The sequence below is a fragment of the Rana temporaria genome, chromosome 11, assembly GCF_905171775.1.
Source record: "Rana temporaria chromosome 11, aRanTem1.1, whole genome shotgun sequence".
Classification (NCBI taxonomy): Eukaryota; Metazoa; Chordata; class Amphibia; order Anura; family Ranidae; genus Rana; species Rana temporaria.
The window spans coordinates 141,558,452-141,630,540 of NC_053499.1; the positions used below are offsets into that span (position 1 = coordinate 141,558,452).

Genomic DNA, 72,089 nt, shown 5'->3' on the forward strand with positions numbered 1-72,089 from the left:
ACTTCATGGTTAAAGGGGTTGTAAAGGTTCGTTTTTTATTTTCTAAATTGGTTCCTTAAAGCCAGTGCATTGTTGGTTCACTTACCTTTTCCTTCAATTTCCCTTTGAAATGTTTTTTTTTCTTTGCCTGAAATTCTCACTTCCTGTTCCTCCTCAGTAATCTGTTCAGTAAGCTGTTCTAAATGACTTTCCACCGCTCAGATGATGGTGGAAAGCTTACCGAGGAGGAACAGGAAGTGAGAAATTCAAAAGAAAAAAAAACATTTAGAAGGGAAAACGAAGGAAAAGGTAAGTGAACCAACAATGCACTAGCTTAAAGGAATCTATTTAGAAAAAAAAAAAAAAAGATGAACCTTTACAACCCCTTTAATCTTTACCAACCCCTATTCACTGGCCTTATTGGCCACTGAGACATTCTCAGTAGACAGTAGAATAGCAGTTGGCAGTGTTAACTAGGGTTGTCCCGATACCGATACAGAGCATTTGCGTAAGTACTTGTACTCGCACAAATGCTCCGGATGCCTGACCCGATACTTGGTCAGCGGGCGGAGGTTTTGAGCAGAGAGGGCAGGCAGAGTTTGCGGATAGGGCGGGTGGAGTTTGTGAGCTACGAGGGCGGGTGTATGATGCTGCTCCCCCCCCCCCCCCCCCCGAGTGATGCTGCTGTCCGTGCTCCGTGTCCCCCTCCGTGCTCCTGCTGTCCTCCTCCATGCTACGCGTCCCGTGTGCCCTTCCGTGATGCTGCTCTCCCCCCCTGAGTGATTCTGCTGTCGGCGCTCCGCGTCCCCCTCTGTTTTCCTGCTGTCCTCCATGTCCCCCTCCTGCTGTTGTCCCCCTCTGTGCTCGGTTTCCCCTCCATGTCCTCCTCCACTCCCTCTGTCCTCGTCAGGATGGAGAGCGGAGGTAGGAGCCACTAAACCCGGCTCCTACCTGTTCTGAATGAACAGAATCAGTTATCACTGACTCTGTCCATTCACATAACTGAGCATCGTAACCTGTGTTTACGATGCTTCAGTTTATGAATGGAGAGGAGCCTCTCCTGTCCATTCATTTTAGCTGAGGCTGCAGAGAAAGGGACTGGGGAATCTGTGTCCTTAGTCCCTTTCGTTGTCTCAAAGGTGAGATGTCAGGGGTCTGTTAAGACCCCTGACATCTCACCCAAACCCCCACAGTGCTTAAAAAAAAAAAAAGTGCAATAAATATAAATTAAAAAAAATGAATTGTAAAAAATAATAAAAATAATAAAAATAAAAAAAACACACCGACACCATCCACCCCCCCCCCCTAAAAAAAAAAGAAAGCAGAAAGCATCAGAAAAAAACATTAAAAAAAAATTGTAAAAAAAATAAAAAATACTGACACATGTGCCACCGTCACATGACATTAAAGTATCGGTATTCGGTATCGGCGAGTACTTGAAAAAAAAGTATCGGTACTTGTACTCGGTCCTAAAAAAGGGGTATCGGGACAACCCTAGTGTTAACCCATTTCATTTGGGAAACAAGTCTTCAAAAAAAGTGAGACTATATCAGAAAAAGGCACCGACAAGGTTTTTCTGGCCAAAAAACATAAAAATCTTGTGGTTTTTGCCCTTAGGCAGGACTTTTAATAGTTAAAGACTGGAGTACAGGTTCTCTTTAAAATAAAAGCCGTTGTCCTACTTCTTCTGACGGGAGAATAGGAAAACCACAAGTCTCCCGTCATGTCATACAGGAGCAGTCAGTCCCTAGTGTCAGGTTTGATGACACAAGTTCACCAACAAGTGGTTTCACTGGTGGCAAGAAGACGACAAAGACACAAGAAGACGACAAAGACACAAGAAGACGACAAAGACACAAGAAGACGACAAAGACACAAGAAGACGACAAAGACACAAGAAGACGACAAAGACACAAGAAGACGACAAAGACACAAGAAGACGACAATGACAAGGTCACCAACAAGTGGTTTCGCCGGTGACAAGAGCCAACAGAAGTAGCCCCACTGGGATGAGTAAACAGACAGCCCTTTGTTGAAAGTGCTTTTCTTTTAATCAATTTGTTAAAAATCAAACTAAACATTCAAATAAAAAGGGATATATAATAAATAACACCTACCAACATGACCTTGCTTGTAAAAGATTACAAAAGGGCAAAGAAAAAAATATAAATACACATATACTAAATAAATTAAATTCTACATCGCTTAGGTAAAAGGAATAAAACAGCAAAAGGAAATACGTGCAATAAAATGTGAATCGCATGATCTGCATGAATAAGATTCCTAAAGCTAAACTCTAGTCCGCTTACAAAAAAATTGAATTTAGGGTTGAGTTGCGTACAACCCCCCCGTGTATTCAGGGTTTCTCACCCGGGGTTCCTTCAGTGGTTGCTAGGGGTTTCTTGAGCAATTTCTGCCTCTCGGATAAGTTCCCACTGATTTTTTTTTGTAAGGGGGAATTCCCAATCCCAATGACCTCAAACAAAAGAGCATTTTTCCCGACTAACTATCACACCAATGTAGCACGAGTTGTAGATATAGTCACTTATAACGGGTTATTTGAGACCAGAAAGGTTCCTCTGTGTTGAAAAGGCAGAGTTTGGGAAGCCATAGACAGTTGGAATCTCGGCCAGTTCCTGCTCAACCAGCTGAGATTCAAATTGCGTGGGCAGGCTGAATGTACCAAGTTAAATTGATCAACTTGGGTGCAACCAGCCTGCCGCATTCACTTGCGATTATCGCTAGTGGCTGGTATAGACGCCAACAATAATCAGACGATGGCTCAGCAGGAGGGATTCCCTGTCAGCACCCGTGGTTGTCGGAAAGAAATTTGCAGACTATGTCCTGCCTAAGTCTGGTCTAGGGGTTTGAAAGATTACTTTGCTCATCCCACTTGTTCTGCCGGATTCCGTTTCTGTCTTAACCAGTCCCACAAAGCCGATGTTATCACATACAATTGCAGAATGATCGACCACCGCTGGTCCTGCATTGTATGTGATGAGATAGAGGGCCCTGTGCATAGCCCAGAATGGGAGCAAAGAAGAGCCCTGGCTACCGCAGGGCAGAGGAAAAGGCCAAATATTAGTCTCTCCCCTAAGGCCGGACATACACAAGTCATTTTCTTTTGTTCAACCTGCTGGTTGAATGATAGAAAAGGACTCCATTCCCCCATCCATTCACTTGGTGTGTATGGAGGAATTCCCTTCCGCCATGCCTTTGTATTCCAACAGCAGGGAGACTTCCCTGCCATCAGAATACCCTCATCAGTACCAGTGGCGCTGATAGAGAACATTTTCCAATAGGCTAGTTGTACACAAGTTGATCGAAAGATGGATTTGTGTACAACAAGCCGTATAGGGCTTGAAATTCGGCCAGTCCTTGCTGAACCAGACGAGTTAAAAAAATATTTCTGGTCGGCTTAAATACTCCCCCAGACCAGTGGGCTCCATACTGCGGCCCTTTGCTTGCCTGTATCCAACCCTTGGGATACCAATTCCTCCAACTGATACCAACGACGAGGCATCATTCTTCCCACGGACCTCATTATCGGGGCACTATGCCTTCCACTGACACCTTCGGTGGAGCTCCATTTCTCCCACTAACACAGTTGATGGGGGCACTATCCCTCCCATTGACACCAACCAAGGCACACTATTCCTCCCATTGACACCAACCATGGCACACTATTCCTCCCATTGACACCAACCATGGCACACTATTCCTCCCATTGACACCAACCAAGGCACACTATTCCTCCCATTGACACCAACCAAGGCACACTATTCCTCCCATTGACACCAACCATGGCACACTATTCCTCCCATTGACACCAACCATGGCACACTATTCCTCCCATTGACACCAACCATGGCACACTATTCCTCCCATTGACACCAACCATGGCACACTATTCCTCCCATTGACACCAACCATGGCACACTATTCCTCCCATTGACACCAACCATGGCACACTATTCCTCCCATTGACACCAACCATGGCACACTATTCCTCCCATTGACACCAACCAAGGCACACTATTCCCCCCATTGACACCAACCATGGCACACTATTCCTCCCATTGACACCAACCATGGCACACTATTCCTCCCATTGACACCAACCATGGCACACTATTTCTCCCATTGACACCAACCATGGCACACTATTCCTCCCATTGACACCAACCATGGCACACTATTCCTCCCATTGACACCAACCATGGCACACTATTCCTCCCATTGACACCAACCAAGGCACACTATTCCTCCCATTGACACCAACCAAGGCACACTATTCCTCCCATTGACACCAACCATGGCACACTATTCCTCCCATTGACACCAACCATGGCACACTATTCCTCCCATTGACACCAACCATGGCACACTATTCCTCCCATTGACACCAACCAAGGCACACTATTCCCCCCATTGACACCAACCATGGCACACTATTCCTCCCATTGACACCAACCATGGCACACTATTCCTCCCATTGACACCAACCATGGCACACTATTTCTCCCATTGACACCAACCATGGCACACTATTCCTCCCATTGACACCAACCATGGCACACTATTCCTCCCATTGACACCAACCATGGCACACTATTCCTCCCATTGACACCAACCATGGCACACTATTCCTCCCATTGACACCAACCATTCTTCCTTCTAAAACCAAAAATGGGGCCCAATTCCTTCTGTTAAAACCAATGATGGGGCAGGGTTTACTCCTAAACAAAAGTACACTGGCTCTTTATTTTAAAAGTTTGAAGACCCCCTGCCATAGACTAAATGAGATTTATATACTGAAAATTGGGGCAGGCACCTAAATTTTCTTTATGTACACGGAGCAGAGTTCAGCCTTAAAATAACTTAACAGTTTTTACCTTTGCATTTTTAACTGTCTGCACATATTACTGGTTTGTTAGTTCCTCTCGAGAGCACAGAAGCCCCCAAATTGGAGTGCACTAGGTATACAAATTAGGAGCTACAATCATGGCTCTGACACATCCTGGGTGCCTCATAATGCCCTGTGTAGCACCCACATACTTGTGTTGAATTGCAGCTTTGCAGGTCACTTCACATCGGGGTCCCCTGCCAGGCACTAGATAAGATCTGCATATACCAGCTATATGTTCATAGTGCCTGCAATATCTGCAGATTGCATGCCATGTCAGGCCAATATCTCATGAGCCTAGCGGATGATGGGCATGGGATGGTAAGAGGGCTTTAGGCAAGAACCTGTATATCAGGGACTGGTGTTGGCGTTATACACTTGTCAAAGCAGAAATGTCAGCTTAGGGAGGCATTAAAGTTGAATTAAACCAAAATAAAAAATAAAAAAACAAAAAATGTGGACAGGTGAGACTTTTAAGATAGAAAAAACCTATTGGTCTCTTCGATTCTAAACCCTTCTTCCTGGCCGCCAGCGTTGGAGTACACAGAGCCAGCATACATTTGTGGCATGGCTACGTGCCGCGATGATGCGACTCCCATGCAAACATGTGGGAATTATATTATAACAGCCGAGGTGTCGGCACCCGGAGAGAACCGCAGCACCCATGATTGATGGGATGGCTGACAGCGCAGTGCTGGAAGAGGGATCACTAGCCAGGTAAGTCTTCCATGATGTGCTATGCATACTCGCACATTACAGCCAAGACTCCATTCGCACTTGCATAACTTTGGAGTACAACTTTGACTCAATGCGACTTGGGCTTTGACCGATGATAATGGACAACTGCTGCGCAACGGTCATGTGGTTAACAATTCAGGTGCAACTTTTGAGGGTTTACATTGCAGTCTATGGTAATGTTGAAAATCGGGCTAAAGTATTGGAAGAAATGTTTTAAAGTCGTACATATTTGAACGGTTGTCAATTGAAAAATATGGGGTGCGATTTTAGTGTCCAAAGTCCAAGTGTGAAAGGAGGAAAACAAGTGCAACGCCAATTTGAAAACCACCTGGATGGCGGAATTTCGCCATCCAGGTGGTTTTCAAATTGGCGCTGCACTTGTTTTCCTAATATTTTCACAATTATCCTTTGTTGTGTTGGCTGCCTTATTTTGCTTTTTTTTGTTGTTTTCAGATTAGCGCAATATATTTCCATTATTTTTTTTCAAGTGTGAAAGGAGCCTAAAAAAAAAAAAGGAGAGAAGAGGTCCTGGGCCCAATGTTGGCATCTTTATTTTTTTTTTTTTTTAACCAGTTTTGAGGTTGAATTCCTCTTTAATGCCCCCACTGTGGCTTTGTCCTGCCTGATCTCAGGGGGTCAAAACTAAAAACACTTTTTTTTTGTGTTTTTGTTTACTTTACGCAAAAGGAAAGTAACAGCTTCCATTAGCAGAGTCTGTAGGGCCCATTCACACTGTGCACTGACTTTAAGACACCCCATTCAAATTAATGGGTTACCAATGCACCATGACGGATGAAATAAAAAATAAAGACATCCAGTGTTCTGTCCAACAAAATGCAACGCACAGAAGTGCGATATTGTGATGTGCTGCAATGCATGTGCATTGGGCGTCTGTTGGATTTGTGCGTTTGGAGTGCTATTGAAGATAAAGGATACAGCATGCCACAAATGCACTGGAGGGGTGGGAATGGGCCCAGAGCTTCAAGTTATCCATTGCTTTTGTTACACGACAGATTTTTGATTGTCTGGTATCATCATAGAGATTCAGATTCTATATACAAATTGGTCCACTGAAAGCAAGTCTGTCTCTAAATCAAAGTCTCAAATGGGTGGCCCTCCAGCTGTTGTGGAACTACAAGTCCCATCATGCCTTTTTGAGTCATGCTTGTAACCGTCAGCCTTGCAATGCATCATGAGACTTGTAGTTTCGCAACAGCTGGCGGGCCGCTAGTTTGAGACCCCTGATCTAAATGCTTGGCCCCTACATGCTGATCCAACGTTTTTTTGTATATACCAACCGTCTTGTGAAATTAAAACTTTACAGCCTATGAATGCCTTGTGATGGCACAGGCTGCATGCTCAGAAACATTGGTTTGGTGCACCAACACAGAGCAGCAAAATGTACTTTTGTTAGGATGTCACTTTTGCTCTTTGGAATGTTGTAGGAAATAATGTTCTTGTGTCAAGCAAAGAGGATTTTGCCGCGGTTCTCTTCATAGTGCCGAGTCATCTCTTCCATGTTCTTGTCCGCATCGATCACCTGTGAAAAGAGAAGAAGTGGATCTTTACTCTCCCCATGTACTCTGTCATCTCCCCCCTACATCCAAATCACATACAAGATAGTGCCGCAAAGTATTAGATAAGAGAAACCATTACAACTACCCAGCCCAAGCCAATTCCGGCACTCCTCTTGATAAAAGAAAGAGGTTTGGGACTTTGTGTGAGGCCAAGACATAGAACGCCACGTGCCTCCGTCCCTATTTTCTCTTCGCAAAGGGAGAAAATGTGGGACTTTATATGAAGTATGCGACCGAATTAGCAATTAGACCCTAGGGCAGTGATGGCGAACCTTGGCACTCCAGATGTTTTGGAACTACATTTCCCATGATGCTCCACTACACTGCAGAGTGCATGAGCATCATGGGAAATGTAGTTATAAAGCATCTGGAGTGCCAAGGTTCGCCATCACTGCCCTAGCGAATAAAATGGCAACTTTTTATGTCACGCGGTATTTGCACAGCAATTTTTCAAACGTGATTTTTTAGGAAAGAAATACTGTTTCACGAATAAAGAAAATAAATAATAATAATAAAAAAAAAAAACAACAACACAAAACAGTAAAAGTAAGCCCAATTTTTTGTATAATGTGAAATATGATGTTACGCCGAGTAAATAGATAACCAACATGTCATGCATTAAAATTGCGCACACTCGTGGAATTATTACAAGTCATCGGCGTATAACACGCAATTTTTCCCCCTGAAAATAGGGGGCAAATCACAGGTGCGTGTTATACGCCTATAGTGTACGTCGAAGGGGAAGGAGGGGGGACAAGCGCCGTCAGAATTCACCAAGCCGCCATCTCCTGTGGCGTCTACTCGGCTCTCACGTTACACACGCGGTCCTATTTCCGCCACCGGTGTTGGACCAGTGTTCTGTCTATCACATGAGCTGGTCCAATGCCGATGAAGGAGGCAGGACTGTGGGTGTGCGACTGCCGACTGAGAGCCGAGTAAACAGGAGATGATGGCTCCGATTTCTTGCACTGTTCAAGCTGCATTGATAAAAAATGGTGAGGCTGCAGACGGCCACTGTTCAGGCCGCATGGGGGGCTGCAGGCGGCCGCACGGAGGCTGCAGGCGGCCACTGTGGAGGCTGCAGGCGGCCACTGTGGAGGCTGCAGGCGGCCACTGTGGAGGCTGCAGGCGGCCACTGTGGAGGCTGCAGGCGGCCACTGTGGAGGCTGCAGGCGGCCACTGTTCAGGCCGCACGGAAGGCTGCAGGCGGCCACTGTTCAGGCCGCACGGAAGGCTGCAGGCGGCCACTGTGGAGGCTGCAGGCGGCCACTGTGGAGGCCGCAGGTGGCCACTGTTCAGGCCGCACGGAGGCTGCAGGCGCCCACTGTGGAGGCTGCAGGTGGCCGCACAAAGGCTGCAGGCGGCCACTGTGGAGGCCGCACAAAGGCTGCAGGCGGCCACTGTGGAGGCCGCACAAAGGCTGCAGGCGGCCACTGTTCAGGCCGCACAAAGGCTGCAGGCGGCCACTGTTCAGGCCGCACAAAGGCTGCAGGCGGCCACTGTTCAGGCCGCACAAAGGCTGCAGGCGGCCACTGTTCAGGCCGCACAAAGGCTGCAGGCGGCCACTGTTCAGGCCGCACAAAGGCTGCAGGCGGCCACTGGTCAGGCCGCACAAAGGCTGCAGATGGGCACTGACCCTTATTTTAATTCAAAGTAGTTTATTTAAAAAAAATACTTTTTTCCCCCTGAAACTTCCCTCTTAAAATGAAGGTGTGTGTTATACGCTGATAACTACGATAGGTCACACCATTTTACAATATTTCAGTATGCACCTTACAGAAGAAAAGCCCTTTCAAGCTTGGTCTTCTCTTAAGCTGAATAAATGGAGATATATCTCATGAAGCAGTAATTGGAACAATAAAGCACACGTCTACAATACTTACCAGGACCTGAGCTGGCACAGGAAACGAGGTCTGCTTAATGAGCCACTCTTCATAAAGACTGTGAATGGTGTACAGATATTCCTGCAAAATAAAACGGAGATGTTTTGTCCTTGGGGCACGGAGTCGGGAGTTACATTGTTCACATCCATATTTAATAACAAGTGTCACGACAAGGCCTCTCTTCTCTTAACGTCCTACTGTTCACCTCGGTGACCAAACAATGCCTGTGCTGACCCCGCGCCACGTTTCCTGCTGATCCTCATTAGCTCCTTGCTTGCCATTTCCTTATAAACTGGCAAATGTCAGGCTGGTGCTGTAATTGCACTTCTACAACTACCTGCTCCATTACTCTCCTCTATACAGTGGCTGACCCTATTCATTCAAGGCAGCGCTCTTTGAGATAAGTGAACCATTAACCACGGCGGTAATAAGCGATGACTCTCAGAGAACCTTCAATAACCACGGAATTTATTCACCTTTACAATGAAGGCTTTTCTCTGTACCTTAAAATATTGAGCATTTTATAAAAAGGTTTAAACTGTTGGACTGGAAATGCTATAGACAGAAAAACATACAAGCAAAATGGCAGCCAAAGCAGTGGCATAGGAACAAAATATTGTGCACACCCGACCGTCACACCCACACGAGATGGACACCCGACCGTCACACCCACACGAGATGGACACCCGACCGTCACACCCACACGAGATGGACACCCGACCGTCACACCCACACGAGATGGACACCCGACCGTCACACCCACACGAGATGGACACCCGACCGTCACACCCACACGAGATGGACACCCGACCGTCACACCCACACGAGATGGACACCCGACCGTCACACCCACACAAGATGGACACCCGACCGTCACACCCACACAAGATGGACACCCGACCGTCACACCCACACAAGATGGACACCCGACCGTCACACCCACACGAGATGGACACCCGACCGTCACACCCACACAAGATGGACACCCGACCGTCACACCCACACAAGATGGACACCCGACCGTCACACCCACACGAGATGGACACCCGACCGTCACACCCACACGAGATGGACACCCGACCGTCACACCCACACGAGATGGACACCCGACCGTCACACCCACACGAGATGGACACCCGACCGTCACACCCACATGAGATGGACACCTGACCGTCACACCCGCATGAGATGGACACCTGACCGTCACACCCACACGAGATGGACACCCGACCGTCACACCCACACGAGATGGACACCCGACCGTCACACCCACATGAGACGGACACCCGACCGTCACACCCACATGAGACGGACACCCGACCGTCACACCCACATGAGACGGACACCCGACCGTCACACCCACATGAGACGGACACCCGACCGTCACACCCACATGAGACGGACACCCGACCGTCACACCCGCATGAGATGGACACCTGACCGTCACACCCACACGAGATGGACACCCGACCGTCACACCCACACGAGATGGACACCCGACCATCACACCCACATGAGATGGACACCCGACCATCACACCCACATGAGATGGACACCCGACCATCACACCCACATGAGATGGACACCCGACCGTCACACCCACATGAGATGGACACCTGACCATCACACCCACATGAGATGGACACCCGACCGTCACACCCACATGAGATGGACACCCGACCATCACACCCACATGAGATGGACACCCGACCATCACACCCACATGAGATGGACACCCGACCGTCACACCCACATGAGATGGACACCTGACCATCACACCCACATGAGATGGACACCCGACCATCACACCCACATGAGATGGACACCCGACCATCACACCCACATGAGATGGACACCTGACTGTCACACCCACATGAGATGGACACCTGACCATCACACCTATATGAATTGTTGAAAACCTGACCATCACACCCTACTTGAACTGTTGGACACCTGACATTCACGCTTATATACATTGTTGGACATCAGTCCATCATACCTATACGAGTTGTTGAACACCTGACCTTTGTATCCAGGGCCATCCTTAATTTTGATTAGGCCCTGGGCAAACATTTTCTTGGGCGCCCCCCCAATTCTGAGACATACAAAAACATAGCAGATAGACTCAAAATCTTATAGACCCCACATCTCTCCATCAAAAGGACCCGTCACGCACTATTCCTACTACAAGGGGTGTTTACATTCCTTGCAATAGGAATAAAAGTGATAAAAAAAATGTTATTAAAAAGGGAAAAAGTGTAAAAAAAATTAAAATAAAACAAAAAAAAAATTAAAGCGCCCTCATCACCGTACACAGACGAGAGCGCACACGTGCGTCTCGCCCGCGTATGTAAACGACGTTCAAACCACACATGAGGTATCGCCTCGAACATTAGAGCGAGAGCAATAATTCTAGCCCAAGACCTCTTCGGTAAAAAAAAGTAAAGCAAAAACATATGGAGAAATTTAAGCACCAAAGTTTGGAGCCATTCCATGAAGGTGCGCAATTTTAAAGCATGACACCTTAGGTATTTTGACTATTGCTAGCGGCTATCAGGGACGTTGCGACAGGACAGGCAAACCAAGCAATTGCTTGGGGCCCCAGAGCTGGCATGCTGGGCCCCCCTCCCTCGCAACTCGCTCGCTGCACGGGAGGAGGAAGAACTAAGAAGCCATTTTCGGTAGCAGCCGAACCCCCCACCTCCGCTTCTGAACTTGAAAAGACTTAGATGTCATTTCCGACAGCAGCACATCCCCAAGCTTCTCAACCCCGCCCCCGTTGTCCATTTTGCTTGGGGGCCCCCAAATTCCTTCAATTGGCCCTGGCGGCTATAACCGCTGCTAGCAATAATTACATGTAAAATCCGGCAGGCTGTTTGTACCAAAGTTGATCGATACAGTCAGCCCGCCCATACACGGTTCGAATCTAAGCCGGTTCAACAAAAATTCGAACCGTCTACGTCCAATTTTAGGCTTTCTGCAGACCGATACATAACAAGAAGTCCCCTTTAGTTGAATAGCAGGCTATAGATTTTGATGTTGGGAGCAGACTCCCATTTTTCATTTGATTGGTCGCGACTTTCTGCTCCATCACCTAAAAGGTCAGCGTAGACAGATGCTTATAGATGGAAACCATTAACCAATCAGAAGGTCTTACCAGCGGTATCACCCGCTCCTCTTCTCTGCGCCTCATTTTTAACCTTTCATAGCAGGTTTCTGGAGACGTCCGCAGATACACTGTTGGGGGAAAACACATGCGCTTTATTATTTATAGCTGGGAGCGATGAGTGTGGATTTACTGCCAGAGATCCTCCCAATGGACAGCGGCACAGGAAACACAAAATCAATATTCTATACTGGCAGCAGCAGCCTGCTCAGTGCAGGACAGGTCTACAGCTAAAGAGAACCTGTCCTTCACTATCTAAATGTGTCAGCCCTCTACTTATAGTAAAAGTCCAGCCCAACACTAAAATCCCTCCCTACAGACATCCACAATCTAACACTAACCCATCTAGCCCTGTAAAGAAGAAATCACTATACTTACCTTTTTTGAAGGCGAGCCACTCTAAGCTGTCAGCCGTGACTTCCCTGTGGAGGGGGGTGCAGAGGACACAGCCGACAACGGAAGCCCCCATAGTAATGATGGGTGACATCACTTACCATTTATTTCCCAGCCGTTGTCAGCTGTGTCCTCTGCAGAGCTTCCACCACTGGAGACCGGACCGAATCAGCTTTGGAAAAGGTATGTATTAGGGTTGTCCCGATACTTTTTATCAAGTACTCGCCGATACCGATACTTTTTTTAAATCTCATGTGACAGTGGCACATGTGTCAGTGGCACATGTGTCAGTATTTTTTTTACAATTCTTTTTATTTATTTTTTACAAATTTGTTTAATTTTTTATTTTATTTAATTTTTTTACAATGCTTTCTTTTTTTTAAAGCGGTTGTAAACCCGCATCAAATTTTTTATTTTTTAAAGTCATAATGAGCTAATATGCACCGCATATTACCTCGGAACGAGGTGTGCAGCACTTATCTGGTCCACGCCGAGCGAGATTTCATCTTGCCTCGGCGCGTCTTCCGTGTATCGCCGCTCCAGCGCTGTGATTGGCTGGAGCGGCGATGATGCGCGCGGGAGATTTAAAACTCGGCAAGGTCCGGCGGCTGCCGGTCCTTTCGCCGTAGATCCCCCCTGCGCATCCCCCTGCGCACTGTCCATTCCTCCCCACCACTTTGAGGGGGTGGGGAGGAATGGACAGTGTCAGTGTGTTTTTTTTTTTTTTTTTACAATTCATTTTTTTATTATTTATTGCAATTCCTTTATTTTTTTATTTATTTTTTATCAACCCTGTTGGGGGGCTTTGGTGAGATATCAGGGGTCTTAACAGTCCTCTGACATCTCCCCTCTGAGACAGAGAAAGGGACTAGGGACACATGTTCCCCAGTCCCTTTCTCAGCAGCCTCAGCTGCACTGAAAATGAATGGAGAGAAGACAGCGGCTTCTTTTCATTCATAAACTGAAACATCGTAAACACAGTTTACGATGTTTCAGTTATGTGAATGTACAGAGTCATCACTGACTCTGTACATTCGGAAAAGGTAGGAGCCGGTTTTATCGGCTCCTACCGCCGCTCTCCATCCTGACTGATCGAGGGGGTGGAGGAGAAGGAGAACGGAGGGGGGACACGGCGGCAGGACACGGCAGCAGCACGGAGGGGGGACACGGCGGCAGCAAGGAGGGGGACACGGCGGCAGCAAGGAGGGGGGACACGGCGGCAGCAAGGAGGGGGGACATGGCGGCAGGACACGGCGGCAGCAAGGAGGGGGGACACGGCGGCAGCAAGGAGGGGGGACATGGCGGCGGGACACGGCGGCAGCAAGGAGGGGGGACACGGCGGCGGGACACGGGGGCAGCAAGGAGGGGGGACACGGGGGCAGCAAGGAGGGGGGACACGGGGGCAGCAAGGAGGGGGGACACGGCGGCAGCAAGGAGGGGGGACACGGCGGCAGCAAGGAGGGGGGACACGGCGGCAGCAAGGAGGGGGGACACGGCGGCAGCAATGAGGGGCAGCAAAGAAAAAGACGGCAGCATGGAGGGACACGGCGGGGGGCTGGTGGAGGACAGTCAGCGGTGATCAGTGCTTGTAACTCCCCCACAGCCTGCTAAGATCTAGCCTCACTTTGACATCTTTCCACCAAAAATTGAATGCCTTAAAGTGGATGTAAACCCCCCAAAAAAAAAAAATTATGTTACAATGTAGAGTATAAGATTTCCTATCAGTCTTGCCACAGAGTTAATCCAGCTCTGAGCAATCCTCTTTTATTGTTCAGTGAAGATTAACAGATAAAAACCTGTCTAAATACAAAGTCCTTTCCTCTCTCCTTGCTTTGAGTGACAGGTTATTTACATATCTAGCTTGTACATGTTTATCATATGTTATGTTTATCATAATATGAGTTGATCCACAGTTCATTGTATATTACCAGGAAGTGTTATGTGGGGGAGGGGTGGATTTCTCACATTTTATACTGTGGATCACCTCATATTATGATAAACATAACACAACATATGATAAACATGTCCAAGCTAGATATGTAAATAACCCGTCACTCAAAGCAAGGAGAGAGGAAAGGACTTTTTATTTAGACAGGTTTTTATCTGGAAGTCTGTTATTTTTCACTGAACAATAAAAGAGGATTGCTCAGAGCTGGATTAACTCTGTGTGGCAAGACTGGGCACAGATGATAGGAAATCTTATACTCTACATTGTGAAAAAAAAAGTGGTTTACATCCACTTTAATTACAGAGAGATGAGGGGAAGCAGGGAAGAACCCATTTATACAGCATTCACGACCCTCTCCCTATGCTTGTAAAAGTAATCCAGCGGCTAATCAGCTACTCTGATCACTTTCACAGGTTAGGGAATCGCTGGCTGAAATTTTTAATACGGAGATTATGGCTGACAGCTGCAGGATTGCCCCCGCCGGTATAACCACTTGAACATAATGACGCGATTGCACGTCAAGTGGTTGAAAATGCAGCGCACAGTATATGCATTGTGGCGCGTTGGGCTCTTCTGTACAATGCGTTGCGGTGACATTCACAAAGACCGACACATAGATCAGGTGTGTTTCCATGTACTGTGGTGAGGCGCGTAATGTGCGTTTTATCGTGCGTTGTCACAGCACACAAGTGTGAATGGGCCCTAAATATCGGTCACACGAGGATTCTTCTCCTTCGCTCTGTAAATCCAGCCTCAGCCATGATTGATTTTCTTTGTCGCTCTCTCGGTTGTTCCTCTGGTGATGTATGCATGGCGGAGATTGACAGGCGGTGTGACATCTGCCAACGCTCCAAAGGGTCTCCATACCTCCTTCTGTATTAGGGTGCCCCACTCTGGATGAAGGAGCACAGGGGGCACCTTTGGACAGTAGCATGGTTAGTCTGGGGGGGGGGGGGGGGGGGGAGTGTTGGATGTACTAGTAGATTTAGAAACCAAACTCCATCTAATACTTATAGCATAACTAGAGGCAAAACTTGTTTTTAGGTTTTGGATAGAGTGGTGAGGGATTGGATTTTTTTGCGGTCTGTGTCCCCATTAGGGAGATTATCTTTCAAAGTGAAAATGAACAGAAAAAAAACAAAAAAAAAAACACACTGATAATTAATCTGCATGCTTACCCCCCCCCCCCCCCAAGCATAAATCCCCCTCCCCCAGTATAAATCCAACCCCCCCTGCTAAAATCCAACCCCCCCTGCTAAAATCCAACCCCCCCTGCTAAAATCCAACCCCCCCTGCTAAAATCCAACCCCCCCTGCTAAAATCCAACCCCCCCTGCTAAAATCCAACCCCCCCTGCTAAAATCCAACCCCCCTCTCTGCATAAAAATTCCCCCAATCCAAAGAGGAAAAATAAATAAAAAGTCATCCCCCTAGCACAAATCCTCTACCCATAAAATGTTCCCTCCTAGTACACCCCCCCCCCAAATCTACTACTTCCAAATGGTTAAACAGAGGGTGGCACAGTGGCTGCGCTCGAGGGGGTGGGCACAGTGGCTGCGCTCGAGGGGGGGGGCACAGTGGCTGCGCTCGAGGGGGGGGGGGGCACAGTGGCTGCGCTCAAGGGGGTGGCACAGTGGCTGCGCTCAAGGGGGTGGCACAGTGGCTGCGCTCAAGGGGGTGGCACAGTGGCTGCGCTCAAGGGGGTGGCACAGTGGCTGCGCTCAAGGGGGTGGCACAGTGGCTGCGCTCAAGGGGGTGGCACAGTGGCTGCGCTCAAGGGGGTGGCACAGTGGCTGCGCTTGATGTTTTTTTTTTCAGTTTGTCTGCGCCACCTCAAAAATTTAGAGCACCAGCCGCCACTTACTCACTTGCCCTTACTCAAGATGGAATTGGCTGGCAATTTTAGGGGTGTTTTTCTCAGCAAAACAAAGCCTAGAGACATGAATGGGGGAGTCGCTCTGAATAAATGTCATTTTCAGTTATTGGGGCTCAGATACCGTTTAGTCCTTCTTTAAGGGCAAGAATGGGCCTTCCGATAACCAAATAAAGTCCCTGCGCCAAGGGCTGACCAATAGAACCTCACACCCCCCAATCACAGTCCTAGAATTACAGAAAGTGGAGAATTTCAGGACTTACCTATGAGGTCTACAGAGAGGTCGATGTTCTTTATGATCCAGCTAAACCACTCCGATAAAACCACATAATCCACTTCAGGCATCTTCCCGCTGCAGGAGACACAAAGGGCAGAGGAGTTAATGGAGATGTCAGTGTGAGAAGTCTCCGCCCCCCCCGGGGATTACATGTCACCAAAAAGAGCGCCGGAGACTGACAGCCAATGCATCACAGCCGCGGCGCTATACGCTCTCTGGGGCCCTCGGAAAAAGCAGAGCAATGAGATTTGGGATTATTGGAGGAGAGAGGCTTAGAAAAGACACAAATACAAGATGTTCCTTATTTAAAGCGCGCAAGAATAGGATTGGCTACACAATTAATCATTAAAAAATCGTGATCTCGATTCAACCGATCCGTCGCCATCCGTCCATGGTGGATCGGATCGGGTGAGATCTGATGAAAACTTACATGCTGTCCGTTTTCGTCCGATCTCTCCATAGGAGACAGCGGTTCTGCACAAGCCCCTCCCCACTCTGCGGAGAGATCTCCCGCTGAGCTGGCGGATGCCTCCCTGTGTGAAAGGGGTCCAAATCTTTTTCTGACACTTGTTTCTCAAGTTAAACTCAATGGGCCGGATTCACAGACAGCGGCGCATATTTATGCCGGCGTAGCGCATCTCACATGCGCTACGCCGACGTAACACAGAGAGGCAAGCACAGTGGCCCAGATTCAGTAAGAATTGCGCATAAATTACGGAGGCACAGGGCAACGATTTTGCCCTGCGCCCCCGCAAATTTGCGCCGCTGCCCTGGATTCACGGAGCAGTAGCTCCGTAAATTGCGAGGGCGCGCCCCGGCAAAATTGCCCGGCATAAGCGCGCGCAATTTCAATGATCCCGCAGGGGGCTGGAATCATTTAAATTAGGCGCGCTCCCGCGCCGATCGTAAATCACATGCACCGTCGGGAAACTTTCCCGACGTGCATTGCGGCAAATGACGTCGCAAGGACGTCATTTGCTTCAAAGTGAACGTGAATGGCATCCAGCGCCATTCACGAATCACTTACGCAAACAACGTGAAATTCAAATTTCACGACGCGGGAACGGCGGGTATACTTTAGCATTGGCTGCCCCTACTATTAGAAGGGGCAGCCTTACGCTAAAGACGCCGTACGGAAACTCCGTAACTTGCGTACGCAGGGGTCGCGCAACATTGTGAATCGGTGTTAGTATGCAATTTGCATACTATACACTGAGCACAATGGGAGCGCCCCCTAGCGGTCATCGCAAGAATGCAGCCTAAAATCTGCGTGGCATAAGAGCCTTATGCCACGCAGATTTTAGGCTGCAGTCGGCGTTACAATGTTCCTGAATCAGGAGCATTCGTAACGCCGGCGCAGGCAAGCAATTGCGCTGCGTAACTATGGTTACGCAGGCGCAATTGCTCTCCGAATCCGGGCCAGTATTCACAAAGCACTTGCTCCCAACGTTGCGCCCGCGTAACGTAAAATCGTAGGCGTAAGCCGGCCTAATTCAAAGTAGGTGGAAGTGGGCGTGATCCATTTAAATGAACCGTGACCCCATGCAAATAATGGGCCGAACGAACGGCGCATGCGCCATCCCGTGGACGCATCCCAGTGCGCATGCTCAGAATCACGTCGAAAATACTCCCTAAGATATACGTCGAATCACTGCCTACGACGTGAATGTAACCTACGCCCATCCATATTCACGTACTACTACGTAAACGTTGTAAAATACGACGGCTGTTCCCTGGTCCATACCTTTGCACGAGTTGCGCCTCATAGATGGGGAATAACTATACGCCGGACGTACGCCTTACGCAAACCGCGTATATTAATGCACCGGGCGCAAGTACGTTTGTGAATCGACGTATCTCACTCATTTGCATATTCGATTCGTAAATCAATGGGAGCCCCCCCCCTTGCGGCCAGCGTAAATATGCTACGACGGCGTAGGAAACTTACATCGGTCGTAGGAAGCCTATTTTCAGGCGTATCTCGTTCTATGGGCACGGCGCACAGATACGACGGCGCACATTTACACTTACGCAGCGTATCTCGAGATACGTCGGCGTAAGTGCTTTGTGAATCTGGGCCAATATTTTTTGCTAGAAAATTACTTGGAACCCCCAAACATTATATATATTTTAGCAGAGACCCTAGAGAATAAAATGGCAATAGCCACAATATTTTATGTCACACTGTATTTGCCCAGCAGTCTTTCAAATGCAATTTTTCGGGGGGGAAAAAAATACACTTCCATGAATAAAAAAAATAAAAAAAAGTGTAAACACAACATCTCCCCGTTCTTCCTAGTGACATGTCACGGCAAGCCACGCCCCCTAACTGTTAGAATCACTCCCTAGGACATGGGTCTTCAAACTATGGCCCTCCAGCTGTTCAGGAACTACAATTCCCATCATGCCTAGTCATGTCTGTGAATGTCAGAGTTTTACAATGCCTCATGGGATGTGTAGTTCCACAACAGCTGGAGGGCCGTAGTTTGAGGATCCCTGCCCTAGGACATACGCAACCCCTTCAGCGCCCCTACAGGTTAACCCCTTCACTGCCAGTGCCATTTTTACAGTGATCAGTGCATTTTAATAGTACTGATCACTGTAAAAATGACAATGGTCCCAAAATGGTGTCAGAAGGGTCCGATGTGTCCACCAGATTTGTCGCAGTTACAATAAAAAAAAAAAATTAAAAAAAAAAAAATATATAATCGCTGATCGCCGCCATTACTAGTAAAAAAAAAAATTATTACTAAATGTCATAAAACCATCCCCTATTTTGTAGGCGCTATAACTTTTGTGCAAACGAATCAAACGCTTATTGCGATGTTTTTTTTAACCAAAAATATGTAGAAGAATACGTATTGGCCTAAAATTTTTTATTAGATATTTTTTGGGCATATTTATTATAGCAAAAAGTAAAAAATATTGCATTTTTTTCAAAATTGTCTCAAAAAATAAAAACATCAGAGGTGATCAAATACCACCAAAAGAAAGCTGTATTTGTGGGGAAAAAAGGGACGTCAATTTTGTTTGGGAGCCACGTCGCACGACCGCGCAATTGTCAGTTAAAGCAACGCAGTGCCGAATCGCAAAAAGTGGCCTGGTCTTTGGCCAGCCAAATGGTCCGGGGCTGAAGTGGTAAAACACACACAGGTCCCTTTTATTCTATACGCAGCCTATCCCGGCATTTCTTTCCATGAGATCTCCTGCTGCAGAGAGCACATGGAAGGAGAAATCTTGTTACAATGTATAATTTCTGTTCACTAATCACTTTTTGGATGCAAATCCACCTAAAATAGATTATGAGATGGTGGATTTAGGCCGACGGGGGGGGGGGGTTTTGCCGATCCCGGGAACCTGTGTGCTGCCAGATGGCGGTCTATCTAGAAGAGACAGAAACTATGACAAGAACGGCCGGAATTCCCCATCTAAAGGTTACGGCGCACATACTGAAACCTTTCTTATTAATGACTGCAAATAAGAAAGTAACCCTTTCATCTCCAATTAAAGAGACACGCCGGTCAAAACAATCTCCCCCCATTTACAACTGCGCCGGCCGCCACTATCTGGTCGTTTTTTTGCTCAGCGGTCTTCGGTTCTGTTAGGGGTCTCCATGCTGGATGGATTTTGAACCCATAGGGCTCATTCACACAAACACAAGACACTGAAATCTACGCAGGACGCTTTGGGCCAAAATATCCTGCAATGATCTTTAATGCCGGTGCCTCATGGCCCTTTAACCACTTAACCCCTTGCCGACTGCCCCCCTCCTTGCTGGCAGTAGGAGGCCAGCATCACCCCCCAGTAGGAAAACCAGCGTGCCCCTCCTCCCCGTGGGAGTAGAAGGCCAACGTCGCCCCTCCCTTGCAGCAGTAGACAAGCATCGCCCCCCCCGGTGGTAGTAGGAAAACCAGCTTCGCGCCCCCCCCCCCCCCCCCCTGCTGGCAGTAGGAAAACCAGCTTCGACCCCCGCCCCCTGCTGGCAGTAGGAGGCCAGCGTCGCCCATCCCCCCTTGCTGGCAGGAGGAGCCCAGCACCCCCCCTCCCTTGCTGGCAGGAGGAGCCCAGCGTATCCCTTACTTGCAGGAGGAGCCCAGCGTCCCCCCCCCATCCCTTGCTGGCAGGAGGAGCCCAGCGTCCGTCCCCCCATCCCTTGCTGGCAGGAGGAGCCCAGCGTCCCCCCCCATCCCTTGCTGGCAGGAGGAGCCCAGCGTGCCCCCCCATCCCTTGCTGGCAGGAGGAGCCCAGCGTGCCCCCCCATCCCTTGCTGGCAGGAGGAGCCCAGCGTCCCCCCCCCCATCCCTTGCTGGCAGGAGGAGCCCAGCGTCCCCCCCCATCCCTTGCTGGCAGGAGGAGCCCAGCGTCCCCCCCCCATCCCTTGCTGGCAGGAGGAGCCCAGCGTCCACCCCCATCCCTTGCTGGCAGGAGGAGCCCAGCGTCCCCCCATCCCTTGCTGGCAGGAGGAGCCCAGCGTCCCCCCCTCTCCCTTGCTGGCAGGAGGAGCCCAGCGTCCCCCCCCCTCCCTTGCTGGCAGGAGGAGCCCAGCGTCCCCCCCCTCCCACCTTGCTGGCAGGAGGAGCCCAACGTCCCACCTCCCACCTTGCTGGCAGGAGGAGCCCAACGTTGCCCCCCCCTCCCACCTTGCTGGCAGGAGGAGCCCAACGTTGCCCCCCCTCCCCTGTGCATCCAGTAGAGTCCAGGGATGCCCACCAACCCCCCCCCCCGCTGCCAGTAGGAGCCCATCATCGTCCCTCCTGGCAAGCAAGATTCAACAGCGATTCTATTGGTGGGGGTGCGACCTGTGGAAACCGATAAGAATTCTCACAGCACTTTTTAGTGGTAAGCTATCTCCGGTGACATGATGAAAGGTTATCCCCATATAATCCCCCCAATGATGGAAACACAGATTTTGCACTTTTATTTATTTTTTTTAAAGTGGACACTTCCATAAGGGCCGCTCCACTTTAAAATGTTCCCAATTAGCAATTTATGTCTGTAGGAGTGTGGAAGGCGTATTGGATTTCAATCTGGGCCGGGAACGTGCCGCCGGTGCCTACAGGTGCCTTGTACAGACCTGCTCAGCATGGCCCTGCTACTTGAACCTTGGAATAAATATTAAAGAGGTGCAATATGTAGATGTACAGAAAGGGGGGGGGGGGGCGTTTAAAAAATAGAAATGTCTCCGTTTGAAAATGTCAGGAAGTGTTCAATACAATAAAAAATATGAAAGTTTTAACTAGAAAATACTCTTTATTAGATAAAGTCCTCTCTCATTCATATCTACAGAGCTCCCCCTGCTGGTGACTTCAACAATTACTCTGCATTGCTTTAAAATCACACTAAACTCCAATTTTTACATCAATTGTTCCAAAATAAAAAAGTACAGCATGGCTCCGTTTTGTTTAAAAAAAAAAATTCTCACTGTTCAGGCTTTTGTCCTGTGCACGCTCTTAGCTTTCAGTGATGTTGCATTTTGAATGACAATTGCGCGGTCGTGCAACACTGTACCCAAACTAATTTTTTATCATTTTGTACCCACAAATAGAGCTTTCATTTGGTGGTATTTGATCACCTCTGCGATTTTTATTTTCTGCAAAAAAAATTAAAAAATTACGGAAAAAATAAAAGTTTTTTTTTGTTTCTGTTATAAAACATTGTAAATAAGTACGTTTTCTCCTTCACTGATGGGCACTGATGGTACTAATATGCGGCACTGATAGGCGGCACGGATAGGCCCATTGCGGGCACTGATTGGCATCCATTATTTCTGTCATTGTCATCCCTGGTGGTCTAGGGTGGCATACCTGTGTTTGCATCCCTGGTGGTCCAGTGTGGGCATCCTCGGGGGGGGGGGGGGGGGGGGCGGGCGGCCGGGGCTGTGCTGATAATCGATCAGCACAAACCCCCCCCCCTGTCAGAGGAGCAGCCGATCAGAAGAGTCTCCGTCGGACTGACACCCTGCAACAACGATCGCCGCGATGCGCGCCCCCGGGGGCTCAATATCCTGAAGACGTCATACGACGTCCACTCAGGATATTGAAACCACTTTGCCGACGTCTTTTTCCATAAGGCGGGCGGCAAGTAGTTAACACTCGCAGCAGATCGCACCCCCAGTGCGTTTCGAACGCAGGAAACACGTATGGAACAAGCCTTTCCAGCAATGCGTTCTGCTGTGAACCGGCCCTAAAAGCATTCAATGGTTTATACAGAACCCCCCCCCCCCCCCCAAGTAGATTTGGCGGAGAAGCGCCTTGAGGCGATTTAGTTCGCATTTGTAGCGCTATACAAGTTATTCACTCGCTCAGATCACATGACCAAATGCCTCGCCAGGGAGAAATCTGTAGGGATTTCCGGAGAAAAGGGACATTTGGGATCCCCTTGTATCCTTTGTTTTTCCTTTAGAGAAGTGATATTGCTAAAAGAAGATTACATTCATAGTACAGGTTTAAGAGGATAAAGGTTTAATAAAGAAAGATACTTCACCTTTTGTACAGGTTTTCTACAAAGATGTACTTTGCGCTGTGAATGGATCTCTCCAACATTTTAACGGGAGCCTCCTGCAGGGGAGAACAGACATGACTGACACGGCTTCAACACTGCTTACTAAGTGCCTATGGGATTACATCTAATGCCGTACACACGGTCGCAATTTCCGATGAATAAAGTCCGATGGGAGCTTTTCATCAGATATTCAGAAAACTAGGATTGGGACTTTAAATAAGGCATATGAAAAGTAGAGGATTGGTTGCACGCATTTGCAAATACATGGTTAAGCTGTACGCCATCGCCAAGGCTCTCTGCATACTTATACATGTATGCCTTTTTTTCCAGTGCTCTTTACTGCTATACCAATCATAGGTAGGGGCCGTGACACACCCCCAGTCACCTGCCCCCCATCTACTCATTTATATGCCTCTATTGAGGAGACTTTAAAAGTTTAGTTAGGACTGCAGTACACAGAGAGCCTTGGCGAGGCCTGCAGCTTAACCATGTATTTGCAAATGCGTGCAACCAATCCTCTGCTTTCAACATACACAGTTAGACAGTAGGTTTGCTCTTTGGGTGGTAAGTGTGAGCCTGGTTATTACGTATACAACTTTATTTATACTTACTGTTTGCTTAAAAATGCATCTCATTTAAAGTCCCAAAAACTCCTTTCTCTCTTTCATCAGATATTCCGACCGTGTGTACGCCCCATCGGACTTTTTCTGTCGGAATTTCCAACAGACTTGCATAGAGAGCAGGTTCTCTATTTTTCCGTTGGAAATTCTGACAGAGCTTTTGCCGATGGAAAGTCCGGCCGTGTGCACGCGTGATAAGAATATAGCGGCGTCACACGTGACGTGATGGTTCGGGGGAATCCTGCTCCACACGTTCGGGATCATACTGCAGAGTGAATGTAGTTATTGTGCGATTGGAAGTGTAATGTAATGTAGTGTTTTTTGTAAGGCATGCGTGTGTAAAATCATCATGTAGACATTCATGTAACCCAAAAGGTTAAAGATTTCCAGTGCTGATCAATGGACAAGAAGAAAAATCAGGATCATGTTGAGTAGGGGTGCAACGAATTACAGTTGATCCGTGATCCGAACGGGTCACCCCCTTCGGATCGGAACACACTGTGATCCGCGGATTGCCGCGGCTCCGGAGCTAGGCCGAAGCCGCGGCCTTTCCTAACGTTATGGCTGCGGCTTCGGCCTACCTCCAGAGCCGCACCATAACGCTAGGAAAGGCCGCGGCTTCGGCCTAGCTCCAGAGCCGCGGCCATCTTGGTACACCCGGCGGCGGCCCTCCTCTGTTTACACCAACAGAGGAGGAGCCCGCACTCGTGGGACACACGCTGGGAATGCCTGTACTGCCCGAGGGGGGGGTCTCTTGCCCCGAGAGGAGGGGGGGGGGTCTCTTGCCCCGAGAGGAGGGGGGGGTCTCTTGCCCCGAGAGGAGGGGGGGGGTCTCTTGCCCCGAGAGGAGGGGGGGGGGTCTCTTGCCCCGAGAGGAGGGTCTCTTGCCCAGGGTCTCTTGCCCCGAGAGGAGGGGGGGGGGTCTCTTGCCCCGAGAGGAGGGGGGGGGTCTCTTGTACTGAGAGGAGGGGGAGGTCTGCACCTAGGGAGTACTATAGTGGGGGGGGGGGCGGGGGGGGGGGGAGATGTGTATATTACAGTGGGGGAGAATTTTTTTTTTTTGCCGATCCGAAAAATGATCCGATCCGTGACTCCTGATCCGAGGTACGATCCGAACCGTGAGTTTTTTGCTCCGTTGCACCCCTAATGTTGAGCGGCCATTTAGATATGCTTTGCAAAAACACGAACATGAACTTACTGTTGGCCTTGTGTGGACATCCAGCATAGTGAGCTGCACGTAGGTCTGCAACGTAAGCCCCCATCTTGACGGGTCCTGGTACATTAAGGCCTGCAGTGGAGGTAGAAATTTAGTACAAATGCATTTAAACTGCCAAAACATCATGCTAACTTGGGTCCCTTTCACACTTATGCGGCCTACAAGTCGCGTGAGTTTGATGCAATGCCCGTGTAACCTTTAGGCCTATCGACCTTCAAGTCGCATCAAAGTCAGACCAAAGTAGAGCAGGGACTACTTTGAAGTCTCACAGATATGAAACAAAATTGACGTCCTTTTTTTCTCACAAATAGAGTTTTCTTTTGAGGGTTTTTGATCACCTCTGTGGTTTTTATTTTTTGCGCTATTCCACAGTTTTTATTGCATTGTTATTATTATTTTTTTTACTACTAATGGTGGCGATCGTGGGGCGTTTATATATGTTATATCATTTTTTTTAGACAATTACATTTTCTACTTTAAAAGTGGAGTTCCACACAAAAATGGAACCTCTGCTTTTCAGATTACCCCCCCCCCCCCCCACCCGGTGTCACATTTGGCACCTTTCGGGAAGGGGTGCAGATACATGTATAATACAGGTATTTGCACCCAATTACAGGCAATTACCCGTGGGGGTTATGTCACTCCCCCCCCTGCTGTCTTCTGGGAAATACACAGGTCCCAGAACACAGCGGGGACCAGCGAGGACGCGCAGCGCGACTCACGCATGCGCAGTAGGGAACCTGGCGCTGAAGCCGCAACGCTTCACTTCCCTATTCCCTCACCGAGGATGGCGGCGGGGGAAGCCGAGAGCCGAGCGGTTGATCGGCTTCGGCTGCAGACATGGCGGGCACCCTGGACAGGTAAGTGTCCGTTCAATAAAAGTCAGCAGCTGCAGTATTTGTAGCTGCTGGCTTTTAATATTTTTTTAGGCAGACCTTTTTAAGCAATATTTGAAAATGTTACCTACCAGTGGATTATGACCATGAACATTTCTCCATTTAGCCAGAGGCTCAGTTAACACCTAAAAAAAAAAAAAAAAAGGCATAGTTAAAAAACGTGACACTGGACCATTTTATTCCTTATTTAGTACAAGTAGTGACTTTGTCTGTAGAACAAATTAGATCTGCAGCTTCCCCACCGGGTGATCTATATAATCCTCGGGACAAAGTGCTTTATCTTTTCTCTATACCACAGGTGTCAAACACAAGGCCTTTATACCTATAGGTGAGCCTATAATAAGGCTTACCTATAGGTCCTGTAAATATCTCCTAAACGTGCGCCATTTAGGAGATATTTAATGGATACTGTGCCGACCATGTCATCGGCGCATGCGTTCTGACATCACGAGGCTCCGGCACATGCGCTCTGAAAGAACGGCTGCCCGTGCCGTTTCTTCAGATGGTCCATTTTGGAGGGGCGACACTGCGCTCTGCTGGCTTTAAGACTCCAAATAAACACCACACATGACTGGTTCTCCTCCAATCACAAAGCTGTCTCTGCTGAACCATGGCTTGCATTCAATGAATGGGCTGGAAAATGCAGGCTGACGTGTGGACTTGTATATTATTGTGAAGAAGGGATATTTGCTCTCTGTTAAAATGTGGCAACCCCAATATTCATAGGGTTAGGTTTAGGAGATAAGCCCCCCGTGTCGCATAGATACCTCGAGGTTTTCAGTGTTGGAGAAGTACTGGAGACAGCTGGTTTTCCCACTTGCTATGTTCCCCTCTACACAGATCTGCAAGACAAAACCAGAAACACCATCTCATTATCGGTGACAAGGATTCCCAACTTACCGGATTTATCGGGGTATACCCCTCGCCGGCGTATAATGCGCACCCCAAGCTTAGAAAGGTAGTTTAAGGGGAAAAAAAACGTAATTTTTTGCCCTGCGTCCATCGGCGGCCTTGTCCAGCGTCCGTCTGCGGCCTTGCGCGGGGTCCATCCAGCCTTGTGGGTGTCCGCCTGCGAGTCCATCCGCACCTTGCCCGGGGTTGCAGCGGTGTTTGTTTTTGGATTTGGCGGAGAAAAGAGAAAAAAGAGAAAAAGAGAAAAAGAAGAAGAGAAGAAGAGAAGAAGAGAGAAGAGAGAAGAAGAGAAGAAGAAGAGAAGAAGAAGAGAAGAAGAAGAGAAGAAGAAGAAGAGAAGAAGAAGAGGAGAAGAAGAGGAGAAGAAGAGGAGAAGAAGAGGAGAAGAAGAGGAGAAGAAGAGGAGAAGAAGAGGAGAAGAAGAGAAGAAGAAGAGAAGAAGAAGAAGAAGAGAAGAAGAAGAAGAAGAAGAAGAAGAAGAAGAAGAAGAAGAAGAAGAAGAGAAGGAGAAGAGAAGAGAGAAGAGAAGAGAGAAGAGAAGAGGACAAGAGAAGAAGAGAGAAGAGAAGAAGAGAGAAGAGAAGAGAAGAAGAGAGAAGAGGAGAGAAGAAGAGAGAAGAGGAGAGAAGAAGAGAGAAGAAGAGAGAAAAAGGAGAGAAGAAGAGAGAAGAGGAGAGAAGAAGAGAGAAAAAGGAGAGAAGAAGAGAGAAGAGAAGAGAAGAGAAGAGAAGAGAAGAGAAGAGAAGAGAAGAAGAGGGAGAAGAGAAGAGAAGAGAAGAAGAGGAAGAAGAGAAGAGAAGAGAAGAGAGGAAGAGGGAGAAGAGAAGAGAGGAAGAGGGAGAAGAGAAGAGAGGAGAGGAGAAGATTTCCTGTGTGTTCGGCTTGTCTCGGCTCCTCTTGCGTGGCTGCGGGCAAAGCCGAGCGTAGCCTAGCCGAGTGCGCAGTACACTCGGCTCGGCTTGGCTCTAGGCTGCGGCGCTCAGAGACAGCGGGGATCGGCGTATATAGCGCACCCACGATTTTCCCCCGGTTTTAAGGAGAAAAAAGTGCGCGGTATACGCCGATAAATACGGTAACTAAAAATTAAACAATGATGAGCCCCGCTGGGCAACACTTCCTGAATGCCGGGGAGACTTCCTGCAAATAAAAAGCTATATACACAATTCTCTGGGTGAATGTTACCGTATATACTCGAGTATAAGCCGACCCGAATATAAGCGGAGGCACCTAATTTTACCAGAAAAAAAATGGGAAAACGTATTGACTCGAGTATAAGCCTAGGGTGCCCATCTGCATGCCTCACTGTGCTTCACTTTGCCTCACTGTGTCCATGACTAGACTGACGTTTAACATGGGAGTCTATGGAAGGGGTGCCCAGCTTTGAAAAATGGGTGCTCCCCAGCCGTAGGTCCCTCAGACAACAAACTTTTCACACCTGTAGAGGAGAAATTGAGCTAGATGTGTGCTAAGTTTCGGGTCTAGGAGACCTACGAATGACCGGTACCGGTTCCCCAAAGTCACTGGAGAAATGACCGTTTAACATGGGAGTCTATAGAAGGGGTGCCCAGGTTTGAAAAATCGGTGCTCCCCGGCCGTAGGTTCCCCGGACAACAACCTTTGCACACTTATAGAGGAAGAGTGGGGTTACATGTGTGCCAATTTTGGGGTCCAGAGAACCTACGGCCGGCCGATACCGGGTCCCCAAAGTCCGGGGGATCAGGCACAAAAGGGTGACTCGAGTATAAGCTGAGGGGGGCATTTTCAGCACAAACTTGGCTTATACTCGAGTATATACTGTACATTCTATTGGACATTTCTATGAAAAAGAAAACCCAGTATCTGCTTCTTAGAGCCCCCCGTACACTCGTATGCCATTCTAATCGCTCTCACCAAAAAAGTGTAAATTAGTGTCAGAATGTCGGCCGCAATATCGCAGTGCCGCTATAAGTCGTTGATCGCCCCCATTGATAGTAAAATCAAATATCCCATAGTCTGTAGACACGAGAACATTTGTGCAAACCAATCAATATACGATTATTGTTTTTTTACCAAAAATAATTAAATCACCACACTATGGTGTCCTATATGGGTCATCATAGGGGGCGGGAGAGGGCATACGAAGCACACTCGCACTTAGCTTTGGGAACATTGGCCCAGATTCAGGTACATTTGCGCTTTATTTGCGGAGGCACAGGGCAACGATTTTGCCCTGCGCCCCCGCAAATATTTTGCGCTGCCCTCGATTCACGGAGCAGTAGCTCCGTAAATTGTGAGGGCGCGCCGGCAAAATTGCCCGGCGTAAGCGCGCGCAATGTAAATGATCCCGCCGGGGGCGGGAATCATTTAAATTAGGCGCGCTCCCGCGCCGAGCGCATGCTCCGTCGGGAAACTTTCCCGACGTGCATTGCGGCAAATGACGTCGCAAGGACGTCATTTGCTGCAAAGTGAACGTGAATGGCGTCCAGCGCCATTCACGATTCACTTACGCAAACGACGTCGATTTTAAATATCGCGACGCGGGAACGTGGGTATCCTATAGCATTGGCTGCGCCTGCTATTAGGATGTGTAACCTTACGCGAAACCCGACGTACGCAAACTACGCAATCTGCATACTATACACAGATCACAATGGGAGCGCCCCCTAGCGGCCAACGCAAGAATGCAGCCTAAAATCGCTACGCCGACTGCAGCCTAAAATCTGCGTGGCATAAGAGCCTTATGCCACGCAGATTTTAGGCTGCAGTCGGCGTAGCGATGTTCCTGAATCAGGAGCATTCGCTACGCCGGAGCAAGTAAGCAATTGCGCTGTGTAACCTATGGTTACACAGGCGCAATTGCTTCTTGAATCTGGCCCATTATAGAGGTCTTTAAAGCATAAACTATGCGCCAACAGTCTGATGCAAGGCCGCCTTGCCAGCTTTTTTCTGGGTGCCACTATTCAGCTGTTTTGATTGGTCAAATATGCTGGAATGTAAACCGAGCTGCATATGCACAGTTCAGTGTACATTCCACAGAGGATAGTGAATAGGCAGGTAGGTGTGTAGGTGGGTCTCTTTTGCAATGAAAATTCTGCCTGTTTGCAATTTTTTTTTTTTACATTTAGTTCCGTTTTAATGTTTCTGTATCTCCATAGCAGTGTGGGAATGTTCTTATCAGTAAACAGAATGACAGCTGTGTCAATATCCCATATATCTCCCTAATGTTTCTGTATCTCCATAGCAGTATGGGAATGTTCCATATAGTCACGTAACCGAGATGACATCAAGAGGGACATTTACTAAAACTGGAGAACACAGGGCCAGATCCACGTACAGCGGCGCATATTACCGCCGGGCGTAGCGTATCTAAGATACACTACGCCGCTGTAACTTACTTTATTTTTTTTTCGAATCCTCTAAGAATTCGCGCCATAAGTTACGGCGGCGTAGTGTATCTTTGGGTGCGGAATTCAATTCGATGTGATGGGGGTGTGTTTTATGTAAATACGTTGTGACCCGCCGTAAACAACGTTTTTTTTTTTAACGGCGCATGCGCCGTCCGTGGGGGTATCCCAGTGCGCATGCTCAAAATTAAACCGGAACAAGCAAATGCATACGACGGTGACGTCATTCTACGCAAATCCCTATTCGCAAACGACATAAAAAATTCAAAATGCGACGCGGGAATGACGGCCATACTTAACATTGAGTACGCCACCATATAGCAGGGGTAACTATACGCCGGAAAAAGCCGAACGCAAACGACGTAAAAAAAATGCGCCGGCCGGACGTACGTACGATCGTGGATCGCTGTAACTAGCTGATTTGCATACTCGACGTGGAATTCGACGGAAACGCCAACTAGCGGCCGCCGAAAAAATGCACCTAAGATCCGACGGCGTACTAAGACGTACGCCTGTCGGATCGATCCCAGATGCAGTCGTATCTTGTTTTGTGGCTACAAAACAAAGATACGATGCGGGAACTTTGAAATTACGCGGCGTATCAATAGATACGCCGGCGTAATTCTTTTGTGGATCTGGCCAACAATCTGTGCATAGTAACCAATCAGCTTCAATTAAAGGGGTTGTAAAGGTTCGCTTTTTATTTTCCAAATAGGTTCCTTTAACCACTTAAGACCCGGACCTTTAGGCAGCTAAAGGACCTGGCCAGTTTTTGCGATTCGGCACTGCGTCGCTTTAACTGACAATTGCAAGGTCGTGAGACGTGGCTCCCAAACAAAATTGGTGTCCTTTTTTTCCCACAAATAGAGCTTTCTGTTGGTGGTATTTGATCACCTCTGCGGTTTTTATTTTGTGCGCTAAAAACAAAAATAGAGCGAGAATTTTGAAAAAAAATGCAATATTTTTTACTTTTTGCTATAATAAATGTAGGAGAGTAGTGCCAGAGTTGGATTGGGCTGGCAGTGGTTAAACACACTGGCCCGGATTCAGGTACAATTGCGCTTTTTTTACGGAGGCGCAGGGCAACGTTTTTGCCCTGCGCCCCCGCAAATTTACTGCGCTGCCCTTGATTCACGGAGCAGTAGCTCCGTAAATTGCGTGGGCGCGCCGGCAAAATGCCCGGCGTAAGAGCGCGCAATTTAAATGATCCCGTAGGGGGCGGGAATCATTTAAATTAGGTGCGTTCCCGCGCCGATCGTAGAGCGCATGCTCCGTCGGGAAACTTTCCCGACGTGCATTGCGGCAAATGACGTCGCAAGGACGTCATTTGCTTCAAAGTGAACGTGAATGGTGTCCAGCGCCATTCACGAATCACTTACACAAACTACGTAAATTTGAAATTTCGCGACGCGGGAACGACAGGTATACGTAACATTGGCTGCCCCTGCTAATAGCCTTACGCGAAAAACGCCGTACGGAAACGACGTAAATTGCGTACGCAGGGCTCGCGTAACGTTGTGAATCGGCGTTAGTATGCAATTTGCATACTATACGCTGAGCAAAACGGGAACGCCACCTAGCGGCCATCGCAAGAATGCAGCCTATGATATGCGGGCATAAGAGCCTTACGCTGCGCATATTTTAGGCTGCAGTCGGCGTAACGAGGTTCCTGAATCAGGAGCATTCGTTACGCCGGGGCAAGTAAGCAATTGCGCTGTGTAACTATGGTTACACAGGCGCAATTGCTTCTTGAATCCAGGCCAGTTACAACAGTCTATGCAACAGAGGAGCTTACACTCTGCTCTCCCCACCCATTGGTCAATGTTGTCCTAGCGCACACTGACACAGCACTATGTTCTTTTCTTCCCTGATTGGGACATTACTATGGATATGCAGAAACATTCAGGAGATATTGAATATTTGCACAGCTCTATGTTATCTTGTTGGGAACACGACCATACTACTATGGAGATACAGACATACAACATATAACATTGGAGAGACTAGGCACACATGTCTGTATATAAGCAACAAGTGGCTCCCTTGGGCCGCCATGTTAAGTTAAGGGGGTGGTACTACGGATCAACTGCTTGTTTGTATTTTACTGACTCCGCCCCCCCCCAAGCGTAAATGGGGTCCAGCTCGGATGCAACACAGACTTAGCCCCCGCTCACACCAATGCGATTTGACAGCTCCAAATCAATCGCATGACAAGTCGCACCCTATTGTCGGCAATGGAACTGTTCAAATTGTGCAACTTTGGGGTGCTATTTGAAAATGATGCAGCCATGGGCGTCCGCTCCATAGGGCAAGGGGGGTCGTGTGCCCCCCCCCCCTGGAATCGCCAGGAGCAGGGCCAAATTGGCCCTGGGGCCGCTTTAAGCGTCCACTGCAGCGCTCCCCTCCTTATGTCCTCCTGTAAAGGGGGCCAGTGATGCAGGGTGCTGTGTAATGTAAAGGGGTCCAGAGGTGCAGTTGTGGAGAGGGGGCACACAGTAGTGACAAAGAGATATGAAAGATGCAGGGGGCACAGTGGGGTGTTTTTACATTTTTACATTGGGGGGGCGCTTTTAACCCCCGTTAGCGGTCGAAGAAAGGGCAAAATGCGACTGTGTATCGCTGCTGCCGAAGCGCGCCCCCCCCCCCCTTAAAAAATTTCAGCGGACGCCCATGGATGCAGCTGTGTATAGAATCCAATCAGGTTCTAACTAAAGTGTGTTCAATTAAAAGGGGTTGTAAAGGTTCCGCTGTTATTAAAAAACAAACATGTTATACTTACCTCCACTGTGCAGTTCATTTTGTACAGAGTGGCCCCGATCCTCCTCTTCTGGGGTCCCACGGCGCCTCCTCCCCGCAAGAGTTAACCCCCTCTGGGAAGCTGTCTCCCAAGGGGGGTTACCTTTCGGGCGCGCTCCCGTGCCATACAATTGGCATCCATAGACGTCAATTGTATGACTTGGCCCCCCGGCGGGCACATCATTGGATTTGATTGACAACAGGGGGAGCCAATGGCTGCACTGCTATCAATCATTCAAGGAATGAGCCGAGAAGCCAGCGCCAGAGCCGTCAAGACCTGGGGGAAAGCAACGTGGGATCGCGCCTACGGAGATTCGGGGCTCAGGTAAGTAAACCGTGGGCTCGGGGGGGGGGGGGGGGGGCAGTGACTGCAATAGGATGCATTAAGGTAAAAAAAAAACCACAAAGGTTTACAACCACTTTAAGCTTTGACAGTGAAAGCTGATTGGTTACGATGCAGAGCTGCACCCGATCCTTTGTGCACCGGTATAAGTCGTGTTCACATCGAATCCGACTTGGAAATCATGCGACTCCACTTCCCCCACAAAGTCCAATGTAAAGACTTTTTTTAGTGTTTACAAACCATCAGGATTAAAACCGGATCAGATGATGAAAATGAAATGTGTGGCTCCCCCCTGTGGGCAGAAGAGACACTTACCGTGCTTTTTGTTTTGTTCCTTAAAAGATTACCTATAAGAAAAAAACAAATAATAATAATAATAGAACACAATCAAGAAAATTGTCAGCGAGAAAAAACAAAAAAGAAACATTCATAAACATTTTTGGACTATTTATAGCAGTGGTGGTGAACTTTCTTCATACAGTGGGGCTCAAGGGGGGGGGGGGACCCCGACATCACCAAATCCACAGAATATTCAGTATCAGAAACAGCCGACACACATCAGGGGATTTGAGAATAGTGGACAGATAGCGCTGGACTTGTAGGGCTATCCTGCTGGTATTGTTATCACAATCTTAGGGTAGTGATGTCGGTGGAAATCAGTGATCTCCAAACTGTGGCCCAAATACCACCCTTTGCTGGAATTTATTCAGCCCTTGGGGGGGCTATTCTTCACACTGATGTGGAGCATTACCCCCCCCCCCACTGACACCAACAAGGGGGCACCATTCTTCCTCCCACTGACCAACAAGCCGGAGACATAATTTACTCTCACTGATGCTGGGGGTGTATATACAATCAGTGGAGGGATGGGGGGAGGGTGTATATACAATCAGTGGAGGGATGGGGGGTGTATATACAATCAGTGGAGGGATGGGGGGTGTATATACAATCAGTGGAGGGATGGGGGGAGGGTGTATATACAATCAGTGGAGGGATGGGGGGAGGGTGTATATACAATCAGTGGAGGGATGGGGGGGGTGTATATACAATCAGTGGAGGGATGGGGGGAGGGTGTATATACAATCAGTGGAGGGATGGGGGGAGGGTGTATATACAATCAGTGGAGGGATGGGGGCTGTATATACAATCAGTGGAGGGATGGGGGGGTGTATATACAATCAGTGGGGGGATGTGGGGTGTATATACAATCAGTGGAGGGATGGGGGGGTGTATATACAATCAGTAGAGGGATGGGGGGTGTATATACAATCAGTGGAGGGATGGGGGGGTGTATATACAATCAGTGGAGGGATGGGGGGTGTATATAGAATCAGTGGAGGGATGGGGGGTGTATATACAATCAGTGGGGGGATGGGGGTGTATATACAATCAGTGGAGGGATGGGGGGGTGTATATACAATCAGTGGAGGGATGGGGGGGTGTATATACAATCAGTGGAGGGATGGGGGGTGTATATACAATCAGTGGGGGGATGGGGGTGTATATACAATCAGTGGAGGGATGGGGGGGTGTATATACAATCAGTGGAGGGATGGGGGGTGTATATACAATCAGTAGAGGGATGGGGGGTGTATATACAATCAGTGGAGGGATGGGGGGTGTATATACAATCAGTGGGGGGATGGGGGGGGGTGTATATACAATCAGTGGAGGGATGGGGGGTGTATATACAATCAGTGGGGGGATGGGGGGTGTATATACAATCAGTGGAGGGATGGGGGGTGTATATACAATGAGTGGGGGGTTGGGGGGGGGTGTATATACAATCAGTGGAGGGATGGGGGGTGTATATACAATGAGTGGAGGGATGGGGGGGGGTGTATATACAATCAGTGGAGGGATGGGGGGTGTATATACAATGAGTGGGGGGTTGGGGGGGGGTGTATATACAATCAGTGGAGGGATGGGGGGTGTATATACAATCAGTGGAGGGATGGGGGGTGTATATACAATCAGTGGAGGGATGGGGGGTGTATATACAATCAGTGGGGGATGGGGGGTGTATATACAATCAGTGGAGGGATGGGGGGGTATATACAATCAGTGGAGGGATGGGGGGGTGTATATACAATCAGTGGAGGGATGGGGGTGTATATACAATCAGTGGAGGGATGGGGGGGGTGTATATACAATCAGTGGGGGATGGGGGGTGTATATACAATCAGTGGAGGGATGGGGGTGTATATACAATGAGTGGAGGGATGGGGGGGGTGTATATACAATCAGTGGAGGGATGGGGGGGTGTATATACAATCAGTGGAGGGATGGGGGGTGTATATACAATCAGTGGAGGGATGGGGGGGTGTATATACAATCAGTGGAGGGATGGGGGGGTGTATATACAATCAGTGGAGGGATGGGGGGGGGGGTGTATATACAATCAGTAGAGGGATGGGGGGTGTATATACAATCAGTGGAGGGATGGGGGAGTGTATATACAATCAGTGGAGGGACGGGGGTGTATATACAATCAGTGGAGGGATAGGGGGTGTATATACAATCAGTGGAGGGACGGGGGTGTATATACAATCAGTGGAGGGATGGGGGGGTGTATATACAATCAGTGGAGGGATGGGGGGTGTATATACAATCAGTGGAGGGATGGGGGGTGTATATACAATCAGTGGAGGGATGGGGGGTGTATATACAATCAGTGGGGGGATGGGGGGTGTATATACAATCAGTGGAGGGATGGGGGGGTGTATATACAATCAGTGGAGGGATGGGGGGTGTATATACAATCAGTGGAGGGATGGGGGGGTGTATATACAATCAGTGGAGGGATGGGGGGTGTATATACAATCAGTGGGGGGATGGGGGGTGTATATACAATCAGTGGGGGATGGGGGTGTATATACAATCAGTGGAGGGATGGGGGTGTATATACAATCAGTGGAGGGATGGGGGGTGTATATACAATCAGTGGAGGGATGGGGGGTGTATATACAATCAGTGGAGGGATGGGGGGTGTATATACAATCAGTGGAGGGACGGGGGTGTATATACAATCAGTGGAGGGATGGGGGGGGTGTATATACAATCAGTGGAGGGACGGGGGGGTGTATATACAATCAGTGGAGGGACGGGGGGTGTATATACAATCAGTGGGGGATGGGGGGGTGTATATACAATCAGTGGGGGGATGGGGGGTGTATATACAATCAGTGGAGGGATGGGGGGTGTATATACAATCAGTGGAGGGATGGGGGGGGTGTATATACAATCAGTGGAGGGATGGGGGGGTGTATATACAATCAGTGGGGGATGGGGGGGTGTATATACAATCAGTGGAGGGATGGGGGGTGTATATACAATCAGTGGAGGGATGGGGGTGTATATACAATCAGTGGAGGGATGGGGGTGTATATACAATCAGTGGAGGGATGGGGGTGTATATACAATCAGTGGAGGGATGGGGGTGTATATACAATCAGTGGAGGGATGGGGGGTGTATATACAATCAGTGGAGGGATGGGGGGGTGTATATACAATCAGTGGAGGGATGGGGGGTGTATATACAATCAGTGGAGGGATGGGGGGTGTATATACAATCAGTGGAGGGATGGGGGGGGGTGTATATACAATCAGTGGAGGGATGGGGGGGGGGGTGTATATACAATCAGTGGAGGGATGGGGGGGGTGTATATACAATCAGTGGAGGGATGGGGGGGGGTGTATATACAATCAGTGGAGGGATGGGGGGGGGGTGTATATACAATCAGTGGAGGGATGGGGGGGGTGTATATACAATCAGTGGAGGGGGGGGGGGGGGTGTATATACAATCAGTGGAGGGATGGGGGGGGTGTATATACAATCAGTGGAGGGATGGGGGGTGTATATACAATCAGTGGAGGGATGGGGGGTGTATATACAATCAGTGGAGGGATGGGGGGTGTATATACAATCAGTGGAGGGATGGGGGGGTGTATATACAATCAGTGGAGGGATGGGGGGGTGTATATACAATCAGTAGAGGGATGGGGGGTGTATATACAATCAGTGGGGGGATGGGGGGTGTATATACAATCAGTGGAGGGATGGGGGGTGTATATACAATCAGTGGAGGGATGGGGGTGTATATACAATCAGTGGAGGGATGGGGGTGTATATACAATCAGTGGAGGGATGGGGGGTGTATATACAATCAGTGGGGGGATGGGGGGTGTATATACAATCAGTGGAGGGATGGGGGGTGTATATACAATCAGTGGAGGGATGGGGGTGTATATACAATCAGTGGAGGGATGGGGGTGTATATACAATCAGTGGAGGGGTGGGGGGTGTATATACAATCAGTGGAGGGATGGGGGGTGTATATACAATCAGTGGAGGGATGGGGGGGTGTATATACAATCAGTGGAGGGATGGGGGGTGTATATACAATCAGTGGAGGGATGGGGGGTGTATATACAATCAGTGGAGGGATGGGGGGTGTATATACAATCAGTGGAGGGATGGGGGGTGTATATACAATCAGTGGAGGGATGGGGGGTGTATATACAATCAGTGGAGGGATGGGGGGGGTATATACAATCAGTGGGGGATGGGGGGGGGTGTATATACAATCAGTGGAGGGATGGGGGGTGTATATACAATCAGTGGAGGGATGGGGGGGTGTATATACAATCAGTGGAGGGATGGGGGGTGTATATACAATCAGTGGAGGGATGGGGGGGGGTGTATATACAATCAGTGGAGGGATGGGGGGTGTATATACAATCAGTGGAGGGATGGGGGGGTGTATATACAATCAGTGGAGGGAGGGGGGGGTGTATATACAATCAGTGGAGGGATGGGGGTGTATATACAATCAGTGGGGGGATGGGGGGTGTATATACAATCAGTGGAGGGATGGGGGGTGTATATACAATCAGTGGAGGGATGGGGGGGTGTATATACAATCAGTGGGGGGATGGGGGGTGTATATACAATCAGTGGAGGGATGGGGGGTGTATATACAATCAGTGGAGGGATGGGGGGTGTATATACAATCAGTGGAGGGATGGGGGGTGTATATACAATCAGTGGGGGGACAAGGGGTGTATAAACAATCAGTGGGGGGATGGGGGGTGTATATACAATCAGTGGGGGATGGGGGGTGTATATACAATCAGTAGAGGGATGGGGGGTGTATATACAATCAGTGGGGGGATGGGGGTGTATATACAATCAGTGGAGGGATGGGGGGGGTGTATATACAATCAGTGGAGGGATGGGGGGTGTATATACAATCAGTGGAGGGATGGGGGGTGTATATACAATCAGGGGGGGATGGGGGGGTGTATATACAATCAGTGGAGGGATGGGGGGGGGGTGTATATACAATCAGTGGAGGGATGGGGGGGGTGTATATACAATCAGTGGAGGGATGGGGGGTGTATATACAATCAGTGGAGGGATGGGGGGGTATATACAATCAGTGGAGGGATGGGGGGGTGTATATACAATCAGTGGAGGGATGGGGGGGTGTATATACAATCAGTGGAGGGATGGGGGGTGTATATACAATCAGTGGAGGGATGGGGGGTGTATATACAATCAGTGGAGGGATGGGGGGGTGTATATACAATCAGTGGAGGGATGGGGGGTGTATATACAATCAGTGGAGGGATGGGGGGGGTGTATATACAATCAGTGGAGGGATGGGGGGTGTATATACAATCAGTGGAGGGATGGGGGGTGTATATACAATCAGTGGAGGGATGGGGGGTGTATATACAATCAGTGGAGGGATGGGGGGTGTATATACAATCAGTGGGGGATGGGGGGTGTATATACAATCAGTGGGGGGATGGGGGGTGTATATACAATCAGTGGAGGGATGGGGGGAGTGTATATACAATCAGTGGAGGGATGGGGGTGTATATACAATCAGTGGAGGGATGGGGGGTGTATATACAATCAGTGGGGGGATGGGAGGGTGTATATACAATCAGTGGGGGATGGGGGGTGTATATACAATCAGTGGAGGGATGGGGGTGTATATACAATCAGTGGAGGGATGGGGGGTGTATATACAATCAGTGGGGGGATGGGAGGGTGTATATACAATCAGTGGGGGATGGGGGGTGTATATACAATCAGTGGAGGGATGGGGGGTGTATATACAATCAGTGGAGGGATGGGGGGGTGTATATACAATCAGTGGAGGGATGGGGGGTGTATATACAATCAGTGGGGGGATGGGGGGTGTATATACAATCAGTGGAGGGATGGGGGGGGGTGTATATACAATCAGTGGAGGGATGGGGGGTGTATATACAATCAGTGGAGGGATGGGGGGTGTATATACAATCAGTGGGGGGATGGGGGGTGTATATACAATCAGTGGGGGGATGGGGGGTGTATATACAATCAGTGGAGGGATGGGGGGTGTATATACAATCAGTGGAGGGATGGGGGGTGTATATACAATCAGTGGAGGGATGGGGGGTGTATATACAATCAGTGGAGGGATGGGGGGTGTATATACAATCAGTGGGGGGATGGGGGTGTATATACAATCAGTGGAGGGATGGGGGGTGTATATACAATCAGTGGAGGGATGGGGGGTGTATATACAATCAGTGGAGGGATAGGGGGTGTATATACAATCAGTGGAGGGATGGGAGGTGTATATACAATCAGTGGGGGGATGGGGGGTGTATATACAATCAGTGGAGGGATGGGGGGTGTATATACAATCAGTGGGGGATGGGGGGTGTATATACAATCAGTGGGGGGATGGGGGGTGTATATACAATCAGTGGAGGGATGGGGGGAGTGTATATACAATCAGTGGAGGGATGGGGGTGTATATACAATCAGTGGAGGGATGGGGGGTGTATATACAATCAGTGGGGGGATGGGAGGGTGTATATACAATCAGTGGGGGATGGGGGGTGTATATACAATCAGTGGAGGGATGGGGGTGTATATACAATCAGTGGAGGGATGGGGGGTGTATATACAATCAGTGGGGGGATGGGAGGGTGTATATACAATCAGTGGGGGATGGGGGGTGTATATACAATCAGTGGAGGGATGGGGGGTGTATATACAATCAGTGGAGGGATGGGGGGGTGTATATACAATCAGTGGAGGGATGGGGGGTGTATATACAATCAGTGGGGGGATGGGGGGTGTATATACAATCAGTGGAGGGATGGGGGGGGGTGTATATACAATCAGTGGAGGGATGGGGGGTGTATATACAATCAGTGGAGGGATGGGGGGTGTATATACAATCAGTGGGGGGATGGGGGGTGTATATACAATCAGTGGGGGGATGGGGGGTGTATATACAATCAGTGGAGGGATGGGGGGTGTATATACAATCAGTGGAGGGATGGGGGGTGTATATACAATCAGTGGAGGGATGGGGGGTGTATATACAATCAGTGGAGGGATGGGGGGTGTATATACAATCAGTGGAGGGATGGGGGGTGTATATACAATCAGTGGAGGGATGGGGGGTGTATATACAATCAGTGGAGGGATGGGGGGGTGTATATACAATCAGTGGAGGGATAGGGGGTGTATATACAATCAGTGGAGGGATGGGAGGTGTATATACAATCAGTGGGGGGATGGGGGGTGTATATACAATCAGTGGAGGGATGGGGGGTGTATATACAATCAGTGGGGGGACGGGGGGTGTATATACAATCAGTGGAGGGACGGGGGTGTATATACAATCAGTGGAGGGATGGGGGGGTGTATATACAATCAGTGGAGGGATGGGGGGTGTATATACAATCAGTGGAGGGATGGGGGGGTGTATATACAATCAGTGGGGGGATGGGGGGTGTATATACAATCAGTGGGGGGATGGGGGGTGTATATACAATCAGTGGAGGGATGGAGGGGGGTGTATATACAATCAGTGGAGGGATGGGGGGGTGTATATACAATCAGTGGAGGGATGGGGAGTGTATATACAATCAGTGGAGGGATGGGGGGGGGGTGTATATACAATCAGTGGAGGGATGGGGGGGGTGTATATACAATCAGTGGAGGGATGGGGGGGTGTATATACAATCAGTGGAGGGATGGGGGGTGTATATACAATCAGTGGAGGGATGGGGGGTGTATATACAATCAGTGGAGGGATGGGGGTGTATATACAATCAGTGGAGGGATGGGGGGGTGTATATACAATCAGTGGAGGGATGGGGGGGTGTATATACAATCAGTGGGGGGGGGTGTATATACAATCAGTGGAGGGATGGGGGGTGTATATACAATCAGTGGAGGGATGGGGGGTGTATATACAATCAGTGGGGGGATGGGGGGTGTATATACAATCAGTGGGGGGATGGGGGGTGTATATACAATCAGTGGGGGGATGGGGGGTGTATATACAATCAGTGGGGGATGGGGGGGTGTATATACAATCAGTGGGGGGATGGGGGGTGTATATACAATCAGTAGAGGGATGGGGGGTGTATATACAATCAGTGGAGGGATGGGGGTGTATATACAATCAGTGGAGGGATGGGGGGGTGTATATACAATCAGTGGAGGGATGGGGGGTGTATATACAATCAGTGGGGGGGGGTGTATATACAATCAGTGGAGGGATGGGGGGTGTATATACAATCAGTGGAGGGATGGGGGGGGTGTATATACAATCAGTGGAGGGATGGGGGGTGTATATACAATCAGTGGGGGGATGGGAGGGTGTATATACAATCAGTGGGGGATGGGGGGTGTATATACAATCAGTGGGGGGATGGGAGGGTGTATATACAATCAGTGGAGGGATGGGGGGTGTATATACAATCAGTGGAGGGATGGGGGGGGGGTGTATATACAATCAGTGGAGGGATGGGAGGTGTATATACAATCAGTGGGGGGATGGGGGTGTATATACAATCAGTGGAGGGATGGGGGGTGTATATACAATCAGTGGGGGGTTTGGGGGGTGTATATACAATCAGTGGGGGGTTTGGGGGGTGTATATACAATCAGTGGAGGGATGGGGGGTGTATATACAATCAGTGGGGGATGGGGGGTGTATATACAATCAGTGGAGGGATGGGGGGGTGTATATACAATCAGTGGAGGGATGGGGGGTGTATATACAATCAGTGGAGGGATGGGGGGTGTATATACAATCAGTGGAGGGATGGGGGGGGTGTATATACAATCAGTGGGGGATGGGGGGTGTATATACAATCAGTGGAGGGATGGGGGGAGTGTATATACAATCAGTGGAGGGGTGGGGGGGGGTGTATATACAATCAGTGGAGGGATGGGGGGGGGTGTATATACAATCAGTGGAGGGATGGGGGGGGTGTATATACAATCAGTGGAGGGATGGGGGGTGTATATACAATCAGTGGAGGGATGGGGGTGTATATACAATGAGTGGAGGGATGGGGGGGGTGTATATACAATCAGTGGAGGGATGGGGGGTGTATATACAATCAGTGGAGGGATAGGGGGTGTATATACAATCAGTGGAGGGATGGGGGGGGTGTATATACAATGAGTGGAGGGATGGGGGGGTGTATATACAATCAGTGGGGGGATGGGGGTGTATATACAATCAGTAGAGGGGTGGGGGGTGTATATACAATCAGTGGAGGGATGGGGGGTGTATATACAATCAGTGGAGGGATGGGGGGGTGTATATACAATCAGTGGAGGGATGGGGGGTGTATATACAATCAGTGGAGAGATGGGGGGTGTATATACAATCAGTGGAGGGATGGGGGGGTGTATATACAATCAGTGGGGGATGGGGGGTGTATATACAATCAGTGGAGAGATGGGGGGTGTATATACAATCAGTGGAGGGATGGGAGGGTGTATATACAATCAGTGGGGGATGGGGGGGGGTGTATATACAATCAGTGGGGGATGGGGGGTGTATATACAATCAGTGGAGAGATGGGGGGGTGTATATACAATCAGTGGGGGATGGGGGGGTGTATATACAATCAGTGGAGGGATGGGGGGGTGTATATACAATCAGTGGGGGGATGGGGGGTGTATATACAATCAGTGGAGGGATGGGGGGGGGTGTATATACAATCAGTGGAGGGATGGGGGGTGTATATACAATCAGTGGAGGGATGGGGGGTGTATATACAATCAGTGGAGGGATGGGGGGGGGGGGTGTATATACAATCAGTGGAGGGATGGGGGGGGGGGGGTGTATATACAATCAGTGGAGGGATGGGGGGTGTATATACAATCAGTGGAGGGATGGGGGGGTGTATATACAATCAGTGGAGGGATGGGGGGTGTATATACAATCAGTGGGGGGATGGGGGGTGTATATACAATCAGTGGGGGGATGGGGGGGGTGTATATACAATCAGTGGGGGGATGGGGGGTGTATATACAATCAGTGGAGGGATGGGGGGTGTATATACAATCAGTGGAGGGATGGGGGGGGGGTGTATATACAATCAGTGGAGGGATGGGGGGTGTATATACAATCAGTGGAGGGATGGGGGGTGTATATACAATCAGTGGAGGGATGGGGGGTGTATATACAATCAGTGGAGGGATGGGGGGGGGGTGTATATACAATCAGTGGAGGGATGGGGGGTGTATATACAATCAGTGGAGGGATGGGGGGTGTATATACAATCAGTGGAGGGATGGGGGGGTGTATATACAATCAGTGGAGGGATGGGGGGGGGTGTATATACAATCAGTGGAGGGATGGGGGGGTGTATATACAATCAGTGGAGGGATGGGGGGTGTATATACAATCAGTGGAGGGATGGGGGGGTGTATATACAATCAGTAGAGGGATGGGGGGGTGTATATACAATCAGTAGAGGGATGGGGGGTGTATATACAATCAGTGGAGGGATGGGGGGTGTATATACAATCAGTAGAGGGATGGGGGGTGTATATACAATCAGTGGGGGGATGGGGGGGGGTGTATATACAATCAGTGGAGGGATGATGGGGGGTGTATATACAATCAGTAGAGGGATGGGGGGTGTATATACAATCAGTGGGGGGATGGGGGGTGTATATACAATCAGTGGAGGGATGGGGGGTGTATATACAATCAGTGGGGGGATGGGGGGTGTATATACAATCAGTGGAGGGATGGGGTGTATATACAATCAGTGGAGAGATGGGGGGAAGGGTGTATATCTCAGCCCAATAGGTTCCGGTACCTCGGTGGTCGGCGCTCAGTGCCCGGTTCATGGTGATGGATGATAGAGATGACCCCCGGAGTACAGCCCGGACCCCGGCACACACCGATCTACCAATCATCTCCCCGGCCTCTAGGTCTTCACATGTCCGCTGACACTTCCGTCTCCTCCTCCCACACCGACTAGCACCTCCTACAGGGAGGAGAATGATAGCTCCGCCCCCTATGTATAAATACTCCGGGCAGCAGGGCTCAGTGTGACGTGTACACAGGAAGGGGGAGTGGGCGGATCCCGGGCAGTGTGACGTGTACACAGGAAGGAAGTGGGCGGATCACGGGCGGTGTTGTGATCAGTGTGTGTTTCGGGGATTTTGAATGAAATATCTTTATATTGTCGCTCAGTAACATCATTCATTTCTGACAGTTTCCTCTTCCTCTCCCGGGAGGTCATGACCCCGCCAACACAACTTACCTCCAGTGATCTCACCACCCACCTCACTGACCTCTAAAAAGTGATCCACCAACGATCGCTCCTCATAGGGGGAGTAGAAACCACCACAGGTGTGAAAGTATTGGGACGCCTGTCTTTACATGAACTTTAATGGCATCCCAGTCTTAGTCTGTAGGGTTCAATATTGAGTTGGCCCTTTGCTGCTATAACAGCTTCAACTATTCTGGGAAGGCTGTCCACAAGGTTTAGGAGTGTCTATGGGAATGTTAGACACACTCCTAAACCTTGTGGCGGCCTTCCCAGAAGAGGTGAAGCTGTTATAGCTGCAATGGGCGGGGCCAACTCAATATTGAACCCTACGGACTAAGACTGGGAGGTCATTAAAGTTCATGTGAGTGGAAAAAAGGCAGGCGTCCCAATACTTTTGGTAATAGAGTGTGTACTTGATAATTGGTTTCATTTAACCACTTGGCGCCCGCGCTGTAGTGGTATAACGTCTACAGCGCGGACCCCAAATGCCGGAAGGACGTCACTAGACGTCCTCCCCTTCGGGCGCTGTGATCACCTGAGTCACTGAGACTTGGGTGATCACAGATCCGAGTCCCGGCCCCTTACCATGTGATCAGCTGTCAGCCAATGACAGCTGATCACGTGATGTAAACAACATCCGGTAATCAATCACCGGCTTATGTGTAATGGGCATCGTTCCCGAAGAGGAAGGAGGCAATTCTACCTCCTCTGTGCAGTCAGTACCCCCTGCCAGCGCCACCTGCCCTTGCCACCAGCAAGTGCCCACCTATCAATGCCCACAAGTGTCACCTATCAATTCCCACCAGTGATGCCAATCAGTGCCTCATCAGTGCCACCTAGCAGTGCTGCCTATCAGTGCCCATCACTGCCACCTATCAGTGCCCATCACTGCCAGATATCAGTGCCCATCACTGCCACCTATCAGTGCCACCTATTAGTGCCACTTCTCAGTGCCCACTATCAATGCCCTTCAGTGCCACCTCCCAGTGCCCACCAGTGCCGCCTTATTGGTTCCCATCAGTGCAGCCCATTGGTGCCCATCAGTGCAGCCTCATCAGTGCCACCTAGCAGTGCTGCCTATTAGTGCCCATCACTGCCACCTATCAGTGCCCATCACTGCCAGCTATTAGTGCCACTTCTCAGTGCCCACCAGTGCCACCTATCAATGCCCTTCAGTGCCACCTCTCAGTGCCCACCCGTGCCGCCTATCAGTGCCCACCAGTGCCACCTTATCGGTGCCCATCAGTGCAGCCTCATCAGCGTACATCAATGAAGGAGTAAAATTACCGTTTGCAACATTTTATAACAAAATATAAAAAATATATATATATTTTTTTTTAATTTGGTATTTTTAAAAACAAAAAATAAAAACCACAGAGGTGATCAAAAACCACCAAAAGAAAGCTCTGTTTGTGGGAAATAAATGATAAAAAAAAGATTATTTGGGTACAGTGTTGTGTGACCGCGCAATTGTCATTCAAAGTGCGTCAGCGCTGAAAGCTGAAAATTGGTCCGGGCAGGAGGGGGGTTGAAGTGCCTGGTAAGCAAGGAGTTAAAGAACAATTAGAGGACTCAATGGACAGACCTGATCCTGGAAATTCTTGTATCTATATTAGGCAGGAAATGTTAATTATATTTCTGCCACTAGATGGCGGCAGTGTAAAAGTAATGAGCGGCTCATCCCATATTTTGTGATCTTCAGTACAATACACAGGAAGGAGATCGGAGTTATCAGCACCATAGAACTACCTGGAGGCTCTTCATTCCCTACGGAAACATTCCAATCACCTTCCTGTACCCACTATTTCCAAACTGCAGCCCTTTGGGCGCTATTCCTGCCACTGGTACCAATGATGGGGCACTATTCCTCCTACTGGTACTAATGATGGGGCACTATTCCTCCCGCTGATACCAATTATGGGGCACTATCCCTCCCGCTGATACCAATGATGGGGCACTATCCCTCCCGCTGATACCAATGATGGGGCACTATTCCTCCCGCTGATACCAATTATGGGGCACTATCCCTCCCGCTGATACCAATGATGGGGCACTATTCCTCCCACTCACACCAATGATGGGGCACTATTCCTCCTACTGGTACTAATGATGGGGCACTATTCCTCCCGCTGATACCAATTATGGGGCACTATCCCTCCCGCTGATACCAATGATGGGGCACTATTCCTCCCACTCACACCAATGATGGGGCACTATTCCTCCTACTGGTACTAATGATGGGGCACTATTCCTCCCACTGACACCAATGATGGGACACTGGTACAACTAAGGCGGCTGTTTGGGAAGGGGTTAAAGATATATTCACTGATGGGCAAGCTAAGCTAGCTGAGTACACTGAGTGACCCCCCCCCCCCCCCCCCCCGCGTGAAAGGGGCCGTATGCCTCGTACACACCAACGATGAAAGAAGTCCAACAGAATTTTTTCATCGGATATTCCGACCATGTGTGGGCCCCATCTGACTTTTTCCGATGAAATTAGAAAGAGAAAATTCCGTTCATCTGTATGGAACTCCGACGGAGAAAAAAAACATGCATGCTCAAGTCCACGCATGCTCGGAAGCATTGAATTCATTTTTCTAGACTTTTCTTTGTGCTTTTTTCATGCGTTAACGCGGACCGTGCATAGGGCAGCGCCGTCACTTAAATGGGCCGTCCTATGTGTGAGAAACGCCCCGAAGAAGCTCCTGTACTTTTTTGGAGTGGATTGTGATGTGTTTTTATTGCGCTTTTTGGTGCTTTTTGAGACTAACAAAATGTGCGAAAATGAGCGCCGGATATTCGCCCGATATCTGCCCTTACTTGCCCGATACCCACCCTTACTTGCCCTAAAACCGCTCTTACTTGCCCTATACCCGCCCTTACTTGCCCTAAACCCGCCCTTACTTGCCCTAAACCCGCCCTTATGTGCCCTAAACCCGCCCTTACTTGCCCGATACCCGCCCTTATGTGCCCTAAACCCGCCCTTACTTGCCCTAAACCCGCCCTTACTTGCCCTAAACCCGCCCTTACTTGCCCTAAACCCGCCCTTACTTGCCCTAAACCCGCCCTTATTTGCCCGATACCCACCCTTACTTGCCCTAAACCCGCCCTTATTTGCCCGATACCCACCCTTACTTGCCCTAAACCCGCCCTTATGTGCCCTAAACCCGCCCTTACTTGCCCTAAACCCGCCCTTATGTGCCCTAAACCCGCCCTTACTTGCCCGATACCCGCCCTTACTTGCCCTAAACCCGCCCTTACTTGCCCGATACCCACCCTTACTTGCCCTAAACCCGCCCTTATTTGCCCGATACCCACCCTTACTTGCCCTAAACCCGCCCTTATTTGCCCGATACCCGCCCTTACTTGCCCTAAACCCGCCCTTACTTGCCCGATACCCACCCTTACTTGCCCTAAACCTGCCCTTATTTGCCCGATACCCACCCTTACTTTCCCTAAACCCGCCCTTACGTGCCCTAAACCCGCCCTTACTTGCCCTAAACCCGCCCTTACTTGCCCGATACCCACCCTTACTTGCCCTAAACCCGCCCTTACTTGCCCTAAACCCGCCCTTATGTGCCCTAAACCCGCCCTTACTTGCCCGATACCCGCCCTTATGTGCCCTAAACCCGCCCTTACTTGCCCTAAACCCGCCCTTACTTGCCCTAAACCCGCCCTTACTTGCCCTAAACCCGCCCTTACTTGCCCTAAACCCGCCCTTATTTGCCCGATACCCACCCTTACTTGCCCTAAACCCGCCCTTATTTGCCCGATACCCACCCTTACTTGCCCTAAACCCGCCCTTATGTGCCCTAAACCCGCCCTTACTTGCCCTAAACCCGCCCTTATGTGCCCTAAACCCGCCCTTACTTGCCCTAAACCCGCCCTTACTTGCCCGATACCCACCCTTACTTGCCCTAAACCCGCCCTTACTTGCCCGATACCCACCCTTACTTGCCCTAAACCCGCCCTTATTTGCCCGATACCCACCCTTACTTGCCCTAAACCCGCCCTTATTTGCCCGATACCCACCCTTACTTTCCCTAAACCCGCCCTTACTTGCCCTAAACCCGCCCTTATTTGCCCGATACCCACCCTTACTTGCCCTAAACCCGCCCTTATGTGCCCTAAACCCGCCCTTACTTGCCCTAAACCCGCCCTTATGTGCCCTAAACCCGCCCTTACTTGCCCTAAACCCGCCCTTACTTGCCCGATACCCACCCTTACTTGCCCTAAACCCGCCCTTACTTGCCCGATACCCACCCTTACTTGCCCTAAACCCGCCCTTATTTGCCCGATACCCACCCTTACTTGCCCTAAACCCGCCCTTATTTGCCCGATACCCACCCTTACTTTCCCTAAACCCGCCCTTACTTGCCCTAAACCCGCCCTTACTTGCCCGATACCCACCCTTACTTGCCCTAAACCCGCCCTTATTTGCCCGATACCCGCCCTTACTTGCCCTAAACCCGCCCTTACTTGCCCGATACCCACCCTTACTTGCCCTAAACCTGCCCTTATTTGCCCGATACCCACCCTTACTTTCCCTAAACCCGCCCTTACGTGCCCTAAACCCGCCCTTACTTGCCCTAAACCCGCCCTTACTTGCCCGATACCCACCCTTACTTGCCCTAAACCCGCCCTTACTTGCCCTAAACCCGCCCTTATGTGCCCTAAACCCGCCCTTACTTGCCCGATACCCGCCCTTATGTGCCCTAAACCCGCCCTTACTTGCCCTAAACCCGCCCTTACTTGCCCTAAACCCGCCCTTACTTGCCCTAAACCCGCCCTTACTTGCCCTAAACCCGCCCTTATTTGCCCGATACCCACCCTTACTTGCCCTAAACCCGCCCTTATTTGCCCGATACCCACCCTTACTTGCCCTAAACCCGCCCTTATGTGCCCTAAACCCGCCCTTACTTGCCCTAAACCCGCCCTTATGTGCCCTAAACCCGCCCTTACTTGCCCTAAACCCGCCCTTACTTGCCCGATACCCACCCTTACTTGCCCTAAACCCGCCCTTACTTGCCCGATACCCACCCTTACTTGCCCTAAACCCGCCCTTATTTGCCCGATACCCACCCTTACTTGCCCTAAACCCGCCCTTATTTGCCCGATACCCACCCTTACTTTCCCTAAACCCGCCCTTACTTGCCCTAAACCCGCCCTTATTTGCCCGATACCCACCCTTACTTGCCCTAAACCCGCCCTTATGTGCCCTAAACCCGCCCTTACTTGCCCTAAACCCGCCCTTATGTGCCCTAAACCCGCCCTTACTTGCCCTAAACCCGCCCTTACTTGCCCGATACCCACCCTTACTTGCCCCTAAACCCCCCCTTACTTGCCCGATACCCACCCTTACTTGCCCTAAACCCGCCCTTATTTGCCCGATACCCACCCTTACTTGCCCTAAACCCGCCCTTATTTGCCCGATACCCACCCTTACTTTCCCTAAACCCGCCCTTACTTGCCCTAAACCCGCCCTTACTTGCCCGATACCCACCCTTACTTGCCCTAAACCTGCCCTTATTTGCCCGATACCCACCCTTACTTTCCCTAAACCCGCCCTTACTTGCCCTAAACCCGCCCTTACTTGCCCTAAACCCGCCCTTACTTGCCCTAAACCCGCCCTTACTTGCCCTAAACCCGCCCTTATTTGCCCGATACCCACCCTTACTTGCCCTAAACCCGCCCTTATTTGCCCGATACCCACCCTTACTTGCCCTAAACCCGCCCTTATGTGCCCTAAACCCGCCCTTACTTGCCCTAAACCCGCCCTTATGTGCCCTAAACCCCCCCCTTACTTGCCCTAAACCCGCCCTTACTTGCCCGATACCCACCCTTACTTGCCCTAAACCCGCCCTTACTTGCCCGATACCCACCCTTACTTGCCCTAAACCCGCCCTTATTTGCCCGATACCCACCCTTACTTGCCCTAAACCCGCCCTTATTTGCCCGATACCCACCCTTACTTTCCCTAAACCCGCCCTTACTTGCCCTAAACCCGCCCTTACTTGCCCGATACCCACCCTTACTTGCCCTAAACCTGCCCTTATTTGCCCGATACCCACCCTTACTTTCCCTAAACCCGCCCTTACGTGCCCTAAACCCGCCCTTACTTGCCCGATACCCGCCCTTATGTGCCCTAAACCCGCCCTTACTTGCCCTAAACCCGCCCTTACTTGCCCGATACTCGCCCTTACTTGCCTGATACTCGCCCTTACTTGCCCGATACTCACCCTTACTTGCCTGATACTCGCCCCTACTTGCCCGATACCCGCCCTTACTTCTCTTTTTTGGAGGGGGGTATTTGTGCTGGGAGGGGGGGTGAGGATGTGTACTTGGAGAGGAAATTTGAGGGATTTGAAGGGTAGAGGATTTTGTTAGGAGGGGATGTTTTTTTTTGGGGGGGGGATTTGTGTTAGTAGGGATTATTAGGGGGATATTTATGCTAGGAGGGACTTTTTGGCGGGATTTGTGTTAGTATCAATAATAAGGGGGGTATATTGGCTAGGAGGGGACATTTTTTGTTGAGGGGGGATTGGTGCTTGGAATGGGGATGGGGGGGATTTGTGCTGGGAGGGGGGATGTGCACACAGAGGGGAAATTTGAAGGGTAGAAGATTTGTGGTAGGAGGGGGGATTTTGTGGGGGGAGGGGGGATTTCAGCAGGGGAAGTGGATTTGTACTTCGAGATAAACATGTAGATTTTTTTCTTTGGGGGGGGGGGTTGTGTAAGTAGGGATGATTGGGGGGAGGTTTCTTTGGGGGGGGGGGGTTGTGTAAGTAGGGATGATTGGGGGAAGTTTTCTTTGGGGGGGGGGGGGGTTGTGTAAGTAGGGATGATTGGGGGAAGTTTTCTTTGGGGGGGGGGGGGTTGTGTAAGTAGGGATGATTGGGGGAAGTTTTCTTTGGGGGGGGGGGGGGGTTGTGTAAGTAGGGATGATTGGGGGAAGTTTTCTTTGGGGGGGGGGGGTTGTGTAAGTAGGGATGATTGGGGGGAAGTTTTCTTTGGGGGGGGGGGGGTTGTGTAAGTAGGGATGATTGGGGGGAAGTTTTCTTTGGGGGGGGGGGTTGTGTAAGTAGGGATGATTGGGGGGAAGTTTTCTTTTCTTGAGGGGGGGATTTGTGTGGATTTTTTTTTTGGGGGGGGGGGGGGTGAAGGGTAAAGGATTTGTGTTAGGAAGGGTGATGTGTGTGTGGGGGGGGGTGATTTATGTGTATGGGGGGGGCAGTATGAAGGATGAGGATGACAGTCCTGGAACTGGCACGTCCAGTGATAAGTCCTCTCCTATAGGTGGTCTTTGTGGGTGAAGCTCTGGGGGGGGAGGGGACCCCCATCTCATATAATGTACACTGACTGCCATTCATGATTAACCCCTTCACCACCCCTGACCTCCCTGAGGAGGGGGGAGGGGAGGGGGGTAACCCTTGGTGTGCCGGGCGGCGGTGAAGGGACATGACCGGAGGGGGGCAGGAAGTGGGTTGCGGCGGCGGAGGGGTTAATTCACACTTCGCTCATCACAGAACGTTTCCGTATTGTCACCATTTCCGCTCCGGAGACCGACCGAGGAGAGAGCATGGGGGACCCCGAGAGTGAGGAGGAGGCGGCGAGACCCCCCCGATCCGCCCTCCGAGCCCTCATCCCCGGGAGAGACTTCATCGCCTCCCGCAAGGGGCAACTACTGCTGGCCGAGTGGGTGAGTACCGACCGACCGATCTACCTACCGACCGACCGCTCCCATCCATCCTCTATAGAGAACTCCGCTCACCGGATCCCTCCTCCCCCTCACTCCCATCAACTTCTACTAATAGGACCGAAATCACATTACCTCCTTCACCGGATCCCCCACAGCACAGGATCTCCTCACTCTGCAGAGATTCTTCTACTAGATCCTCATCTGATCTGATTCTATCTCTGCTCAACTTCTCTCAGTGGATCCCTCCTGCGATCTGCTCCCAACTTCTCTCAGTGGATCCCTCATGAGATCTGCTCCCAACTTCTCTCAGTGGATCCCTCCTCATGCTCAGCTTTGGATCCCCTCTATATTAATATCAGTCACACTCAGTGCTTTGCCTGGAGATCCATCATAAAACCCAATCTGCTAAATCTGCTCACCTTCTGGCAGTGGATCGCTCCTAAAAAATCTGATCCTGTCTCAGTGGATCCCTCTTATGATCTGGTCCTCACTCTGCATGTCATCTCTTCTAGCTTTGCTCAACTTCTGTCAGCCAATCCCTTATATGATCTGCTCACATGAAGACGATCCCTCGTGAGATCTGCTTTTCTCAACATCTCAGTGGACCCCTCTTATGATCTGATCTTAGATCGGCTAATCTTCTGTCAGTGGATATTTGCCCGGCTCAGCTATTGGCACCGGATCCCTCATCATCTGATCCCAATTGCTCAAGTTCTGCCAATGGATCCTTGATCTGATCTGGTTCTAGCTCTGCCCGGCTTCAGATAAGGGATGACCTGATATTTACTCTGCTTGGCTTTTGGCACCATGGATCCCCCCCCCCCATGTAATCGGATCCTATCCGCTCAGATTCCGCCAGTGAATCCGTCATATGAGCCCTGATTAGCTGTTGGCACTGGATCCCTCTATGTGTTTCTAATTCTGTTCAATGTCTGTTAGTGGATTCCTCATTTGATCTAATATTATTGATCCCAGCTCTGCTCAGTGTCTGTTAGTGGATCCCTGGTATGGTCTGCAGATTCTGTCAGTGGATCCCTGGTATGGTCTGCTTGCAGATTCTGTCAGTGGATCCCTGGTATGGTCTGCAGATTCTGTCAGTGGATCCCTGGTATGGTCTGCAGATTCTGTCAGTGGATCCCTGGTATGGTCTGCAGATTCTGTCAGTGGATCCCTGCATGCCCATAGTCTCTAATCATCTCTTGCAGCATGTGCATACTCCTGACTCCTGACTACCTCCTGCAGCATGCTTATAGTCTCTGACCCTCTCTTGCAGCATGCCCATAGTCTCTGACCCTCTCCTGCAGCATGCTCATAGTCTCTGACCCTCTCTTGCAGCATGCTTATAGTCTCTGACCCTCTCCTGCAGCATGCTCATAGTCTCTGACCCTCTCTTGCAGCATGCTTATAGTCTCTGACCCTCTCATGCAGCATGCTCATAGTCTCTGACCCTCTCCTGCAGCATGCTCATAGTCTCTGACCCTCTCTTGCAGCATGCTTATAGTCTCTGACCCTCTCCTGCAGCATGCTCATAGTCTCTGACCCTCTCCTGCAGCATGCTTATAGTCTCTGACCCTCTCCTGCAGCATGCTCATAGTCTCTGACCCTCTCCTGCAGCATGCTCATAGTCTCTGACCCTCTCTTGCAGCATGCTTATAGTCTTTCATTCTCTCCTGCAGCATGCCCGTAGTCTCTAATCTTCTCCTGCAGCATGCTTATAGTCTCTGACCCTCTCCTGCAGCATGCTCATAGTCTCTGACCCTCTGTTGCAGCATGCTTATAGTCTCTGACCCTCTCTTGCAGCATGCTTATAGTCTCTGACCCTCTCCTGCAGCATGCTCATAGTCTCTGACCCTCTCTTGCAGCATGCTCATAGTCTCTGACCCTCTCTTGCAGCATGCTTATAGTCTTTCATTCTCTCCTGCAGCATGCCCGTAGTCTCTAATCTTCTCCTGCAGCATGCTTATAGTCTCTGACCCTCTCCTGCAGCATGCTCATAGTCTCTGACCCTCTGTTGCAGCATGCTTATAGTCTCTGACCCTCTCCTGCAGCATGCTCATAGTCTCTGACCCTCTCTTGCAGCATGCTTATAGTCTTTCATTCTCTCCTGCAGCATGCCCGTAGTCTCTAATCTTCTCCTGCAGCATGCTTATAGTCTCTGACCCTCTCCTGCAGCATGCTCATAGTCTCTGACCCTCTGTTGCAGCATGCTTATAGTCTCTGACCCTCTCTTGCAGCATGCTTATAGTCTTTCATTCTCTCCTGCAGCATGCCCGTAGTCTCTAATCTTCTCCTGCAGCATGCTTATAGTCTCTGACCCTCTCCTGCAGCATGCTCATAGTCTCTGACCCTCTGTTGCAGCATGCTTATAGTCTCTGACCCTCTCCTGCAGCATGCTCATAGTCTCTGACCCTCTCTTGCAGCATGCTTATAGTCTCTGACCCTCTCCTGCAGCATGCTCATAGTCTCTGACCCTCTCTTGCAGCATGCTCATAGTCTCTGACCCTCTCTTGCAGCATGCTCATAGTCTCTGACCCTCTCTTGCAGCATGCTCATAGTCTCTGACCCTCTCTTGCAGCATGCTTATAGTCTTTCATTCTCTCCTGCAGCATGCCCGTAGTCTCTAATCTTCTCCTGCAGCATGCTTATAGTCTCTGACCCTCTCCTGCAGCATGCTCATAGTCTCTGACCCTTTCTTGCAGCATGCTTATAGTCTATAAACTTTGTAGTATTACATTATATTATTATAATACGGGGTTTATATAGTGCCAACAGTTTGTCACCTCCCCCCCCCCCCCCCCCCCCCCCCCGGTGATTTTAGGGGCCACACTCGAGGCCCTTGTATATGAATAAAGTGGCCCATCACTGCCCCCCCATCCTCTGCAATCTTATCTTCTATGGCTGCTCCATCCTGATTTATATCCCACGTTGTCTGTGGCTGCAGAAATCGCACGGCCTCATTATTATCACTTAATGCAATCCACATGTGTGGGAGGGGGAGGGGGGCGGGGGAGGTGAAGTCCTCTTCCAGATGGCGAATGTGTTTTCACTTTCATCATGGCCGGTTGACATCAGGACAGCAGGGAGTTGGGGGATGAGATGGTCGGTGACCGCGCCCGGGGCGCTGCGTATTACTGGACGGGAGTCCATGACATGGAGATCTATGGGACGGCCGAGGTCATGAACTTTGTCACTTTCACATTCATATAAGAGAAAAAAAAATGTACGCTACGCTCACATCCTAGCGCTTTAGCGCGCCGCCTTTGCGTTGGAACTTTAGCCTATTCAAGTGAGTGAGCTGCCATGCCTGCATTTCTGCAAGTTGCATGCAACTTTTCAAAATCGCTGCCCCATGCGATTCTGCAGGGCAGTGCGTTTTCACCAGTACCGGGACGGGCTGTACTAAAATATTTACCAGTGCCCATGAAGTGCATGCAGCCTTACCAGTGCCAATGAAGTGCATGCAGCCTTACCAGTGCCAATGAAATGCATGCAGCCTTACCAGTGCCCATGAAATGCATGCAGCCTTACCAATGCCCATGAAATGCAGCCTTACCAATGCCCATGAAATGCAGCCTTACCAATGCCCATGAAATGCAGCCTTACCAATGCCCATGAAATGCAGCCTTACCAGTGCCCATGAAATGCATGCAGCCTTACCAGTGCCCATGAAATGCATGCAGCCTTACCAATGCCCATGAAATGCAGCCTTACCAATGCCCATGAAATGCAGCCTTACCAATGCCCATGAAATGCAGCCTTACCAATGCCCATGAAATGCAGCCTTACCAGTGCCCATGAAATGCATGCAGCCTTACCAATGCCCATGAAATGCATGCAGCCTTACCAGTGCCAATGAAATGCAGCCCTACCAGTGCCCATGAAATGCATGCAGCCTTACCAGTGCCAATGAAATGCAGCCTTACCAGTGCCCATGAAATGCATGCAGCCTTACCAATGCCCATGAAATGCATGCAGCCTTACCAGTGCCAATGAAATGCAGCCTTACCAGTGCCCATGAAATGCATGCAGCCTTACCAGTTCCAATGCTGACCAATATTTGCTCCATAAGACGCACAAAAAGTGCGTCTTAGACCCCTTTCACACTGAGGCGGTTTTGCGGGCGCTATTGCGAACTGACCCTAAACAGCGTCTGCTGTTTCTCCAGTGTGAAACCCCCCTAGGGCTTTCACACTGGAGCGGTGCGCTAGCAGGACCACTCCAAAAGTCCTGCTAGCCGCATCTTTGGAGCAGTGTGTTTACTGCTCCTTCGCATTGCCGGCGGTATTAACCCTTTTTCGGCCACTAGCGGGGGTTAAAACCGCACCGCCCGAATACTGCATGACCATTGTTAATATCATGAAAAAAAAACATAGTTTTTCTTGACATGGTTCCTCTCAAGCCTGTCTTGCATACACACGATCGTGATAAAAAATGCTCGAGCAAAGCGCGGTCATGTACAACACGTACAAAGCCACTATAAAGGGGAAGTTACATTCGAATGGCGCCACCCTTTGAGCTGCTTTTGCTCATTTTCCCGTCTCATAACTTGCTTCTGAGTATGCACCTTTTTTCCCCCCTCAATAAAACGTACGCACAACTGTTTTTCACGACGTGAAAAAAAAAAGAGCATGTTCTAAATTTTTAATGCCCATTTTTCACGTCGAGAAAAATGCCCTGGAGCCTACACACGGCCGCTTTTAATGACCAATTAAAAAAATTGCATTTTTCTCGTCATGAAAAACGGTCGCGTGTACGTGACATTACTCTACCCAAAGTGAAAAAAAAATGACCAAAACATATTGGGCTAGATTCAGCAATGATTTACGCCGGCGTATCCATAGATACGCCGCGTATATTCAAAGCTGCGCCGGCGTATCTTCTTTTTGTATTCAGAAAGCAAGATACGCCGACATTACCCTAAGATCCGACTGGCGTAAGTCTCTTACGCCGTCGTATCTTAGGGTGCATATTAACGCTGGCCGCTAGGTGGCGCTTCCATCGTTTCCGGCGTAGAGTATGCAAATTACCTAGTTACGCCGATTCACAAACGTACGTGCGCCCGGGCGGTAGTTTTTTACGTTGTTTGCGTAAGGTTTTTTCGGCGTAACGTTGCTCCTGCTTCTATGAGGCGCACGCAATGTTAAGTATGGACGTCGTTCCCGCTTCGATTTGCTAGAGTCATTTGCGTAAGTCGTTAGCGAATAGGGCTGGACGTAATTTACGTTCACGTCGAAACCAATACGTCGTTGCGGCGTACTTGGGAGCAATGCACACTGGGATATGTACACAGACGGCGCATGCGCCGTTCGTAAAAAAACGTCAACCACGTCAGTTAATCACACATTAACATAAAACACGCCCCCCTTCCACATTTGAATTACTCGCGCTTACGCCGGCCCCATTTACTCTACGCCGCCGCAACTTACGGAGCAAGTGCTTTGTGAATACTGCACTTGCTCCTGTAAGTTGCGGCGGCGTAGCGTAAATAACATACGCTTTGCCCGCACAATTGTACGTCCCCCTACTTGAATCTAGCCCATTATTTATTTATTGCAATTCTCTCATAGGGAGTGGGAAGAAGGCGGAGGAGGGCACCATTAAATAAAGGGTGAAGGTCCACTTTAAATGCCCACGCGCCATTTCAATCCATTCGGCAATTAGTAGAATTACCAGCAAGGGGTCCCGGGGCCACAGAGCACATGTTGAGGTCTCCTTGCTCCATCTTCCTTATGATACCAATTCAGTGTGATTATGTCATTTGCTGATAGTGGAGAAATTGTTGTTCCCGGGTGTGTCCGGCTTCTTCCATTGGAACGCGGCCATGAGCAGATTCTGTGGGTCTTGTGTAATAAGGTTACAGCTCTGAGCACATGGGGCCAGATTCACGTAGGGCAGCGGCGGCGTAACGTATCATAGATACGTTACACCACCGCAATTTTTCATCGCAAGTGCCTGGTTCACCAAGCACTTGCGATGAAAACTACGCCGGCGGCCTCCGGCGCAAGGGGGGCCAATTTAAATGGGCGTGTTCCATTTAAATTAGGCGCGCTCCCGCGCCGGACCTACTGCGCATGCTCCGTTTCTTAACTCCCTCCGTGCTTTGCGCGCCGTGACGTCATTTTTTTGAACGGCGACACGCGTAGCGTAATTCCGTATTCCCGGACGGCTTACGCAAACGACGTTATTTTTAAAATTTCGACGCGGGAACGACGGCCATACTTTACACAGCAATACGATTGCTGTGTAAAGTTAAGGCACCAAAAAAAAACGACTAACTTTGCGACGGGAAACTAGACTAGCGGCGACGTAGCGAACGCGAAAAACCGTCGGGGATCGCCGTAACTCCTAATTTGCATACCCGACGTTTACCACGCAAACTCCCCCCAGCGGCGGCCGCGGTACTGCATCCTAAGATCCGACAGTGTAAAACAATTACACCTGTCGGATCTTATGGATATCTATGCGTAACTGATTCTATGAATCAGTCGCATAGATAGAAACAGAGATACGACGGCGTATCAGGAGAAACGCCGTCGTATCTCATTTGTGAATCTGGCACATGGTGTGTCGGGTATCTGAGGACGGAGATCGGTCTTCTGAATACAATGCCCTCGTCTGATTGGAGGTCACCCCCCATGTAATGGTTACTGTACAATATACTACAGATTGGCCGTAGTAAGCATTGAGACTGTAAGCTCTTATAAACAGGGCCCTCCTAACCCTCATGTCTTGAATTGTATTGTAACTGTTGGCACTATCTATATACAGTGCCTTGAAAAAGTATTCATACCCCTTTAATTTTCCACATTTTGTCATGTTACAACCAAAAACATAAATGTATTTTATTGGGATTTTATGTGATAGACCAACACAAAGCGGCACCTAATTGTGAAGTGGAAGGAAAATGATAAATGGTTTTCCATTTTTTTTTTTTTTTTTCATAATTATGTGAAAAGTGTGTCGTGCATTTGTATAGCGCCCCTGACGGAAAATCCGATCGTGTGTACGGGGCATAAGATTGTCCTGCATTTGGCTCCATCCATCTTCCCATTGGATGGAGCCAATGGGAAGATGGATGGACCATTTGCGAAGTGATACTGAGCATGCGCCGTACGATCGGCGCTTCATTTACATGTATGGTAATGAATCGTGAATTCATTACCATACAACACGCCCCCTACCTGCCTATTTTGAATTAGGCGGGCTTACGCCGGGCCATTTGCGCTACGCCGACGTAACTTAGGAGGCAAGTGCTTTGTGAATACAGGGGTGGATTCAGCAAGCAATTACGCCTGCGTATCCATAGATACGCAGCGTAATTGCTAAGTAGCGCCGGCGTATCGACTTTCTGTATTCAGAAAGCTCGATACGCCGATTGTAGCCTAAGATACAACTGGCATAAGGCTCTTATGCCGTCGTATCTTAGGCTGCATTCTGACGCTGGCCGCTAGGTGGCGTTCCCGTAGTTGTCAGCGTAGAGTATGCAAATTGCATACTCAAGCTGATTCACAAACGTACGCGCGCCCGGCGGTCATGTTTTACGTCGTTTGCGTTCGTCGCTTTCTGCGTAAGGCTGCTCCTGCTATTAGGAGGCGCAGCCAATGGTAAGTATACACGTTGTTCCCGCGTCGCGATTTTTGAAATTTACATAATTTGCGTAAGTGAATCGTGAATGGCAAAAAACGAAAAAATCGTTCATGTCGTAGCAAATGACGTCCTTGCGACGTCATTTCCCGCAATGCACGTCGGGAAATTTTCCCGATGGAGCATGCGCAGTACGTTCGGCGCGGAAACACGCCTAATTTAAATGATCCACGCCCCCTACGGGATCATTTAAATTACGCGCGCTTACGCCGCCGCAAATTACGGAGCAAATGCTTTGTGAATGAAGTAATTTACAGAGGCGTAGCGTAAAAACGGTACGCTGCGCCGCCGTAGTAGTGCGCTCCCCTACTTGAATCTACCCCACAGTACTTGCCTCACTATCTTACGTCGGCGTAGTGCAAATGGGATGCGCTACGCCGACCTAAAGATAGGCGGCTGTACCTGAATCTAGCTAAAAGAGTTCAACTGCCATATAACACTGGCCCAGCATGCGTGTTTATTCTTCATACAGACACTTCCAAATGTTATCTTATGGGAAAATTCTTTCCCGGGTGATGATTTCTACCGCTGAGAGCGTCTGCACAGCTATATATAGACCTAGAACTGTTTCCAGTTAAGGTAGATGTGAATCGACTGACATTTCGTTGGCTAAAGAACCGTGTATCATAAACAATTGCTGTTTTTACTATTTTTTTTTATCTTTTCTTGAATTTCAGTGCTGCTTGTGTAATTTGTGCTAAAACAGCCATGTACATCCCTTGGGCTTCCTCCAAACTCATCTCTGTCTGAACTTCCTCTAGATTCACGTAGAAGTGCGGCGGCGTAACGTATCGTATATACGTTACACCGCTGTTTTCATCGCAAGTGCCTGATTCACCAAGCACTTGCGTGAAAACTTACGCCGGCGCAAGCCCGCCTAATTCAAAGGGGCGTGTGCCATTTAAATTAGGCGCGTTCCCCCGCCGGACGTACTGCACATGCTCCGTTTTGAAATTCCCGCCGTGCTTTGCGCAAAGTGACGTCATTTTTTGGAACGGCGACGTGCGTAGTGTACTTTCGTATTCCCGGACTTCTTACGCAAGAAAAAAAAATTTGAAATTCGACGCGGGAAAGACGGCCATACTTTAACATGGCTCGACTAAAGTTAAGCCATGTTAAAGCAGCCGTAACTTTGCGACGGGAAACTATTACTAGCGACGACGTAACGACCGCGAAAACCGTCGTGGATCGCCGTAAATCCTCATTTGCATACCAGACGCTGGAATACGTCGCAAACTCCACCCAGCGGCGGCCGAGGTATTGCATCCTAAGATCCGACGGTGTAAGACAATTACACCTGTCGGATCTTAGGGCTATCTATTCTCTGAGAGATACAACGGCGTATCAGAGATACGCCGTCGTATCTCTTCTGTGAATCTGGCTCATTGTTTTCCAATGAATGGGGGTCCTTCCCTGCCAACCCATGCAATGGGCATTTTTCCCATGGGCCACCATTATATTTTTCTTACAGACCAACGTTGTAATAGGTGTTTTTCTAATGGAACACCATTGTAATGGCCATTTTTCTCATGGATCGCCATTGTAATGGGTGTTTTTTTTTCATTAAGCGCCATTGTAATGGGTATTTTCCCCATGGGCCACCATTATAATGGGCATTTTTCGTACAGGTGTTTTTCTAATGGACCACCATTGTAAATGCCGTTTTTCTCATGGACCACTGTTGTAATGGCCACTTTTCTCATGGAACCAATGTTGTAAAAAGTTTTTAGTCTAATGGACCAACATTGTAATGTCCATTTTTCTCATGGACCACCATGAGAAACCACCATTTCTTATGGATCTCCATTGTAATGGACATTTTTCCCATGAGCCAGCATTATAATCAGCATTTTTTCCCCCGGACCATCGTTGTAATGGGCGTTTTTCTTATGGATCTCCTTTGTAATGAGCACTTTTCTAATGGATCTCCATTGTAATGGGCATTTTTCCCATGGGCCACCATTATAATGGGCACTTTTTGTACAGACCGACATTGTAATGGGTGTTTTTCTCATGGGCCACCGTTGTAATGGCCACTTTTCTCATGGACCACCGTTGTAATGTCCACTTTTCTCATGGACCACCGTTGTAATGGCCACTTTTCTCATGGATCTCCATTGCAATGGACGTTTTTCTCATGGATCTCCATTGTAATGGCCACTTTTCTCATGGATCTCCATTGCAATGGACGTTTTTCTCATGGATCTCCATTGCAATGGACATTTTTCTCATGGATCTCCATTGTAATGGCCACTTTTCTCATGGATCTCCATTGCAATGGACGTTTTTCTCATGGATCTCCATTGCAATGGACATTTTTTCTCATGGATCTCCATTGTAATGGCCACTTTTCTCATGGATCTCCATTGCAATGGACGTTTTTCTCATGGATCTCCATTGCAATGGACATTTTTCTCATGGATCTCCATTGTAATGGCCACTTTTCTCATGGATCTCCATTGCAATGGACGTTTTTCTCATGGATCTCCATTGCAATGGACATTTTTCTCATGGATCTCCATTGTAATGGCCACTTTTCTCATGGATCTCCATTGCAATGGACGTTTTTCTCATGGATCTCCATTGCAATGGACATTTTTCTCATGGATCTCCATTGTAATGGCCACTTTTCTCATGGATCTCCATTGTAATGGACGTTTTTCTCATGGATCTCCATTGTACCAGCCATTTTTCTTATGGATTTCCTTTGTAATGAGCGCTTTTCTAATGGATCTCCATTGTAATGGCCATTTTTCTCATGGACCACCGTTATAGTAGACATTTTCCTCACTGACCTCCAGTGTAATAGGGCACCCTTTCCACTGGCCACCAGTATAACAGGGCATTCTTTCTACTGACCATCAAGCAAGCAAGACCTTCTCTTATTGTACACCAATGTGGTGTGGCTCATCTACAATGAATAACATTTCAAGGGTTCCGCCATTGTAAAAAGGTTGAGAGAGGTTGCTAAAGTGGGTCACTTGAGTTGGTGGGGCTGCTGACATCACATCCAAGATGGCGAAGCTCAGCAGCATTCTCAGTCCATTTAGATGTCTTCTCAGTCCTTATAGAGGCTTCTATAAATAAATAAAATGCACATATTATCTTATGGGAAGACTACTGTTGAACAGAATGGTCTGATGACAGGGGGCCAGATTCTCGTAGAACTGCGGCGGCGTAACGTATCTCCTTTACGTTACACCGCCACAAGTTTTACGGGCAAGTGCTTGATTCACAAAGCACTTGCCTGTAAACTTGCGGCGGCGTAGCGTAAAGTCCCCCGGCGCAAGCCCGCCTAATTCAAATGATCCATGTAGGGGGCGTGGATCATTTAAATTAGGCGCGTTCCCCGCGCCGATCGTACTGCGCATGCTCCGTCTCGAATTTTCCCGCCGTGCATTGCGCGAAATAACCTCGCAAGTACGTCATTGGTTTCGACGTTAACGTAAATGGCGTCCAGCGCCATTCACGGACGACTTACGCAAACAACGTAACATTTTCAAATTGCGACGCGGGAACGACGGCCATACTTAACATTGAGTACGCCACCTAGGGGGCATGTTTATCTTTACGCCGCTTATCTCTTACGGAAACGACGTAAAATCACTACGACGGGCAAGCGTACGTTCGTGAATCGGCGTAACTAGTCATTTGCATATTCTACGCCGACCGCAATGGAAGCGCCACCTAGCGGTCAGCGTACATATTGCACCCTAAGATACGACGGCGCTGGCCGTCGTATCTTAGGCATGTTTAAGTGTATCTCAGTTTGAGAATACACTTAAACATACGACGGCCCTAGATTCGGACTTACGTCGGAGTATCTGCTGATACGCCGGCGTAATTCTATGTGAATCTGGCGCAGGGTCTCTTGAATCTGGTGGCAATGGGCAAAACCGCATTTCTAATAAAAGGAAAAATAATGCATTTTCTCCAGTAAAATGTAATTTCTGATTCTTGTGTTGGCAGGTGGTGTCTTTTCTCACGTTCATCTGTTACATCGCATCGACCGCCGTCAGTCTGATGACCGTACCGCTCATAGAGTTCCTTTGGGCTCTCTTTACATTTTTTGCCTATTCCACTAAACTGAATGAGCAGCTGAAGGGGATCTTGTGGCCTCTGCTGGTAAGTGATGACGTCATCCTGCCGTTGGTAGGAACCCCCCTCCAATAACCAGCCAAGTCACCCTGCAGAGAATTGTGTTTCCTCTTTCTTAACAAAGTCTTCTCCTTTTTCCTGTGAGCTGTTCCTCCAACCCAGATCCAGCCGAAGGAAAGGGAAAGCGCGGTGTTTCGGTTCTGTGTGGTTGCTGAGAATTTAAATCACATGTCGGGGTTTTGTCAGACTGGAGGAGTGAGTGGGTCTTCCTCGGCAGTCGCCAAACTGTGGTCTACGCAAAAATTTTGGTGGTCCCCAGGGGTTCTGCCGTAAATCAACATTGTGGCGGATGTATACCGCCCAGTGTTGTTTTTAGTGTTGTTCTCAATGCATGCTGACAGTCAATACTGTCAGTGTGCATTGATACCCGATGCTTCCTCTAGATCTGGCTCCTGTGAACTCAGAGGGAAGCGCCAGGAGTAGTGCAGAGCACAGGAGGTGAAGAAGGAGGAGGGGGCTTCCAATGGTAGCGCTGATCACAGACTGTGGGAGGGAGCATGGAGCTCGAGCACATGGCTGGATAAGGAGGTGAAATCCAATGATGAGTCTGTGTAAGGCAGCAGTTTGATGAAGAAGGGGGAGTATAAGGAGCACAGAGCCAGAGCATTGTGTGTATAAAGAAGCAGTATGATCCAGGGGAGGGGGGCACAGAGCCAGAGCATTGTGTGTATAAAGAAGCAGTATGATCCAGGGGAGGGGGGCACAGAGCCAGAGCATTGTGTGTATAAGACAGCAGTTTGATCAAGGAGGAGGGGGGCAGAGAGCCAGAGCATTGTGTGTATAAGACAGCAGTTTGATCCAGGAGGAGGGGGGCACAGAGCCAGAGCATTGTGTGTATAAGACAGCAGTTTGATCCAGGAGGAGGGGGGCAGAGAGCCAGAGCATTGTGTGTATAAGACAGCAGTGTGATCAAGGGGGAGGGGGGCAGAGAGCTAGAGCTTTGTGTGTATAAAGAAGCAGTATGATCCAGGGGAGGGGGGCACAGAGCCAGAGCATTGTGTGTATAAGACAGCAGTTTGATCCAGGAGGAGGGGGGCAGAGAGCCAGAGCATTGTGTGTATAAGACAGCAGTTTGATCCAGGAGGAGGGGGGCAGAGAGCTAGAGCATTGTGTGTATAAGACAGCAGTGTGATCCGGGGGAGGGGGGCAGAGAGCTAGAGCTTTGTGTGTATAAGGCTGCAGTTTGATTCAGGAGGAGGGGGGCAGAGAGCCAGAGCATTGTGTGTATAAGACAGCAGTTTGATCCAGGAGGAGGGGGGCAGAGAGCCAGAGCATTGTGTGTATAAGACAGCAGTTTGATCCAGGAGGAGGGGGGCAGAGAGCCAGAGCATTGTGTGTATAAGACAGCAGTGTGATCCGGGGGAGGGGGGCAGAGAGCTAGAGCTTTGTGTGTATAAAGAAGCAGTGTGATCCAGGAGGAGGGGGGCAGAGAGCTAGAGCTTTGTGTGTGTATAAGGCTGCAGTTTAATCCAGGAGAAGGGGGGCAGAGAGCCATAGCTTTGTGTGTGTGTATAAGGCAGTAGTGCAATCCGGGGGGAGGGGGGCAGAGGAAATTCCGCCAGCAAAAGTCTGATGGAGCCTACACACGGTCGGAATTTCCGATGAAAAGCTCACATCGGACTTTTGCTGTCGGAATTTACGACCGTGTGTAGGGGGCATTAGTGAATGTGATGGAACATCAATAACACCCTGGTATGGTTAAAGCAGTGTTTCTCAATTCCAGTCCTCAGGCCCCCCCAACAGGTCAGGTTTTCAGGATTTCCATTATTTTGCACAGGTGATTTGATCAGTTTCACTGCCTTAGTAATCACCACAGCCTTTTCATCTGAGGGAAATCCTGAAAACCTGACCTGTTGGGGGGGGGCCTGAGGACTGGAATTGAGAAACACTGGGTTAAAGGAAGGTGCTTCAGGCACTCCTGCCTGTCATCAGGGACGCACGTCCTCAGCCAGACATTCAGCACATTTCAGCACATGAGTAAAACAAAACAAAAGAACAACCATAGCTTGATCCAGTTTAAAGCGTTTCATAAAAGCTAAAATATTGCAATCACATAGTGAACATATACGATATGGCTGGAACAAACGGATCCTCTTGCCAGTACCCCAAATGGCCACGATCGGCCTTGAATGCGTGGTATGTTCTGCGTCGTACGTCCTAGCTCCGCCCTACGATTTCCGTTGTGCCCCTGATGACGTCCTCTATGACAAAACGCATAGGTTGGAGCTAGGATGTACGACACAGAACTTGCCATGCATGGTACACATTGTATTTGTATGCACTTTGCAGGCTATTACATATAATCAAGGCCAGTGGTCATCAACCCTGTCCTCAGGGCCCACTAACAGGCCAGGTTTTCAAGATAACTGAAATACATCACAGGTGATATCATTTTCTGCTCAGTGATTGCAGTATTCTAGTCCCAAGGTAATACATAAAACCTGGCCTGTTAGTGGGCCCTAAAGGCAAGGGTTGATGACCACTGATCTAAGCACTGCATGTTTTTGTTTTTTTTACATAATCTTGATATACTTTACCAGAGTATAGGTGCTAGCAGCTGATTTTGGATTGAGGCCTGAGCGCGAAAAGATCTTTCTCTGTGTTTAGCAGGATATGCATGACAGTCAGACAGCTTGCAGCCGTGTCACATGATCATTTGTTAAATTATTTACAGATTCTCTTGCCAGTGCCCAAAATGGCCACAATTGGCCTTGCATGCGTGGTAAGTTATGCTTCGTACATCGTAGCTCCACCCTATGCTTTTCGTTGTGCCCATGACGTCCTCTGACGAAACGCGTAGTTCGGAGATAGGATGTACAATGAGGAACTCACCATGCATGGTACATTGTATTTGTATGCACTTTGCACGTTATTACATATAATATAATCGCTGCATGTTTTTATTTTTATATATATATATATATATATATATATATATATATATATATATATATATATATATATATATATATATAATCTTGATATACTTTACCAGAGTATAGGTGCTAGCAGCTGATTTTGGATTGAGGCCTGAGCGCGAAAAGATCTTTCTTTGTGTTTAGCGGGATCAGCAATGGCGTCCTCCCCAGTTCTCTCATTGCAGTTTTTTTTAGTGTCCAGACAGATGACAAAGGGCTAGATTCAGATAGCCCTGCTTAATGTTGTGCGGGCGTGACGTATCTCCGTTACGCCGCCGTAAATTAGGGCGCAAGTTCCGTATTCAGAAAGAACTTGCGCCCTAAGTTACGGCGGCGTAACGTATGTGGGCCGGCGTAAGCCCGCCTAATTCAAATGGGGATGATGTGGGTGTGTTTTTTTAAATGAATGGTGACCCCGCGTATTTTACGTTTTTTACGAACGGCGCATGCGCCGTTAGTGAAAGAATCCCAGTGCTCGAGATTCCGCCGCAAATCGTCATTGCTTTCGACGTGAACGTAAATTACGTCCAGCCCTATTCGCGAACGACTTACGCAAACGACGTAACATTTTCAAAATTCGCCGCGGGAACGACGGCCATACTTAACATAGGATATGCCTCATATAGCAGGGGTATTTTTACGCCGGAAAAAGCCTAACGTAAACGACGTAAAAAATAGCGCCGGGCGGACGTACGTTTCTGAATCGGCGTAACTACCTAATTTTCATATTCCTTGCGTAAATATATGGAAGCGCCACCTAGCGGCCAGCGTAAATATGCAGCCTAAGATACGACGGTGTAAGACACTTACGCCAGTCGGATCTTAGGGAAATCTATGCGTAACTGATTCTATGAATCAGGCGCATAGATACGACGTCGTATCTCGTACATGAATCTAGCCCAAAGTGTTTATGTAGAAATTTAATGAGGTCCTGGAAAATGAAATAATAGTGCTGGAGCGGTCATGTGACTTGGCGCACTTCATCCGTACAGAACATCCCGCCACTTGCGTTTGGATGAAAGTGCATTAACCCTCGCTCCTCTCCCGGGACAAATGATCTGTTGTTTACACATTCACTGATTCATTGTTAAACCTGAGATGTTTCCTACAGGACTTCATTCGCTGTGTGTCCGCCGCCATCATCTACTTCATAGTGTCCCTCGTAGCCGTGTCCAAATATTCCTGTGCGGCATCCAAAGCTGCTGCGGTAAGTGATGCACTATATTACCAAAAGTATTGGGACACCTGCCTTTACACGCACATGAACTTTAATGGCATTCCAGTGTTAGTCTGTAGGGTTCAGTATTGAGTTGGCCCCGCCCTTTGCAGCTATAACAGCTTCAACTCTTCTGGGAAGGCCGTCCACAAGGTTTAGGAGTGTCTATGGGAATGTTTGATCCTCTTCTCGGCTCCCTCTTTTGTGCTCCTGGCCGCTCCCTCCTATTCAGTGCCCCCACAGTAAGCAGCTTCCTATGGGGGCACCCGAGCCAAGTCACAGCACCCTGTGTCCATTCAGACATGGAGCCCAAACCCAGCCCTGCCCCATCTCTCTCCTGATTGGCTAGCTGATTTTGATTGATAGCAGAGGCAGCCAATGGCACCGCTGCTGTCTCAGCAAATCAGGGAGGGAGAATCTCGGATGGCTGAGACACTCGTGGACATCGCTGGACAGGGTGGGGCTTCGGGTAAGTGTTAGGGGGGCTGCTGTGCACAGAAGGCTTTTTATCTTCATGCATAGGATGTATTAAGATAAAAAAACATTCTGCCTTTACAACCACTTTAAAGCGGAGGTTCACCCTAAAAAACATCTATGTACCATCCCATCCAGCTGACTTGCGTCATCTATAGTATGTTTTTTTTTGTTTTTGTTTTTTTGCACTGTATTTACCGTTTAATCCTTCAGTTTCGTTTCAGACTCCCGCGGGGAGTAGGCGTTCCTATGAAGAGGGGAACATGATTGACGTCCGGCTATGGCACGTCACGTGTTCCCGAAAATAGCCGGAGTAGGACTCGGCTCTTCACAGCGCTATGCGGCGCCTGCGCACAGACTAGGAGCTGACTGCGCAGGCGCCGTATATATCCGAGTCCTATTTCGGCTATTTTCGGAACGCGTGACGCGCCACAGCCAGACGTCAATCATGTTTCCCTCTTCATAGGATCGCCTATTTCTCCGCCGGAGTCTGAAACGAAACTGGACGATTAAACGGTAAGTACAGCGGCGAAAAAAACCATACTAAAGATGACGCAAGTCAGCTGGATGGGATGGTACATAAAAAAATAAAGTTTTAGGGTGAACCTCCGCTTTAAGTGCAAAGGAGGGATTTGGGGGTCTTATAGAACCCAGATCCCTCCAAAAAAATACCTGACACGTGACTATTGCTGTCACAAGGGATGTATACATTCCTTGTGACAGCAATAAAAATGATCAAAAAAATAAAATAATTTTAAGGGACAGTGTAAAAATAAAAAATTAAATAAATAAGAAAGATAAAAACATTTAAAATGTGTTCAAATCACACATGTGAAGTATCGTTGCGATCGTTAGAGCGAGAGCAATAATTCTAGCACAGGACCCCCTCTGTAACTCTAAACTGGTAACCGGTAAAAAAAATTAAAGCGTCGCCTATGGCGATTTTTAAGTATCGTAGTTTGTCTCCATTCCACAAGTGTGCGCAATTTTAAAGCGTGACGTGTTTGGTATCTATTTGCTTGGCGTAACATCATCTTTCATATTATCCCAAAAAATTGGGCTAACTTTACTGTTTAGCTTTTTTTTAATTCATGAAATGTTTTTTTTTTTTCGAAAAAAATTTGTTTGAAGGACCGCTGTGCAAATACTGTGTGACATAAAATTTTGCAACGACGACCGCCATTTTATTCTCTAGGGTCTCTGCTAAAAAAAATATGTATAATGTTTGGGGTTCTAAGTAATTTTCTAGCAAAAAATACAGATTTTATCTTGTTTGTAAAAAGTAACAGAAAAAGGCTTAGTCCTTAAAGGGGTTCTAAAGGTACAATTTTTTTTCCCTAAATAGCTTCCCTTACCTTAGTGCAGTCCTCCTTCACTTACCTCATCCTTCCATTTTGCTTTTTAGGGTCCTTTCACACTAGCGGACCGTTCGTCCGCTCATTACAAGTCCGTTAACGGACTTGTAATGACACCCTATGGGAACGCGTCCGTTAGCGGATGTCAGGACGCCCACTAACACACAGCTCCTTTCTGTATCTGCAACGTAGAGAGTGTCCTGACTCTCCAGTAGTCCAAGGAAGGGGGTGAGCACGACATCTACTGATACGCCGGCGTAATTTTAAATGTCCCGCGTCGTATCTTTGTTTCGTATCCACAAAACAAGATACAACGGCATCTGGGTTCGATCCGACAGGCGTACGTCTTAGTACGCCATCGGATCTTAGATGCAATTTTTCGGCGGCCGCTAGGTGGCGTTCCCATCGAAATCCGCGTCTAGTATGCAAATTAGCTAGTTACGGCGATCCACGAACGTACGTCGGCCCGGCGCATTTTTTTACGTCGTTTGCTTTTGGCTTTTTCCGGCGTATAGTTAAAGCTGTTGTTATGAGGCCTACTCAATGTTAAGTATGGCCGTCGTTCCCGCGTACAATTTTGAATTTTTTACGTTGTTTGCGTAAGTCGTTCGCGAATAGGGATTTGCGTAGAATGACGTCACCGTCGTAAGCATTGGCTTGTTCCGGGTTAATTTCGAGCATGCGCACTGGGATACCCCCACGGACGGCAAAAAAAAAAAACGTCGTTTACGTCAGGTTACGACGTATTTACATAAAACACGCCCCCATCACAGCCATTTGAATTCCGCGCCCTTACGCCGCAACAGATACACTACGCTGCCGTAACTTACGGCGCAAATTCGTTGAGGGTTCAAACAAAAACAAAGTAAGTTACAGCGGCGTAGTGTATCTTAGATACGCTACGCCCGGCGCATTAATGCGCCGTTGTACGAGAATCTACCCCTAAATGTTTTTTTTTCTTTGTTTTCTTTGTCTGAATTTCTCACTTCCTGTTCCTCCTCAGTAAGGTGTTCTAAATGACTTTCCACCGCTCGGATGATGGTGTGAAGCTTACTGAGGAGAAACAGGAAGTGAGAAATTCAAACAAAGAAAAAAAACATTTAGAAGGGAAATCGAAGGAAAAGGTACCGTATTTATCGGCGTATACCGCGCACTTTTTTGCCCTGAAAATCAGGGCAAAATCGTGGGTGCGCGGTATATGCCGATACCCGCTTTCCCGCGCCGAGTTTGAATACTGCGCCGGCATATACCGAGCGCAGTACACTCGTGTATAGTCGGGTAGGCTCAGCTCCTCTCGCGCTCACGTCCTGGACGTACAGGACGTGAGCACGAGAGTAGCCGAGCCTGCCCGACTATACACAAGTGTACTGCGCTCGGTATATGCCGGCGCAGTATTCAAACTCGGCGGGGATCGAGCAAGGAGGACGCCGCAGAAGGACGCCGGACCCGACGAAGAGGACACCGAAGCCGCAGATAGACGCCGGACCCGACGAGGCCGCCGATGGACGCCGTGCAAGACACCAAAACTGTAAGTACTAAAATCTTTTTTTACAGGAATGTCGGGTCCACTTTAGGGGTGTGCGCTATACGCCGGAGCGTGCAATACCCC

General features: G+C 49.1%; 2 protein-coding genes across 2 annotated transcripts in view; one reads left to right on the top strand and one right to left on the bottom strand.

The window, feature by feature from the left end:
- Positions 1 to 6,175: 6,175 nt before the first annotated feature.
- TK2 (thymidine kinase 2) lies at positions 6,176 to 44,751 on the bottom strand. Its single transcript, XM_040329210.1, has 10 exons — positions 44,558 to 44,751; positions 33,722 to 33,753; positions 26,740 to 26,814; positions 26,044 to 26,097; positions 25,059 to 25,148; positions 23,223 to 23,296; positions 16,726 to 16,814; positions 12,241 to 12,320; positions 9,084 to 9,164; positions 6,176 to 7,163 (listed from the first exon to the last, which is right to left on the bottom strand). Exons 1-10 carry the CDS (start codon positions 44,655 to 44,657, stop codon positions 7,086 to 7,088), a joined length of 753 nt encoding a protein of 250 aa, XP_040185144.1. The 5' UTR covers positions 44,658 to 44,751; the 3' UTR covers positions 6,176 to 7,085.
- Positions 44,752 to 52,487: 7,736 nt separating this feature from the next.
- The window catches only part of CMTM3 (CKLF like MARVEL transmembrane domain containing 3), a 27,051-nt gene continuing 7,449 nt past the window's right edge, over positions 52,488 to 72,089 (top strand). Inside the window, exons 1-3 of the mRNA XM_040329211.1 lie at positions 52,488 to 52,715; positions 64,329 to 64,484; positions 68,547 to 68,642. Of these exons, the coding sequence (XP_040185145.1) occupies positions 52,596 to 52,715; positions 64,329 to 64,484; positions 68,547 to 68,642 (372 nt within the window). The 5' untranslated portion in view covers positions 52,488 to 52,595. The remainder of the gene's footprint in view (positions 52,716 to 64,328; positions 64,485 to 68,546; positions 68,643 to 72,089) is intronic.

Excerpts from the sequence above, each read along its gene's own strand:
- TK2 (XM_040329210.1), bottom strand. The coding sequence starts at position 44,657 with ATGATTGGTAGATCGGTGTGTGCCGGGGTCCGGGCTGTACTCCGGGGG. Across the intron at positions 26,815-33,721 it reads GGAACAAAACAAAAAGCACG|ATCTGTGTAGAGGGGAACAT; the intron begins GTAAGTGTCTCT and ends TTTGTCTTGCAG. Across the intron at positions 7,164-9,083 it reads CTGTGCCAGCTCAGGTCCTG|GTGATCGATGCGGACAAGAA; the intron begins GTAAGTATTGTA and ends CTCTTTTCACAG.